The sequence below is a fragment of the Watersipora subatra genome, chromosome 7, assembly GCF_963576615.1.
Source record: "Watersipora subatra chromosome 7, tzWatSuba1.1, whole genome shotgun sequence".
NCBI lineage: Eukaryota > Metazoa > Bryozoa > Gymnolaemata > Cheilostomatida > Watersiporidae > Watersipora > Watersipora subatra.
In genome coordinates, this window is record NC_088714.1 from 10842106 (window position 1) to 10914194 (window position 72089).

The 72089-nt window shown below is 35.4% G+C and overlaps 2 protein-coding genes across 2 annotated transcripts; both read right to left on the minus strand.

The window, feature by feature from the left end:
* Nucleotides 1-7989: 7989 nt before the first annotated feature.
* Nucleotides 7990-41648, minus strand: LOC137400415 (uncharacterized). The gene is made up of 7 exons (XM_068086743.1): nucleotides 41573-41648; nucleotides 19901-20104; nucleotides 19346-19570; nucleotides 13501-13725; nucleotides 12810-13028; nucleotides 8344-8395; nucleotides 7990-8104 (listed from the first exon to the last, which is right to left on the minus strand). The coding sequence occupies exons 1-7, from the start codon at nucleotides 41646-41648 to the stop codon at nucleotides 7990-7992; spliced, it is 1116 nt and encodes a 371-aa protein (XP_067942844.1).
* Nucleotides 41649-45038: 3390 nt separating this feature from the next.
* Nucleotides 45039-50048, minus strand: LOC137400416 (receptor-type tyrosine-protein phosphatase epsilon-like). The gene is made up of 6 exons (XM_068086745.1): nucleotides 50001-50048; nucleotides 48397-48519; nucleotides 47877-47999; nucleotides 46595-46689; nucleotides 45800-45935; nucleotides 45039-45113 (listed from the first exon to the last, which is right to left on the minus strand). The coding sequence occupies exons 1-6, from the start codon at nucleotides 50046-50048 to the stop codon at nucleotides 45039-45041; spliced, it is 600 nt and encodes a 199-aa protein (XP_067942846.1).
* Between the last annotated feature and the right edge of the window lie 22041 nt (nucleotides 50049-72089).

A 72089-nucleotide genomic window follows, 5' to 3' on the forward strand; every position in this document is an offset into this window, starting at 1 on the left:
ACCTTGTTGTTTTACCAATGGCTGGTCTAAAAACAACTACAGGATATCAGCTAACATTGCATCTAAAGCTAGAAGCTCTGTAGATTAATGTGCATATAATATATAGTAATGGATGGAAGCAAAAAAAGTACAATTCACTCAGTAAATTAATTGATTCTAAAGATTTTAATTTTTCTCATGACAAAAACTTTGTATAAAGAATATGTATATTGTGTTCCTATTTTAATAATGACAAAATATAAGCATACTATAAAACTCATTAAACTGTTAATAAAACTTGCCATAATTTAGATAAATCCTTTCTTAAACTTAAAATGGTTTTTCATTCTGTACCAAATTATTTTACAAGTGAAAACGAGAATTGCAAAAAAAATAACAAAAAGAATAAATGAACTCTTTCAACTTTTCTGAATGCAATGCTATGATTTTATCACGATGATACTAGCTATGATAGTAATTATGATAATACCCTATTTACTGGAAAAATTAAACATTGCAATAAATATTATACTCACTGTATCCATAGACTTGAACCTCTGTGAGTGCCACTCCTTTTTTATGTCCTACTGAAATAGCAAACTGCCTCATGTAAGGAGTTCTACCATCCTGACACGTAACAGTGAAATCAGCTCCTAGCGGGTCCTGCAAGTACATGCATGCTTTCCATCCATCTGTGTCATTTTTTGGTGGCTGACTAGAGTCTTTGTGGTTAGTGAAATATGTTACTTCTTTCATTCTGTCAGCTGAAACAATAAAAACAAATTCATAAGGTTAAAGACGTAAAGTCACCATGGTTATTATCATTCAAATCAAACTTGTAAGTGACTAGTAGAAAGCCAAGTGTGGCTCAAGATTTTTTTCGTTTGCAAACATGTTCTGACAAATGATTGATAGATGGGCTTCATGCCAAGAAAATTTCTTACTGGCCGTTTGCCAGTAAGGACAGATGGGCCGACCACCAAGTCTGCATATGACGAACCAGGCTGATACTCAGAACCAACCCACCACCGAGTCAGCTTTCCCGAAATAGCAGCAAAGTCTGCCAACACAAACAACATCCATAAGGAGCCCATCAAGCATAAGTTGGCATTGCACATAAAACCTTGTTATATGCAGTTACTTGTACACAAATTGACTGTATTTTGTTATTTACCGTAAAACCTCTATTGGAATGCCATGGGCTCTATTTTTAACCCTTTTCTAAAGTAGCAGTCAAATAGAAGGTGACTTTTAAATAGAGGCTGGCATTTGATTTTTAAATAGCTGATCAGAATTCTAGGAAGATTAATTTAACCCTATTTCTGGTGAAGTGAATGTCGCCTATATTTTGAACTCTCCTTCTGTTGAAGTGGTATTAACCTTTTTGGAGGCAATAAGCTTCCTAATTCTCCTCCACCTTGTTGTAGTCTTTAAATAAATATGCATTGAGATTCTGAAAAATATCTGTGTCAGCTGATATAATTTGCTTGCAATAACCTGCGATGATATTGCAAGCAATATATATCAAGAGCAATATATAGGCAAGAGGCTCAAAGAAGCTTGTGTTCTTGTCTTGCCTGCGTCTTTGAGCCTCTTGTCTTGAACCTGCTGTACAATTTTTTGAGCTTCAAATTTTCTATCATTCTAAAATCGAAGGTATATTTTTATTTTATAATTATATTTAACACTGTGGCATAAAAGTTCATTACACTAATTCACACGTTTGCTACAGTTTGCAGCAAAAACTGGCTTTTTATGTGCAATAGAAGAAGAATTATGCGCATCGGTCAATTTTAAACCAAGTTAAGATAGCAGCAAGGATGCTACAAAATAGTATTCTATAGATCTGCAAATTAAAAAGCTATATAATAACCTATTAAATACTACAAATATATATTTAGGAAGACGTGAGATAAGCAAACCATAATTATAATGTGTGCAAAAACTAGTTGGCATTTTTGAAACAATAATATTAGCATGGTTTGCTCAGCCATTTGCATTTTGCTGATGCTTTTGATAATACAAACACTTTCTTATAGTTTCTGTTCAGCACCTTCAACCATCTTTTTTGACCTCAACTCTTATTTTGTACTGCCGAACTAGTCAATATTAGCGCTGAAACAATTTTTCACTAAAGCAAAACTTTTAAATGTTGCATTTCACACAAATGCAAAGTGTAAAGGTTTACCTCGCTAAACACTACTTTTAATCTAAAATAGTCATTCACATACCATCGGAAATGTAAAATGATGTTTACATATGTCGTAGTATCAAGAAAGCATTGAACAAGAAAGTCCTGTTAGCCTGATAACGTTATTAGTTATTTCAGCGGTGTTGCTTTCAGAATTTTAACAAAAAAATGAAAAGTTATGAAATTAGAAAACAGACATTGATACAGACAGAGACATCAAAAGAATTGTTTGTTAATGATGTAGCCAAGTCATTAATATTATAATTTTGTAAACATTTTTCTACTAATCACTCACTGTTAATAGTCTGTACAGATTGAAGATGTCAAAATGAAGGTCAAATGGAGGTGGAGCTCAATTAAAGGTGACACTCTATTTTTCATCTCTCCTCCTATAATAGCCGCCAAATATAGGTGACGTTCATATTAAGGTCGCCTTCTATTAAAGGTTTCACCGATTCTTTATAAATATATATTGCCTTTTATACTCCAAGTAGTTTAGTTTATAGTGAAGCAGAAAAGGGTTGCAGCGAATACTTTATATCAGTGGCAGTAGTGAGACCCATTAGATTCCTGGCTCCACAAAAGCCAGTATCAACTCCACATGAGACTGCTCTAGCATTAGTGAAGGGAGAGATGCCAAGAGCAAAAGTATCACAAGACGAGATAACTTCTTGACTAAAAAGGCTTATCTGCGTTAAAAGTGGTAGCTTGCTTTGAAAGCTTTGATAGGTCCTTTTGGAATGAAAAGTCATGAAAAGAGCAACTTGGTGGGCCAGGGACGCCACCCAATTATGATTTGTTTGGCCTGACATACTAAACAGGTTGATATTGGTATCCCGGGGCCTGGCTTATTAGTTCAAGTCATCTCAATATGCTGGCTATGGAGACATGGAATATTTTATAAGACAATTATAAGAGGTAGCCAACGTAAATGGCAAGATTGAGGCAGAAAAACTGCTGCATTTACAGGAAAATCTAAAAGAGGAGACAAAAAAATGCTTACAAGCCAACCAAGTAGATGTCGTTTTTGTTACACGGAAGGTTTGGTCTTGTTGCTTGACAGCTCAGTCTGAACTGCCTAATTTGATTACCGCGCAAACTACTTTTTATGAGCATGCTGTTCAAGTAGAGCAGCTGGTCTGACGACCATATGGCAACCTATAGAACCTAAGAAGCTGATATGGCCAAATATATGTTTTGCAGTACCATCAACAACTCCAGCCTGCAATGGCATTTCTTGACCATGTCAAACCTTACACTAATCGTTGTAGTCCAAACTGATGCAGAGCTGTCTCGGATCCGGTTTTGGAACACCTGCAAACTGCCGCTCAGTTTGTGTGTTAGCGGCAAACAGACAGCGGTGGTTGAGGACCAGACTTTCAGCCAGCTGGCATCAAATTTGCAACAGCTGACTTTGCAGGTCTGGTAGCTGCAGCAGGAAGGACGCGAGTCCAAAAGAATTGTGCTAGCAAAACATTTTCAGCATTGGAGTTTAGGGGAGCCAGGACACATTTAAAAATACCGCTCCAAGGAAAACAGTCAAACCAAAAAAATGATCAGGGCAGTAACAGAGTGCCAAATGTTAGTTGCGCTGAAGCTTCAACCATCCAAGCCTCGGTAAAAGTAGCTCTGGTCAGCTGGCCAGACATGCATAGACAGGCTAGACTTCACAGAGAAGTTTTAATTTTACAAAGAAATTTTACAAAAAGGAGTACCCAGCTTATACCTAACTGCCCAAGTGGCTCAGTTGAAGAAGGAAGCCAGAGCAAAATGCTAGGTAGACAAACTCCTCGGGAAGGATCTCATTGAGCCAGCTGAAGGCATCTAGTGTTTTCCAGGGGTATTGGTCTAAAAGAAAGATAAAAAGCAACAATTCTGCGTTGACTACCACTGACTAAATGCATCACAATGCAAGATACCTACCTTTTTCTCTGATTCTTCTTTGACTATAGCATTGATGCTCATTCCGGAAGCAAACTTTTACTACACTGGATCTGGTTAGTGACTACTGGCAAGTACTTTTAGCTGCCAATGCTCAGAATAAGTCAGGTTCTACAACCCATTTTAGTTTGTGGAAGTAGAACAAACTGGCCATTTAAATTCACTTCTGCATCAGGCAGTTGCCAGAGGATAATGTAATGGGTACTGATTGGGTAATTATTGGGTACTGATGTGATGATTGGGTACTGATGTAATAGGTGCTACATTCATTTTACAGTAGAACTACTCTACCTAAATGATATCATAGTAATTGCACAATATTTTGAAATTCACTTGCACTATTTAAAGGAGGTTTTCCAGTCGTTGAAGAAGCAGTGCTAAAGCTCAAGCCAATCAAGTGCAAATTATTTTGATCACAGATGCCTTGTCTGAGTCATGTAGTAAGTGAAGAAGGGTTGGCTACTGCCGTTGATAAGACTAGGGTGGTCCAAAAGTGGCTGGCTCTCAGAAGACTCAAGAAGCTGCAGGGCTTTTTGGATGTAATATGATACTGTTAGCAAGGCATCTTTAGCTTTGCTACCACAGCGTGTCTCTTGAACAAGTTGACAGAGAAAGGAAGGAAGTGGACGCAGGAGAAAGAGGAGTCAGCTGCTTTTGAGACCCTGAATAAATGCATTTCCTCCGCACACATTTTAGGGTGCTCCAATCTGAGCCAACCATTTGTTTTCGATACAGAGGCCAGTGCATGTAAGGTAGGAACAGTCCTTTTTTAAATCCAAGCTGGAGCAAAAAGGTTGGTTGCTTATTTAGGCAACTTAATGGTGCCTGCTGAAAAAAACTTTTGTGCCACATGAAAGGAGTTACTGGCTGCAGTCAAAATTTGAAGCACTTCTGACTGTATCTATATGACCAGCAGTTGGTAATTAAAATTGACCATGCTTTGCTTTGCTGACGGTACCAGAGGAATGAGCTAACTAGTTAGGTAGCAAAATAGTTGGAGAATTTGCCAGAGTTCCAAAATATGCTGAAATACTGGGTTGAGACAGGTCATACAAGTGCTGATGGGCTGAGTCGGCAGACCTGCGAGAACTGTTGGCAGTGTGAACTCATTGAGCTCAAGGATGATGAGCCTTCCTAGAAGGAACTTTCCATTCCAGGAAGGGTCAGCTCTTGCCATGCAGACTCAAAAACAACTCGATCGCAGTGTCAGAAGTCACTAGAATCGTGCACAATATAGCTGGTCATATGAGCCAACCTAGTGTTTTCAAGGTGGTACTCAAAGAGGTAGGTGAAAGAGAGTTGGAGAAAGTCGGAGAGACTGTGCGACATGGCTTTAGTGATTACTCAAAGTTACATTGCCACAAAATTTGGCAGCATTGCCGACTATGGGCTGGGGACTCATGGTCACCATGTACCAAGCACTCTTACAAGGAAGCAAACTAACAAGTGAGCTACTTGAGCTGGGGGCCATGAGCTTCGGCACCTGCACAAAATCGTAAAACTTTTCCAAAATCTGAACAAATTGCTAGAAGTTGGTAATTTGCCTTACAATACTTATGACCACCGCATATGGTGTGTAGTCTGATCGCTGCCTATACAAAAAACCACCATGTGGTGAACACATGCTTTTTCCAACTCGGGAGTGGGCAGGATGATCAGTTGTGTCCATATGACCTGGTGCTAGCCCGGACTGACAACTATAGTAAGGAAACTAGTCAAGAGTTGTGAGATGCACCAAACAGCAAATCACAGGTTGACGAAGACAGCCTGAAGAAGCAGGCAAAAACTGTTAGCCAGACACCTATGGAATAAAGTAGCAGTAGACTTGGTGAGGTCACGGCCAATGACATCAAAAGTCATTGAGTAGGGATTAGTGCTAACTGAATATTCCACCAAATGACAGGTTGCTTTATTTTTTCATAGAACACACACGGCGAGTGCTTTGGGTGAAAGAGTCTTCTGCTATATAAATTTACCAAAAACAGATCTACACAGACAAAGGGGCACTGTTCAACAGTGAATTAGTAACTGAGCTGTGTCAGCAATGGTCTGTGGAGAAGACACACACAAACCAATACTCCCTTCAGACAAAAACGTATTGAAGCCCAATAACCGATAATTGAGTGACTCACTCAGAGTATTGCCACTAACCAGTGGCTAGGAGGAATGGGACATGTTGCTACCCTAATTGATGAGGGTGTATCCAAAAATGTAACATTCAGCAACAGGAGAGATAGCTGAGCAGAAACACACGCTACCCTCTGACAAGCACAGATTGAAATTAGACAGTAAGACTGAGAGGAAATATATTTCTACATCCCTGGAAACTGGATATGAATGGCAAATGAGTGGTGAAAGAAAGGGGACAATTCCAAATTGCAAACCAGATTTGTGGGTCATACAAAATCAAAACGGTCTGGCCCACCCCCATAGATTCGGTAGAGCAAAAGGGATAATCAGAGATTCAAAGTGAAGGTTAGTTGAAGCCTTACCATGCCAGACCAGAAGAGATGGGACAAGCTCCAACAACAATAAAGACTCATAGAAGCTCCAATATAAAACAGGGCAAAACAAGCAAAAATAGTCAGAACTATGTCTAGAAGAAATTTTGGGACTACACACTCTAAAAAAAATGCTCGAAAATCTTGGTAGCCAGGACACAGTGCAGAAGCTCGTCCAAAACATCCTAGGAAAATAAACACTAGTACCTCAAATTTCTGCATTAGAATACAGACAGTGTGTGTGTCAGAGCATGGTCACCGCAGAATCAGACAAGGCAGTATGGTCTTCCATCAAACTAAAAACTGGATATTATAACTGTTTTTGCCAAGATGATTCTGTGAACGAACCTGCTTCTAAAGCCTGATATGCTCATGTCGAGTCATATCTGGTTGGAACTCGCACCTGCACCACAAGCCAACTTAAGCCAGCTACTATAATTGTGTCTTACAAGGGAAAGGATCTAGGAAGAGCTACCAGCCAGTCTAGTGTAAGTGAGCTTTTGCCACTCAAGATTCAATAAAGTAGTGACTGCTAGGAGGAGGTAGAAAAGGCTGCACACTCTGGCCTGGCCCAGATATTTCAAATAAATTTGAAGACTGACCCAGAAGAGCCGGCCTCAAACACATTATTGAGCTCCACCAAAACTTCAGTACTAAAACTAAACGAGTGCAAGAGCCACCAACAATAAACAGCATTGTGAAGACAGAAAAATTTGTATAGCAAAAGAATTGGAACTGGGTGAAGATGCTCTGAAGGACGAGCTTGTGACTTTTAGCCTCCATGGTCTTGCCACAAGTGTTTGGAAAACTGGAACTCTATTCTCCAGCATTTTGAAGTCTCTGTGTGCAACTGCAGGTGGCAACATGTCATGGGATCAGGTCATGTGTTGCGGGGAGCACGCAAAGATGGCAAATTTGAGTACCCAGAGTATTAATGAAATTGAAGCAATGTGGCTGCCAATCTTGAAGACACACAGATGACCTAAAAAGCTCTCTATGAGGTGGTGTACCCCTTCCTTGACAATGGTGTGCTAGATTTGCCAGGAGTAGGCAGTGAGGCCGGTCAGAGCCCACAGGCACAAGTTTCAAAAGATGAGACGAAAAAAACTGGCCAACGTTCCAAGTAGCCTGGAGCTGACTAAGCACTCTAAAACTTTATTTATTGATTCAGTACCTTACAGGAGCCTACTGTTGAACCAGTTACCTCGGTCAGCCTGCTAACAGTGCCGAGTACCTCTCGATAACGATGCGTCCAGATTTTGGGTTGCTAGACGGCCAGCCAATTATTGAATGATCAGCTAGAAGCTAGAAAAGAAAATACAACAGTTGTTGGAAAATAGCTGGAACTGAGGTAAACTAGCCAACGTCCCAAGTGACCTAGCCAGAACTAGGAGGCCCGGCCCGGAGGATAGAGAAGTGGTAGGGCAAAAGGTCGGCTGAATAGAGTATGGGATCAGATAGCACCATTTCTGGGTTTAGCTGATCACTCATTCTGTATGCATATTAGAGACTCTCATGGCCTCGAAAGGAAGGTCATTATGACTAGCCTGCTGTGATAAGGCCAATATAATCACTCAGCTTCTTCAAGCTTTAAGGGATTTGGGTAGGTTGTACTAAACCAAGGCAAAAGCAGACCAGGACAGCCCCCTACTTGTCGAAAGTACAGCTAGCTGGCAGTTAGGCAGTAAAGACAGCTGGGCTGGCCACCAAGCGTATAGATAAAAGACCGACCTGCTACCGAGTCGACGCTGAAAGGAGTAATCTACCATTGATCCGGCCTTTCCTGAAAAGGGGCGAGCCTGCCAAAGAAATGTATATATTGGGAACCTATCAAGGAAAGGATGGCAAAGCACCGGAATGCCTCAATTTATGTAGTTACTTGTTGCAGAAACTTTGACTGTGTTGTATTATATATTTATACAAATAAATATGTTGATTTTTATACTCCAAGTGCGTTGGTTAATTGTGGAGCAGTAAGGGTTTGCAGCAACTCCTTTACAATCAGACAGCCTTCTGCATACGTTTAAAATATTGATGAAAATTACTAAACTGCTTTCTCAACAACAATGTATGATTACCCTTATTGAGGGCAATTGTCTATAATGCTTGCTAAGGCGCATTCCCGAGCTTCTATTCAGGCTTTTTGTGCTACACTTATATTGAACACAAAAGTTCGAAGACTGCCTATTGTTACATGTGTTGCTTATATTGGGTTTGAATTTTCACATTAAATAAACAGTAGATACAGCATTGAGCTATGCAATCTGCTCTTATAACTCTTCCTCCACACAAGAGGTTCTTAAGGTCACAGACCAGTATTCGTATCATAGCAGAGATTACTTTGCAAAGCTTGAACGTAAACAATGGCTTATACATATGCATGATAAACTCTTATCATCTGTTCAACAGACTTGTCTTAAACAACCACACCAAAGCAATGATATCGGCAGTAATTAACACGCTTCATAAAAATTGCTTTGTTCAAAAATTGAACCTAGTAAATTTAGCTTAGCAGATTGATTACCTTCCAACTTACTGCCTGGCTAACAGACTGATTCTCAGTAAGCAGATTAGAGTTTTTATCACAAATATTTAAAGCAACCTAACAAAACTACAGAGCATATGGGTCACAGTCTCAATCTGTTTGGTAGAGGCACACATATATTGTCATAGCACATTAGTGATAGCAAGTTAGTTAACTCAATGCCATATGAATTCGTTACATATTGTTACAATTGTCTAGTCTGACCAAGTGTGTCCTTTTAAAATCCGAACTCAGTTTAGCAAACGGAAGCTTGAAACATTACAACTTTGCCTTGCAATTTTCTTGGAAAGTAATACAAAATAACACGATGTGAGTCAACCTATAGGTTCCTTACTTTTTTACATTAAATGAAAAAAAATATAGATCATTTCTCAGGTTCAATTAATTTAATTGACGTCACAGACAACTATGAAGAAATAACTGCAAAGCTGGAAAAGCAGGAAGCCATTCAAGCTGAGAATGCAGTAGGAAACTTGCTGAATTTCAAAGTTCATGGATTTCTACTTGATTATTGATGAGCCTCCTTTCCAAACCACTCTCTTCATTATAAATGTTTTTGCAACTTGACTTCATGAGGATCTAAGCACATTACTCAACTTGACTATTATGAAAAATAGATATGCTATCGATTTTTACAATAGCTAAAAAATCTATAGGTATGCTTGCCCTGAACTAGACATCACAGAGTTTGATAGCATTAACGTTGACCTCCCATTATGCATTAATTGTCACAAATTTCAACTTCCCCATCAAAGGATTTAAATTTGACATTAAGTTTTAGTGTGTTAAGTACATAGTGATAGGTGCTTTTATCTTACATGATACAATTATATTCTTGTGCCATAAGAAATCAGTAAGATTATCTGTGAACATATAATAACTAAAACCTTTTAATTAAAACGTTTAGATTCACTGTAAAACTTTGTCTAGGAACCTACATATTTGTAGCATTAGAGCCACATTTAATGGTGGTTGTTATGGCGAGTCTAAATCTAAGCAAACTACTGCATCATTTATAAACCTCAGCGCACTTTTCTCAGTTTTTTCGCTGATGGTAAAAGATATGTTTGGAAATTTGGTTTTAAAATAAGATCTAACTATTATAGAAATCAATGATTTTGCAATAAAATGGGTAGGATAGTTTCTTTTTAGCCAAACACTTATTTAAATCTGGAAACTCTCAACTGAACCTCGCTTTTTGAGAGCATGACCCATATGCTTGTGAAATTTGGGTAAAAAAATTATTAATCAAAGAAATGACAATTTATTTTGATGCTGCCAAAGATTCATTGTGTATTTATAATAAATAGCGGTTTAGATTTAATAATTATATCAAACAAAAATTCATTCAGTGGTCTATTGATAAAGCTGTCTAAGGATTTAATCACATTACGATTGCCAAGGCTTAGTGACAAATTTAGTGTTAATCAAAAGTCGAGAACAAATTAATTGTATAAGAAATAGAAAAATTATCAAAATAAAACACGAGTCACTCTTTATTATACAGTAGGTTGAAATAATATCCAATAATAAAAGTTCCATATTGAAATGATGAGCTATGACTGGTCATTCTTGAATCAAATAGCGTAACTTTTAAACATTTATGTTATCTCTGGCAAGCGCCTTAGCCTAATGCTCATACAGTAAACAAGAGAAAAAAATTAATAACATCAGAATAAACTTTAGAGCAGTGTGTAGCTTTTGGCCATCTTTTATGTGGCCTTCGGCCCCCTTCTGATAATTTTTTGTAATAAGTGAAATATGCGCTCCTCGGTCAAGGAGCATGCTTTTACGAAATATCTACAGTCGACATGTACCGTATGTGTCAATATTGAGACCAACATTTCATGCAAGCTATAACAGCATTAGCAATGATCACTTTTCAATGGATAGAGGTACATGAAGTTGGGGGTTTCTCCATATAATTATTTCTATGTCATTAGTACGCAGGTTATAAATAGAAGGAAAAGTCTCCAATACGACTCAGATGTGATGGTAAGTAAATTGTGTTTTATATCAGTGTTAAGCATGGCTGCGACACTTATAAAAGCTGGTCAAGAAAAACTAATGTTTAATAAAGAATGGAATTGCAAATATTTTGTGAAGCAACATGCAGAAAAAGTCATTTGTGTGATTTGTAGCCACACAATATATTTTATCAAAAAGTAGAACACTTGTCGTCAATATACCACTCGTCATGCTAATCATGGTCAGTAGCAAAGATAAAAAAGAAAAAAGAAATATGATTCATTGTTTCAAAACCTGGTGGGCCAGCAACAAAACTTCACCCACTACAAAAACCTGAGCCACAAAGCTACCACATGTAGTTTTGTTACATCACAAAAAGTTAGAGAAACACAGCTGCCATTTTAGCATGTCGATTTCACACAGGAGTTGTGCGCAATTGATGTCCAGGTATTATGTGTGTCATGCATGTATTTTATGCCTAATAAACTAAATATTTGTTGATCTTTTGTCATCTATACTGTGATGAAAGTATTTGTTATTGCCTCTAATTGGGGAGTAAAAAGAACATACAGTAAAGTAGACTGATACTAAAAATATACATATACATAATTTCAATGACATTGTCTTGAATTACTGTCACTTTTTTAACCGTGCAACATACTTTGTAGTTTCCTCTTGTAAGTTTTTACTGGGTTTGTGGAATAATTTGGTCCACAAAGAAAAAAAGCTCCTGAAAGTATATCTCTCTTAAGATAAGCGATGGCTGAAAGGATGGAGTTATTGAGTGATGACATTGATTGCACAAGGAAATTAGCTGCATCTAACTTCGTTCACTTTGCTATTAGCCTTGATGAAAGTACAGCCAACTCCGACGATTTCAGCCCGTTATTATAGTGAAAGGTGTTGATGAGCATTCCAATGTAACAGAGGATTTTCTTACCTTGGCCAGCCTTCGCGGAATGACAGGGTAGAGATATGTTTGGAAGTCTGTTGAAACATCTAGCTTAGTTTAATTTACCCCTTTGCAAGCAGTGGCTGGCACACGGAACGGTTCGATTGATCTTCTTTTAAAATCAAGGTTATGGAAGATTGCACCAGTCATCTATTATTGCATAATACACCAAGAGAATTTAGCAGCTCAAGCTTTGAAGATGGACCATGCGATAAACCTAGTTATGTTCATAGTCAATTGAATAAGGTCAAGATCACTAAACCACCGCCAATTCAAACAAATGATTGAGGAGGTTAAAGAGATTGATTTCAAGTCCACTGGTGTAACATATTACCGCCATGTGCAATGACTCAGCAGTACCAAAACTCTGCGTTGACTTGCTACTCTTCTAAATGAGGTCGACTCATCTCAAAAAGTAAAACGAAAGCATATAGAGAGTCCTCTAATGTGAAATGGATAATTTGTTTGTATACACATAGTAATGTGTACATGGTATGCTACATTGTATGTTTCTTTAATACAGCATGTCATATATACATACTTAATATAAACACAAGCACCAAATAAACATGCTGTTTACTGTTGTATATCTCTTCCATTTGTTTGCTCGGAAGTTGTTTTGCAGCTAATTCACAACATTTGGCCTGTTGGAATTGATTCAATGTTTTATGTGGCCCTCACGCTAAAAAAGTTAAATGCCGCTGGACTAAACAGTAAAGTTATAGAACTTACCACACTCTTCACCACACTCCCGGCCCGACCTCACATATATTTTGGCATATTGAAAGATAATGTTTTTCCCAAGGTCTAATTTCCACCATCTGTTGGAAGCTTCTTTAGTGTTGCTAAACGTGTCTTTTAATCCATCAACAGCAGAGCTTGATCTGTACTTAATTTCATTGTTATATGTATCGGCCTGAGCTGTTGCCTTATTCAGAGCATGATTGTGTCCTAAAGTTATATACAGGGTCAGAAAACACAGAAAAAATGCAAGTCCAGGCTTAGCCACTAAGACTCTACTCATCAATGTTATGGGGCTAAAGATGCTAACAGGCGTAGTCATATTTGAAGTATGATTATGTCCAGAATTAGCATATAACATAATGATGTAAATTTATCATTTCTTGAGAACAAGTAATAGATTAATACAGGTAATAAAGAGTTAACTAACTTGCACTTAGTGAATTAATGAGTAAACTAACTTGCCATGAAATCACATAAAATTTATACATGTAGGTTTTCTTTCATATTAACCAATTAATATAAGAGCATTTGAATTGAGTGAACTAACACATTTACTGTCCATTACTGGCAATGATTAATTTTGAACAGTCTCTGATTTGCATAAATAAACTAGTGAGCAAAATTTGACTTGCAATTTTAAAATATTTTCTAATAGCTCCATACTAATGTGACAACTTACTAGAATACTCAAAGACTTGAACTTCCTTCAAAGTTATGGTATGGTCTTGTTGATCTGTAGTTACTGCGAGGTGTCTGAGGGGTTTATTAGGATCAATATTTAACACTGCTACTGGGTTGTATTTACCAGTACCAGGAAAAGTTGTTATATTACTCCATTCCTTAGGTATGGTTGCAGGAGTTTGTTTAGCTGAACTGAGCAAAGTTATTTGTGTAAACCTCTTATCTATAAAAAAACAAATGCTTTCTTATGCACTAAGAATCTTTGTTAGCAATATTACTATTAGTAAACTGGTAAAGGACCTTTGATTAACTAAATTTAGAGTATAATTTCGGCTAACAAAAATTAAATGACCATCAGGGGTTTTGTACAAAACAACACTGTTATTACTCAAGTTTGAGAGATCAGAATGTGTAAAGTACAATATACATGTATCTGTTACTTAATTCGAAAGTATTAATTTAACTAGTGTAAAGGAAACTGCCTACATTTAGTGGGCAGTTTCCTTCCCATCACAAGCCCTCAAATACACACTTCAATATACATATATTTACTAGTGAATACACAGCGTTGCCCAGATAACATAAGTCTTTGAACAGACCATGTTTTTATCTAATAATTACAACTTTTACCATTCTTACTTTTAAACTTCATATCATGAGAAAAGTGTTTTTCGCACAGTTCAAATGAATTTTTTACCTTTCAAATGATAGTTTTTACCTTTGAGACAGATGGGTAGCATAAACAGTGAATCTAATTTAAATTAATTTAGCTAGGTAAACACATACGTAAAGGAAGTTTCAGTATGTATTTTAGTAAACATAGGACTTTTAATTAACTAAAAATTTAATACTTATCTGTTTGCGAATAGGTTTTAACTATAACCGATAACACTGAGCAACACATATATTTCTTAATGATGCATATATAGTCAGTGTAAAAGTTGCCAAATTTTAATATCGAGAAAATTTGTTTTATATTGTTTGGCAGAAAAAAAAGTCCGCCCTAGCGTGGCAAGAACCAAAGAAGCATCGTGCTTTATAGAGTTAGTCGAGAAATGGTTTATAACAAAGGCATCGTAACCTGCCGGCGCAATGTATCAATTAATAAGTCATTTAGAATTTGAAATCGGAAAAATGGTATACAGTATATAGTAATAGCAGTGGAATTGTCAGAACCTTTGTATACTTGTGGTTGAATGGTTGGTTTACAAACACGTGGGCGCCAATCCAGCACAATGCGAGCTTCTCTTTTTGAGATTTTACTAACTTGAGCTGAACACACCAAAGTACAGACTCACAAAAAATACACAAAAACTGAGGTTTATATATATATATATATATATGTAGATTTATATTTGACAATAAATATCTGTAAATACGTAAAGTTGAATGCCATAAACAAGTAAACAGACATGCAAAGAGTGTGTGTCTATTCTCCCAAAAAAACATCTTGACAAGTTTCCTTTACATTGACTGCACTGCTCTAGGTTCTGAACCTTCTCTTATTGTTTTTTTGCAATCTTTCCTTTGTCTCTCGGCCTGCCGAAATGACTCGCCAGGTGTCTAGTCATCTGCAGTGATGGGGACACTCGGTTTGGCAATGCCAACGCTCATAGGGCCAAACTTGCCGGCCCTGGTCACGGTGCTCTACCTCTGTACCGGGTCAAGCAATTTGACCTTGAACTTTGTTAAGATGTTTAATCTATATGTATATAAATCTTAGCATGTGTCATTCATTTGTCCAGTTATAGCGGTAAAGTATTAGCAACGGAAAATCCCCTTCTTCTTAGATTTGAAATCTAAGAAGAAGGCGTTTTGCTAAAATTTGCTAACAAGCATGCCCAACCACAAGGTTTCATCGTTTTTATCAAGTCCATCGCTCTTATCACATACTGTACATCTTTTTGCGATTGCATATGCTAAATTATTAATTGATACATTGCACTCTTGGAATATGCAACCCCCTTATGGAAGACAATGTTTTTGTCCTAGCCATACAAAAGCAAAAAATTTTCTACATTTGTTCTGGCAAATGATATCAACAAAGAGTTCTCTAAAAATTAAACTTTGGTAGTCAGTGTACTGAATAAAATGAATAACAACTATGCCAATAATTTTTGCTAAAACCCCTTTTACAAAACCTGTGAGAGATATGATGCTGGCTATCTCAGTTCAGCTTTATTTGTTATAAGCTACAGTGAAATGAAACCAAAACAATTGTGGTAAAATTTTAGCCTTTGTTCAAAGTCCTGGTTAATTATTCAGGCAACTCTAGGTATTCTCTTATTATTTTATATACATGTATAAGATAGTTGTTATCCTATTGATTGTATGCTTAGTTACTGCATGTAATTAAACAATAGAAATCTTATTAAGAAATAGTGCTTGTTATTATTTTGTTCCATCAAATGATCATAGTCAACTAGCTACCTGCAGATTTAATGAAGAAACATGATAATTGTAATCTGATTCAATGTGTATACAAACAAATATATTGAAACATGAAGTGTGTATTTAATGAGTGGTATTAATGACTCTCCTACACTTTGGTTCAAAATAAAAATATTTATTTATTTTAAAAAATGCAAAACAATGAAGGCAGCCATTGCCTTTATCACTTTACTTTCTTCATCTGGCCATAAATTTTATTTAATATTTTCTTTCACTTATGTAGTAAGCTTTCTTATTTGTTTTCTTGCAAATAAAATTATTGTTTAAACGTTTAATTTGTCACACACAAAAATTTTGGCTGCGAAATTTTAAACACAGTATAGTATTAAGCACATTTAAATTTGTACCAATTATATATAATAAATAAAACCTGCTTTAATTGCTGTTTTAGGCTTATACATATTATTGAACATAATTAAACAGAATGCTCTGGTCACGGTGCTCTGACGATCATTGCATAAAAATTTAAAAGTGTCATAACAACAATAATGACAACAATAATTGACAATAATCCTTAATATGTCTTTCTGATCTCTGAATTTAGGGTAAAATTGTGTGTTACGTTGCAAAACCACAACTTTCAACACTGTCTATTATAATAGATTAAGTCATTGTCAAACAATTTCAATTCATTACAATAATAATAATTAATGTTGCTTTTGTGTCATTTTGAAGCAAGTACTCTATATTCTTATCAAACCTATCATCAAGTACAGTGGAACCAGTCATACGACATTAATTCGTTCCAGTATTGGCATCATAAGGCGGCATTGTTGTATAGAAGGGTATTGAAACCCATAACAATTACCTAATGCAAATACACCATCGTGAAAAACATTTATAGCAAAAGTTTATATATACCCAATGTATATGCTAAAGTATAGTACCCTTAGTAACTACAGGTAATTTATATTTAGCCAAGTATCTCTAGTCATGGTAATCATTTTCTTGCTTCTTACTTTAGCATTGCTATCAATCTTAGGATCAATGACTATCGAATTCAAGTTATATATGTAACTATATAGCTATATGCAAATAATGAATTACACTTTATAGTAAATATTATTTTAAATGCTAAAATTCACAATAGATTTTCACTTTCGCTTACGTTTCACCAACTTTGTTTTACTCGCGCAGTATCAAGCGTTTACAAAACACGAAAAATGCTGAACTAAGAGAGATTGAGCATCGTAGCTTTTTCAAGCCATGTGAAAGGAATATTGGCAAATAGCATATTGGCATCTTTGTGATTCTGTTGTATTCAGTATATTGATCGCAAAATTTGAATTTCAAGAGATACTTTTGTTGATATTGTATGGCGAAACAATGCCGTAACGACAGGAAAAAACCGTTGTGCTTCACATCCTAAGGCAAAAAACGTAGCACAGTGACGCCGTAACCCGTGGCTGCGCTCTATATTGTTTCTAAACTAGAACAGAGCTGGTTTGCTCTTTTAAATTCTAACACAAATTGTACTGACTTGGTTGATATTGATTTGTCATACAACAATTTTAAGAAGGACTACAACAAAGACCAAGAAATGCCCATAAATCAACCTTTCACATAAAAATAATCAATTAATTGGAATGTTATTTTAAAATGCACATATAAAAATGCTGTTAACTTTTATGTCAATTTTATGCCAGCAAAAACCTTAAGCATGGGATTGAGTACAAATGAAAAAGCTCACATGAAGTTATACAGAAATTATAAAATAAGATAATAAATGTGAAAAGGACAATATGATGATTTTATGACATTTATATGTAACTGAGAAAATTCAAGTTACGAGATAATTTATTAGCAGTTCTTATTTTGTCTTTGTACTGTAGTTCAAACATGAAATCTACTATGTAGAGTCACAACTTTAAACATTCTCTAGTTGAATAAACTCAACAAGTTAAAAATAATATAAATACATAATATGAATCTAATGTTTCTATAACAGCTCAAAAGAAACTGCCTAAAATTGATTATGCCATGATTGTATCTCAGAATAAAACATGACACATTTTAAGCAAGAAGTAAATAATCCTTTTTATTTAAAATGGCCGACCTACTCACATAATCCACCAGTTTGGTAAACTGTAAACATTGTTTGTTTGAATACACTTAATAAATTAGAAAGAGTTTAAATCTATAAGATACATGCAATGTTTTACACCCTGAACTTAGCGGCCATGTTATGGTAACACACAAAGTTTATATTATTTTAATTAAACAATATTAACATACTAGCTGTACCACCCGGCGTTGCCTGGATAATAAAAAAGTTGCACAGAAAATTGATTGCTCCTTAACATATAACAACATTTACCATTCCAACTTTAAAACTACATACCATGAGATAAGTTTTTTCTGTAGTTGAAATAATTTAAAAAAAGAAAATAAAAACCACTGTAAAAGTTTTTAAACTTTGTCATACAACTGCAACTTTGAAACTTTATACTATGAAGGAATGTTTTTGTGCAGAACAGGTTCTTTTCATTGGAGGTATTAGACAATGTGTAACTTCGGAGAATACATGTATTTCTAGATTCCAAGATAAGAAAAACTTGGGTGAATTCGGAGATATACTTTGGTAAAATATGTTTTTAACATTGTACACCATAAGCTGTACTGTATACTGCATAATATTGATTGAATCGGATATGTAGAGATCGTGTTTAATTTTAATAAAATGTTTTATATTTATGATCTTGGAAAAAGAAAGGAAATGTAAACATTTCGTATTTTTGGCTTTTACAACATCTAAAGCATTAAAGGTTAAAATAATATACTAATAATTGCAAAAATAGATAATGAAACAGCAAAAAATGCAACAGATAATTACATCAAAAATCGAAGAAAAAAGAAAATATAAATAGCAATGGCCTGTTTACTTTACATCTTTACAAGTGACTCATCCTCCAAAACTATTTAGGGTAACTCAATCTGAAGGGTTAACTCCCTAGCAAATTTTCGGTAAAGGAGGCGTCGTCCCACATGGTTTCTCTCTTTTTGTAAATAATTTATGAAGCGTGAAATGCTAATCCATTTCCAAGCGTTTTCGGAGCTTTGCTAATTGCAATGCGCATGCTCCAGTTTAGTCGAGAACCAAATTTATGTTCAAGCTTCGAGGCAAACAAATCTCAAAATCTTTGGTGAAAAATCTAAAGCTAAAATAATTAGCACCCGCGTGCTGTATACTTTGTATGAAAACATAACTGATCGCTATGGTGTTCTAGCTCAGCGGTAGAACATCTGGATTAAACGCTCGTTGTTTAAAATATTGTCGAGAATTCAAATCCATCAGAATGCAGAAAACTAAGATTTTAAGATCTATAGCCGGAAAATCGACGACAACACACGGACATACTTTGAGAAAGATATATATAGACTTAACTACTCACTATAGGCATAGACTTTGACCTCAGCTAAAGTCACTCCTTCATTATGAGTACTAAACACAGCCACATGCCTCACAAAGACTCCTCCCTCTAGTATGATGTTACCAATTGCTCCATATGGTGGGTGATGGTAGTACCTAACTGTCCATTTACCTGAGTTTAGATCAGGATCGGAAGGTGAGGAATAATTTGATGTGAGAATGTAGACTTTCTGAAGGCGAGAACTTTCTAAATAGAAAGTATTATTGTTTGCATGCATAGTTAGATGCAATAAGGAAGATGAGCAGTACAGTTAATGCTTAAACACACAGGGTCATAATGGTCTAAAGGAAAATTTCTGGAGTTTAAAAGATGCACAGTATAAGTAGTCCTTACCATTAATACCTATGTAAACTATCTTTAAACAAATTTCAGTTCATAAGATGATGTAAAATGTAGCAAGTAGGCAACAAGCATCACTTGAAACAAACTTTTGGTAAGTTTATACTAATTAAATTAAATGTCAAAATATTTTTATACATTATAGATAATGAACAACACGTAAACTAATTAGTTTACCTGAACCTCTTCTGTTGTATAGTTCAACATTAGTGACCTCGTACTGCTGACCCAAGTCAACCATCCACCATTTGTTGAAACTTAGGCTTGTGTGGGAGAAGTTTTCAATATTTCCATCAACTGCTGCCTTAGGTTTATACAAATGATTATCATTATATATGTCACTTTGTTTTGCATTCTTTCCAAAAGCAAGATTGGCATCATCTAAAAAAATAGGATTTTGATTTCTTAATCTTTTGCCAGGGGTAGTACCATTCATATCATCTATATTTGCACTCTCCCATAGGTAGGGAAGCATATATTTTGCTTGCATTAGCATTTTTAAAATCAGTTTTTAATTTCTTTCAAGGCATAGATCAATTCAAGAAAAATAATTTTTCGCAAAACTCTCTAGACGGGTACAATATTTTTGTATTTTGGTTGCGTTTCTTTCACAGTTTAAAAAAGAGATGGTCAACGTTGTGCATGGAATAATAATTCTGCCTGTGTCAGCATTTTTGAAATCAATTTTCATAAATGTCAAAGCATGTGACCTAGCCAAACATGGGATTGTTTTGTCAAGCAAATATTAGACTGATGGAATTCTTATTTATGTAAATTGTGCTACCGTCAAACCAGTAAAAAAAAGAAAAAATTGAAGGTTTAAAAACGGATTTTGCTAAACAATAATGATGGCTTCTTCGGATGCTGGTATTTTTTACAGATGCTAGTATTTTTTATTTGTCTATTTATATAAGTTTCAGTAAACCAAGCTTAATTTATATTGTTGAACTAATCATAAAATACAAAATATTTTAGGTATGATATCTTTCAACATTGAAAATTGCTTTTACAGCTGAAACTTCTAAAAAAAACTACCCTTTATTTGTTTTGAGCTTCTAACCTTGTTTAATATTAAACTTACAGTAATACAGCCAGCTCTTATTTGCAAAAACAGTTATTATATTATCTCAACCTTGGAACAATAAGAAGTGTTTACATTTATTATCAGTCTGCAAACTAATGCAGCTTTTAAATGTTTAAAATACTTTTTCCGTAAGCAAGAATGACTCAAGCCAATTGCATATTGCTGATTCTATTATTAATATAATCAGCAATTAGAATAGAATTAATTGTATTATTGATATTCTACATAGTTTATGCAGGATGTGCCTTAAATAAATAGATAGATAAATAAAAAGAAGTTCTATTTAATGCTCAACAATCTTCAACTAATATTGAGGTATTTATTATCTACAATCTAAAGATATTTTTGATTGGTAAACAAAGCGTTTAGTGGCTTCACATCTGGGTGCGAACAGGCTTATGGACGAAGTTGAAAGCATTGAATTAGATTTACATCATTATTCTGTCCATTGATAATTTCAAAATGCATTTTATCATTATCATTGGCACCACAACGAGTATTAAGTGATAATGATGCAGGTAACACATCATTGCCGAGGCTAAAAATCACTTATACCAATTTAAATATTGATATGCCCCCATTTCTTCATAATATTACCAGTTAACTTTATCAAGGTGCAGACGTTGACAACATGATAGGGCTGAATAGCCACTTACTCGGAAAGAATATATTTGCAAATTTGGTGACACCAACTGCATTCCTGAACATCTTATGTAATTTTAAATGCAGTCTGTTTTTTACCATCATTTAAATAATTTTTCGCTGATTACTTTTATGGCTAGTTTTCCAGCATCGAACAAATGGATTTTGAGTTATGACCAAAATGGTGAACAGAAAGCATCAGCATTTTTGGAGGTCATATTTTTAGAAAGAGGTCATTTTTACTGATGTTAATTAACTATTATTGGAATAACTTTGTAGATAATATTTTACTCATCGGTTTATATGTATAGTTGATAAGGTCTTAATCAACAGCTTTTATTTAAAACTAAAATAGGGAGCACAAACTGTAATAAACATTTTTTGAAATTAGTTCGCCTTCAGGAGTGAAAAATCGGATCATAAATTTGCTTGGCCAAGCGTTAAAAGCTAACATCAGAATCAGTTCTGGAAATATTTGGTGCTTTATTTTGTCAAACTTTTCAGTATACACATTTGAAGAAAATTTCACTGGCAGGTTATATGGTTCATTTGATGGGTTCAATTGAATTTATCTTGACTGACTGATTATTGTGTACACAAAGACAAACATGAAGAACTCCAATTTAAGAATGCATGTATATAGTGAATCACAAAAACATGACAAGATTTTCTTTTAGGAAACAAGGATTACTATGCCAATGATGAACCAATGCTATATTATAGGCTACTGTAGAAGTAATAGTTTATCAATCAGAACACAGAAACCTTATGAGAAGTTACCTGTTTAAGTTTGTTGTTTAGGTTTATTTTTAATAAAGGTTTGATCAGAGGCTGACAAAATGATAAATAAATTTACCAGCAAAAATGCCAGTTGCACCTAATTTTTGTAATTAGTCAAAAAGGGGAAAAAAGAATAAAAGGGAGTAGTAGGAAAAAAATGCAAAAGACAAGCAGAGAAACTAGAAGATAAAATATGACCTGAGAAAGGGGTTTTTGCTCCAAATCTAAAAACAAACATTATTGTTGATGCAATCAAGCTAACTACAAAGTTTAACTCACAGTGTCCATGAGACATGGGTGTTGCCTAATATACATTTAGGATCTGATGTGGTAAGCGGCTATTATGCTAGTACGTACAGATGAGTAACATCTGCTGCTCGCATTCCATTTCAGGCAAACAATTGTTTTAGATGAATGTAGCGTATAGTTTGACAGTTTGGCATGTAAGGATACTAATCAATAACAAGAAATATAACTATTGATTTTAGGTTGAAAGTAATTAAAGGAAAATATGAAGCAGTATGCCACAGTGTAAACTAGCAACTTACCAGCAGTGCTAGTCTGAAGACCAGAGAACAAGAGTGACAAAATGAATGAATTAATTAGCAGCCTTTCCATCCTACTAGCATGTAGCTGACTAACTGTAGTTGAGCGTACAGCTAAATGAGCAGCAGCTAAACTATGAAGAAGAAAGCTTCTCCTTATCTACTAGCGATAAGTGATAAGGTTTCTATGTACTTAACAGCAATGATAACATGTTAAGTCATAGCAAGATATTATGTTGTACTTACCTGGTTGCTTATGACTATGCTTTATTCAGACTTTCTCTTTACACATACAAGTGTTTAGTAAATGCATAGTAGAATATCTGTTGATGTGCAATATTAGCAATCCCAACATTCTTTGTACTCATAAAACAATTAAAATGCTCAAAGTTTCATACTTTTTTATAAAGTTGCATAAGGTAGTTCTTTTACTACTCAAAATTTTTTGTGGGTGCAGGTTCACTCAGTCAGCAAATGAAATTCTACTGGCTCAAGATGCTTAGTTTTACTTGGCTGTCAAATTAGAAGATGCGACCTTACATAGCATTCCATTTGTACACAATCCAGTTCTGTTTGCAAATTTTGTACATCATCAATGCAGTGAACTTTAGGGCAACATGCAGTAACAGCCAAATTGCAGTACAGAGGCTTGGAAAGAAAGAGTTTTCAGTTCATCCACATTATGGACTTTATAATGAAGCGCAATCGCAGTACTCATGCAATTTCAATTTTTAAAGTATGCAGGAATCACTAGGTGTTAGGTAACCCATCTAGGAAGTATATGTGCAGTAGATCCCTGTGAAAATTTACAGCAGAATCACAGTATATATGCATATAAATAAATGTATATTTATATACTTTTTTATACATATGTGATCTATATCACATACACATGTATAGGCCTATATATAGAAATGAATGCACTCGCGTGCACGTGTTTGTGTGTACATGTGCATATGTGTATCAAATCATTGTACATGTATATAAGAGGCATCTCTAAAAGATATATATTGTAGGAAAGAAGCTTTTTAATTATAGGAGGCAACTAATCGGAGGCATCATTGTAACCATGCTGAAACAAGTATTCTATTATTAGAGCTATTACTACTGAGTGCATACATTTTGCATTTCATATAAATTTTGTTGCAGAGATAAACATTTTAGATAATTTTGCATAATTGGAGATTTGGTAGGGTGATTGGTTATGTCTCCCTCTGCAAGGAAATTGACGATTGGAATGCCACATTTGGAGTTGACCTCTATTTTTAGATATAAGTTATCTTCTTTACAGTCTTAGACCCCTACTATGTTTTTGCATGACTTGCAATAGCTAATCTTAGTTTTAAGTTTTAGCAAAAGCAGGTAACATATGGATGCAGATGTGTAAACCATCTGCAAAATAGCCACATCTTTAACCGAATGAGTCCTTACTAACGTAGGTTTCTTAAACTATCGCTGAACTTAAATTGGCCCTAAAATAATGCAGTGTTTTCCCATATCTTTCCTTAGACTACAACTTTGAAAACAAAATTGCAAGAATCGTCCCACAATTGTTTATTTATCCACATGCATGTTATCAGAATAAGTCTAATCTATACTATTTAACTAATAATAAAAACGTAAGCCTTTTGCTACGGTATTTTTCAAACTTAAAAATTGCTTTTTCTGTCAAAACTTATAAAAAAATAACCCTTTATCTGTTTTGAGCTTTCAACCTTGTCTAATATTAAACCTAAAGTATTACAACCAGCTGTTATTAAAAATACAATATTATCACAACTTCATACCAATAATTACAGTCATGGTCAGTCTGCAAATGAATGCAGTCTTTCAGTGTTTTCAAAACTTTATCCTAAAAAATCCTTTATCCTAAAAAAAACTTTATCCTTAAAAACGATTCAAGCCGATTGCATATTGCTACTTCAGTTTTCTACAGATGACCACTCAAACAATAACTTTTCTACATAGTCTATGCACACTGCGCCTTAGACAAAGAATGTTCCTCTAATGTATAAAATCTGAAACTAGCAGGTAGCACTCTATTCCTATTTAACAAGTACTGAACCAGCAGTTACTATAGTAATGGTTGGTGGCTAGTACTAAACAACCAGTTACTATAGTGATAGTTGGTGACTAGTAATCAACAATCAGCTTCTACTGTGATAGTTGATAACTAGTTCTGAACAACCAGTTTCTACAGTGTTGGTTGATGACTAGTACTGAACGACCATTTACTAGAGTGATAGTTGACAACGAGTACTGAACAACCAGTTTCTATAGTGATAGCTGATGACTAGAACTGCACAATCAGTTTCTACAGTGATAGTTGATAACTAGTACTGAACAACCAGTTTATATTGTGATAGTTGATGACTAGTACTGAGCAACCAGTTACTATAGTGATAGTTGAGGACTAGTACTGAACAACCAGTTTCTATAGTGATAGTTGATAACTAGTTTTGAAGTACCAGTTTCTACAGTGATAGTTGATGACTAGTACTGAAAAACCAGTTACTATAGTGATAGTTGATGACTAGTACTGAAGAACCAGTTTCTATGGTGATAGTTGATGACTAGTACTGAACAACCAGTTTCTATAGTGATAGTTAATGACTAGTACTGAACAACCAGTTTTTATAGTGATAGTTGATGACTAGTACTGAACAACCAGTTTTTATAGTGATAGTTGAGGATTAGTACTGAACAACCAGTTACTACAGTGATAGTTAATGGCTACTACTGAACAAACAGTTTCTATAGTGATAGTTGGTGAATAGTACTGAACAACCAGTTTATATAGCGATAGTTGATGACTAATACTGAACAAACAGTTTCTATAGTGATAGTTGATGACTAGTACTGAACAACCAGTTTCTATAGTGATAGTTGATGACTAGCACTGAACAATCAGTTTCTATAGTGATAGTTGATGACTAGTACTGAACAACCAGTTATTATAGTGATAGTTGATAACTAGTACTGAATCTGATATTATTGCAGTAGTAGAGGGGTCTAATGGTATTTCCAGGTATCTATGGCGTAGTAGCATAACTTGATTTTTTATGACTGAACCAGCAGTTAATACTTAACAAAGTATATGGTATGTAACTTCTATGCTGTCAAATCATATCATTTGATGACAAAGTATTTCTCTGAAAATTGTAGCAACGTTGGGCTAGATGGAACTTGTTTTCAAACAAGAACCAGACATTATTGTTATTACATAGAAGCAGAAATAAATGAACACTTATATTTTCCAGAAAAACCTTTATGAGATAGGCACATTACCTTGAAGTTATGAAGTGAGGTAATGTTGAATGTTATAAATGTTTGTGTATTGGTCTTTGAAGGCTGTGCAGTACAGCTAATGAGCATAGAGCGGACAAACGCACCAAAACAGAGGTATTTATACCTATAGATAAACATTGATAAATTATGTTTCAGCAAAGAATATCTAAAATATGTTTTTTTGAGGAGAATAGTTTGAGGGGAACCACTCACACACAGGTGATGCACTCATCAAGTGCATCACACACACTTACAAACAAGGAAGTTGCTTGTTTATCTAAAATTGCCGTAATCTTTCCGATAAGCTAACTTTTCGCATAGGCACTTAGGACTCGATAGATGAACTCATTTTGCTTCTGCAATACACAAAGCAAAAGCATCAGATGATATCCTGTGACAACTCACACTTTCTTTTTAGATACCCAGCTAGTTCATACTGAGATTAAATGGAAGTTAATAGTAACATCACATGCTCTGATAACAGTTTCCTGTCAATATATTTGCCCGTTTATTATAGTCACAACAGAAGGATTTTGCTAGTAGAATGATTTAACAAAGAGGTCAAGTCTTATAAAAACCATTAAAGAAAATCCACCAAAATCTGACTGACATGTCAAAAAATAAAACACTTAGTTTATCAACAATCGTGATGGCTATATAAATACTCCTTAATCCTAGCAATAGTTTCTAAGGTTAGAAAGAGCGGGATGGACTTCAATTAAAAACCTGCATATTCTCAGCCAAAAAACGACAAAGCCCTGTTTTGAAAGTTCAATTTCAAAATATGCAGTAAAGTTTAGAAAGCTAACTTTTTCAAAACATTACTGCATGATAAATGCTCTTGAAAAAGTTGGTGCTGAAAATAACTTGGTTAAAATTTGTTAAGCAAAATCAAACATGGTTTTTTTCTAATGAATACCTCAACATTTGAACAGTTTATATGTTAAATACTTCAATCACAGTTTTGGTCACCTATTGGTACACTCTCCCATTAATCGGTATGCACATTGTAAAGTTGGTAGTCTCTGATCCTAAAGTAACAGCATGTTCATATAGGAAGTTCCCAAACTTACAAAGCTTGCAATGAACTGAGGTTGTCATTGCTTGGCCATCACAACAGAGTTATAGACATCAGCTTCTTGCTTAGCTTTGAGTTTTTCAATGGCGTTATAAGAGGTGATAAAGGTGTCACATCGATTTGCCCCATTTGACATCATATTACTGCAAGCATAAGCTCCCAGCCTTTAATTTGGTTATTCAAAATTGACAGCTTTGTTAGCTCATAGGTGACAAGTTTCAAGTTAAACAGTATAAATCATATTGATTAACATCTGAATGTACATGTACATATGATATGAATTCAGGACTAGTTGAATTTAAGGGTGTTTTATTGATAAATAATACATCTCATTGAGTACAATCAAACTTTAGCAAATTGAAACAGTATTCGAAGATTGTAAAACATAGAAGTATCAGCATAGGCCTTGGCCTTTAAATTGAAGTTCAATGTAGAACAGACAAAATGAAAGTATATTCTTCGACCTTCAAAATGTATACTTTTTTGTACGATTTGGTAATAAACTCAAGTCTAGTTTTCAAGATCTGACGGTTCTCCTATGAAACTACATATAATTCAGCTGACTAAACTGGCCAAGTTTTAATTAAAATTACTTTTAATACTAACATTTCACTGCAATAAACTTTCGGTTGCTACACTTTCTAGAAAAAGATTTCTAAACAAGAAATTATTCAGTCCTGTGTCCGTCTGTAAAACAAAAAACCAACCTTCTACTAAACAAAGGCTTCGGTTTACTCTAAGTGGGAATAAATTAAAACATACTTTCACATGATGCAGACTCTGTTGTTTCCTGTTTGCTGTTGTCTCAAGAGCACCTTGCAATTGGAGAATAGTTTCAATAGAAGGAATATCCGTCTTCCATTCCGTAGCAACAATAATCAACTCACATAAACAAGCCGAAAGACTTCAGTACTGACATCACAATATTGCCTGGTTTAAATAACTATCAAATGCTTGTATGATTAAAGCTTTAAGATACTCTCACTGTGACTGAGATTTGAAAAGACATCCAATAATTTGTTGATGGTATTCTTATTTTTGTTAGAAAAATGAGTTGCTTAATATAGTGAAACTAGTTACTGGATTATCGTTCCCACTTCCTTATCCGTTTTATTCACATCTGGTACTTTTCTACTGATGTGTTAATAAAAAATATGGGAGTCTTAACCTGGGCCTCAATCATTAAATCAAGGTTTAAATCAGATATGAAAAAAGGAAGTAGACTCTATGATAATTGAAAGTGTAAGTAGGTGAGATCTCAATAGGTTCTATCAAAAGAAGCTATAAGGAGTGAGATATCTAGATGTAAATGCAATAAAATAGAAACTATTTAAAATGGTTGAGGGAAAGATACACAACTATACAGTTAGCGTTAGTATGTTTAACCTAGTAATAGCCTATCAGCTTTCCATTGAAACTGTTATTTAATTTTTTTAACAACCAAATGCAAAAAAGCAAAAAAGTTGAGGTGAATATTGTTATGGTCATGAAATGAGTAAGCAGGTAAAAGCTTGTTACATTGTGCATAATGTAAATGAGGAGAATTGACCAAAAGTCTTTTTTTAAAGTGGTGAGTATAGATATGATATCTATGAACACACCAAGAATGAAGCACATACTGCATCTATGTATATAGTTCCCAAAGGTTTGTCATCTGTTTTCAGTATGTCCAGCTAATGCTCTTAAAATTTTGTGATGAAACTTTTACATTTTGTCAGACTTGAACTCCCAAACATTGCAACTGCAGTTTGGCAATTCAATCCTCTAACACTGACAGTACGAAGGCTATTATGATTCATTGTTCTTGCTACATAGTGTATACTTCCTTTTTTCATTGTTGCCGTACTAGCATGAAGTTGATTTCAGCAAAACGATATCAACAATACCTTCTCTCAAAATTAAAATATGCTGTTTGTTGTACTGATTACAACGAAATAACAAATTTTATTGAGTATTCTGAATTTGTATTAATTGTATCATTACAAAATCATCAGTTTCATAATTTAAAAACTTGTTATTTATTACACATCTACATTTCTTTGCTCTTCTTATTTATTTCAGCTGCTCCGAAGACTTTTTCCCAGCCACACTGTGTTTCCTTAATTCTGATAATAGTGCATTAATTTATAGTTATTTCCACCCTAAATAGCGTGGTAATTGAAACTCTATAAATTCTACTAACTCTATGAAACACAATGGTTGTCATCTTCACCGTACTAAGGCTAGTTTGTTTTCCGCAAAATGATATCAATAATAATCTTCCTCGAAATTAAGATTTGGCGATTATATCTCAGTTCAGCGTCTTCCGCTATGAGAAAAATCGGGTTTTAAAAATAAGTTTTCTGTGCAAAAACTTTTTTATTGCCCGGGCACTGCTGGGTAGCACAGCTAGTATATGTATATATATTTCTCAACGTTTCTCCGTTCAATTGGATATTTCCTTGCATGATATAGCTAATAGTTTTTCTGTCCATAGCTATTAATTTATAGTTCATAATAATTTTATCATTACCTAATTACCTTTTAATGTACTCGCAGCAAAACAGACTTAATCTATCTATTATTTGCTAATTATTTCCCATTTATTTTTAAACCTTTTTATAGTTGTTTTATATTGTTTCTTAATTTATTTCAACTGCACAAAACCTTTTTTATGATATAACATTTAAAAGTTACTGTAGAATGGTAACTGCTGTTATATGTTAAATAAAAATAAGTTTTCCGGGCAAAGTTTGTTTATTACCCGGGCAACCCTTGGCATCCATCTGGTTGTTGTCTAAATTTGCTTGATAAACGCTTACTCTATTTTTATTTGTCATTTTTGCTTTCGTGTAGTTTTGGCAATACTGCTGAAAGTAAAAATAGTAATATATTTATATAGAATTATTTACTTACATGTAGACTCAGTTTAAACTAATTTACCACAGATATATTTTATTATATTTTACTGGTATTATAATTTGTCATGCAGTTTTTTGGTTTCTGGCTAACACTTCTACTCTCATAAATAAAGTTGTAATGTTTTGAAAAAAAATTGAATTGAAAATACCATAAACTGCCTTCAAAGTAGAATCAACCTAAAATATTTCAGATAGTATCCTGCAAAAACTTGTATGGTAAAGTACTTTGAGTGAAACATCATCTCACGCATTGCCTTTGTAGTAAAGCAAAATACTGGATGAAGTTTTAGGTAGTATCTAAAAAAGTTTGCATGCTAAGACTGTCTTAAACAGAAACTTCATATATAAAGGGGATGCATTACATGAGCAGTAACTCATCAAATAGTGTTTCGAGTACAATAGCACAAACAGAATAACATAAAATATAATATTAAAAGTGATAGTAGTTGCAGGGTAACAATTTTAGGGCTAGAAAGTTGTTCACTAGCTCACATTGTTAGGTTACCCACTTTAACTTGAGATGTGCTTGTAACACCATTTCATGTTATTTAGACACTAAGAATTAATAGATAAAAGTTAATGCTGACAAAAACTTTTTTTTCAGAGTCTTCGATTATTGTAATGCACCTAATAAAATCAGAGAGGTCACCTAAAATAAATAATTCAGCAGTTTAAGACGTTTTCTAATTAGCAAATTAAAATCAATAAAATTAATGATTTACATTACAAAATATAAACACAGCATTCTTTAAAGTAAGTTCTGCTAACTGTAAAGTAATTATCTTCAAAATATTTTAAAATCTTGTCAATTATTTCACAAAGGAAATGTTCCTGACTAAAATTTGCTATTTCTTTTGTGCAACATATTTCCAGCATTGCATCATTTTCCCTTTGATTTTGTTGTACGAAATAGCTGTTTTGATTTGCTTTCAAATATATTATTTAAATTGAGTCATGCAACCTAGTCTGATTGGATGTGTTGCCTCGCTGCATTGAAGGTGTTTAGTGTTTTCGGTAGTTGATTGTTAAATGATAATATAGTTAAACATCATATTATGGCTATGAGAGTATAAAGATGCTTCAAATTTTTGAAAAATATCAGAACAATATAATTTAAATTGTTAGGCGGGTATTACTTAATGTGAGAAATTACCTGTATGTAAGCATTTTAAAAGTAGTTTATTTGTTGGAATATGTTTAGTAGCTTTCTCATAATGAATGCAACATATCTTTGCACAATAGAAAGCTTATATACACCATATTAGCTGTTGCTACATTTAATCATGATGTATGGCATATTCAGCTTTGCATAGCTAAAATCCCTGGGATGTTTTAAGTATAAAGTTTGCATAACAAACCCTGCTATTATCTTATCGGAAAACTAAATACTCAAACTGCAAAAACAAAGTAAGTATCGTTTGTTCCTTTGCCCAGAGCTAAAATAAACTTGTTATATACTGATGTTGCCTATGCTTTACGTGTGAACTTTTCTAGTTGTAGGAATTAAAATTCCTAATTGTAGGTCTTTAAAAATATACAACAGTAGTACCATAGAGCTAGATAAATCTACTAGCTCTATTATTATCAAGTTTATTCTCAGTCTGTTTGTCCAACTGCTAGAGACTTCTGGTTACTTGCAATATCAATGCAAAAATCATAGTTTGACTGTTTACTTTGTGGGTACTTTGATTGTTTGGTTAGAGCAAATCTTAAATGTTTTGTAACAATAGTGGCTAGCCATGCGCAATAGAGTCAATCAGAAAGCTTATTGGACAAGTCAATGAAGAGTCAACTGTAAACTTATAGTAAGGGCTTGTCTGCTGTCACGACAATAACAATGATTGGGCAGGCAACTCCCAACTTAAATATTTTTAGTACTAAACATAATATTGATATATAGTCAGTCAGTTTATCAAATGAATAGTGCCAGTGAGCTAGTGCTACAATACTCCAATAGCTATCATCATTTAGACGACACAATTGAACCAATCAGGCAAAATATTCTATTATTAGTAAGCAAGTTATTAGTAGAATTAGTCAACAGCAAATTGAGAGTGAACTGATTATAATTAATTTCATCTTTATCATCTCACTTCCTTGCCCCCTCACTCTCCTGCAACCTAAAAGCCTTTGCAGACAGACAGAAACTTGAAGTATATGTTTACATCATTTGACACTCATAAACACAAGACAATCACCAGTCATTTAGAAGCTGTGCTCTATGTCATGAGTTGGAACATGGTGGAGCAACTCTTTTTATATCTCACATTTTTGAACAGCCATAGAAGATGGGAAAAACATTTTGTCACTAATACAATGATATTGAATTCAAATTAATACAAAATTATAATAACTGCAGTAAGTAGTATCCGATTCAGGTACACTGGCGTTGGTATATTGAATTAGAAAGCAATTCAGAAAGGCTCGATTAATTGGTGTGCTAAGTAAGGAAATTGTCTTCTATCAATCTTAACAAGAGATATGTGCAGAAAACTTTTGTAAACAGTGTAAACAAAACTTCTTTTAGATATTAAACATCTAAAGCTGGTCTGGAAGTTAATAAGACATTCAAACTATCTCATGAAAGATCATGAACATGAAGTTCATATCTCTTCTTAATTTTGACTGCTTTTCTATTCCTAAAATGCTTTGATGTTCATTAATATATTTTTAACAAATGTTAATTTAATTACTAACAGCCCTGTTAGTATATACTATTCAAGTGTAGTAAATTGTGTAAATGTAGCTACTGCAGGGCAGTAAATTTAACAAAAACAGAGACAGATTTACACCTTAGAACACTTGTAAAGTTCATAATTTGTATAAAAACGTGAATCTATTTGAAAAAGTTTTAAAGTTGCTGACAGATGAAATAAGGAAAAATAAACAAGAAAAAACCAGTGACATTCACTTTCATTTGAAAATGATACCAATTTGAATGATTAGTGAAATCGCCATCAAAAATCTGTATCAGCTGCTGATTGTGAAAATATCAGTTGTCTATTGCAACCAAAAGTCAGTATGCAGATTACCGTCAGTATGCACTTACCGTTATAGTTACTCTGACCCTCTCTAAACTATTACAAGCCATTTGACCACCACTTCATTTGAGTACCACTTCATAAAATATAATCTGGTATGATATATGTTAGTTGGCTCGGAACCTGGCGATAAAACAAAAAGGAGCACAGTCTTTGTAGGAAGAAAGAACTCTAAACAATGTACAGTATTACATCAAAATATATAAAGGGTATTAATATTTTGCTTCAAATATACATGTATATAAATATATTAAGTTATGAGATGTTTAACTGTCACTGGTCTGTCACTGTCACCTTTTCCAATTTTTTTTAATTTGTTAAAAACATTGTATCAATAATAAAAATTAATTTTGGATAGCTTAGATTTTACTAAGCACTTCCCGATTGTTAACACTACTGACTTTAAGATCAGTCTGATGCAAATTATTAAAAAGTAATAAGTTAATAAAAAACAATGAGATGCAAAGTATATCTTCACCTGAAACCAATTTGGAGCTCCACTGCTTTTTGACACTTTTGGTTTCAAATCAAAAAAACTCTTCTAGCAGACGAACAACTCGCAAACTGAAAGACTGAGTTGTTTAAGCTAATTCGTACTTTGAAACTCCAACTAATAACTATCTATTTTCAATTAATCCATAAAATGAGTTAAAGACAGTGAGTAAAGACACCAATGTATTAGTAAAAGCTAACAAAAATGCTAACTACCATAAAATATAATAAAACATCAACTAAGCTAAATCCACCTACCAAAGGTAAGTAGATCATGTACTTTTTTGTTATTAGGTATGCGTACCGATGGTAGGTAGATATGATGAACCAATAATATATGGTTGATAAAATTAAACATGATGTAAGCCACAAGACAAAGATTACAGTTTACCTCAGTTCTCCTTCTTGGAACTTCACTTCCCCATACCTTAAATAATTTGAGGAGCGTGTGGGGTCTGAAAAATTGCCCGACACGGCCAAGTCTGTCCGAAAAATAGCAACTTTGGGTGATAGGTGGCTTTAGAGATAGATGTTCGTTTGAGTGAGCATTGTAGTGTAACTTTCTTTTGCTTCTATTACTGCTATCTGCCTGTTTGGGGCCAATTTATTTTTGGCTTTTCCTTTTTACTTGCAAATTAATTCATTAGAAATGCTCAAAATGTTTTATATTCAGTATTTTAGTCTAACCTGAAAAATTGGTTTATTTGATTTTAATGAACCAACGTTAAAAATAGATCAGTATGAAAACCTCCACTAAATGGTACCAATTATGGCTTCATTATATCATTGCCCTTGAAATATTTTATTGTCGTCTTGTTTGTAACGGTTTTAGTGACGAGTGTGCATAAAAATATCAACCATCAAAACCAGCAGAACTACACTGTAATCAGAAGTCATAACGTTGTGCATTTTAATCAGTTTTTGTGTACTGTCATAGAATCTAATTGCTATAAAACCTATTATAATTTATTCCTATATATATATATATATATATATATATATATATATATATATATATATATATATATATATATATATAAATATATATATATGTGACATCTTAAAGCACAGTCATGAAGTAGTGATTCATTCACTTATTTTACTTTCATAGCAAGTACTGCATTAAGTTTTTTGGGTATTTGCCAACCGTTGTTGCTAAAGGTTTATACATAAGCAGTAGAAAATTATTGGTTATAGAGCTCAGCTAGCTGATCTTCTCGACACCATCAGACTTTATCATAATGTAAATTATCAGTATTCGTAAAGCCACTAGATAGCAAGGGTGCCACTATGCAAGATGCATTAAGGATATTTATAAATGAAATGAATGAAATTATAAAAAAATAAAATCACATTTTATAGTCAAGGTTGGGCTATGCTTAATGACCAGTATCCGCCCAAGGTGAAAGCCTTTATGATTGAAAAACTACAAGAAACTAAAACCAAGTTTAGAGGCTAATAATGGCAGATTATACCATAAACTTCGAGATTTCAGTTTATACCAACAAATTTATACCAACAAATTTACAAAAACAAATTTATACCAACTGTCATTTAGATATGTTATCAAATAGCAAAATGCTTTAAATATGACTATCTACGTTATCAGTTCTATATAGAACCATACAAGCTGACAAATTCTCTCGTAGCACAAGTAACAATAACATAATAACTTGCCACAAAGCCATACCATCAAACGGTAAGCCAGTCACAGATTTGTATTTGAATAGAGATTACATCAATGACAGCCACAAAAGAAAAAATAGAAAATAAAATCACATATTTCTATGATGTCGACGCATACCCGTAAAAACAGCAGCTCAGGTGTCATCAATTCATCACGAAAAAACAGTTTCATAATCTACAAGGAAACGAGACAAATAATGTTTAATTACCCCAAGAGATGGTCAAATAGAAGTGAGACAATACGTCAACACAAAAGAGTAATGAGCAGTGTTTAAATTGGTCAATGTGATAATTGCTTTCTTTGCCTAAACAGCCTACATGTACATTTATGAGATTGCATCACACCATACACTCAGCTGTATACAAAGGGTAATTGCACTAATGCTTGTCACTAGTTTTTGACCTTACAGTACTTGCTCTCAGTTTATGATTGGTTCTGAAGCAGAAGTAGTTGAAGGCAAAACAAGTGCTGTAGCCTAGCGCAGATTGATAAGGAAAATGTGTAGCCATGGAAGCTGCTGACCCTACCAGGTAACACTAATTAACTTGGATCTATATGGAGTGCTCAAATGTTTTGCAGGTTTGTTTGTCATTATTATATATTAGATTCTCAGATAATGTTTCAAAATAAAACACGGATCACATCAAAATTAATAAAAAAAACCTGTCAAATGAAGAAAATTTAAAATTATTGTTAATAAATAGTGCTGTAGCTGCCGCAATATGTTGAGAGATTTGAAACGGAGAAAGGATCAGACTTTTGGTAAAGAATGTAGGTTACTCTTATATTGTCTAGCAATTTTGTAAAAGCTGAGTTTTGTAAAATAAATAGTAATTTACTAATTCCACTCAATTTTGTAAAATTCCGTAAATTTTTTAGTGAGAAGGACAAGTGAGCGATGTACATCAGAATGCAAATAAATACAATGAGCATTACATGAAGCAATAATCACAGTGAATACAAACTGACAGCAGATTATCATTCGATATAAAAACCTTAGTGTCTGTATATGATGGAGCTATGATTAAATGGTTGGTGAGGGCTAAATGGTTATAAAATTTAGGTGGCTGCTGGCTTTCAACTAAACAAGTTTTAAAACTGAACAAGTAGCCTGGAAGCACGTACAATGTAATGCATGACCTTTTGTACTAAAGCTTTTATATGAGAGTTGCTGTTATTTTTCGCTGCTATTGTTTATTACTCTAGCAAGCAACATAAAAAAATGTTTGCAAAATAGTTACGAATGTGTCTTGCTTTTTTCTAAGAGGAATCCCCGGGTTAAATTTTTAGCCAAGCTATGCATTGCCAGCATCTAATCTGTCCCCACATTCCGTCGTACACAAATAATTTTCATATTAAAATATTAGAAAAGGACCACAATCACATTTTAGTACTAAGGCTAACTTTTAATGTGCTTTCAAAAAAAGCTATAAAATATGTATGTAAAAGCGCAGTAAAAAAATTTAACTCTATTATTTTTTTAAAGAAAAAATTTCACTCAAGTCACAGGTCTTTAGTAACCCTCACCAAGCCTCAATTGCAAAACTGATGTTAGTACTAACATTTCAGAATGCCTCTTTGGTCACCTTCATTGTCGTTTAGACGTAGACAGTTGTAAAAATCACCAATGATACAAGCACCGGCTTTGGAATATATAAACACATTTGATATATTACAATACACAAAACCAATAATATATAAATACATAATATATAATATATAATATATATGTAAGTATTGAATCTAATATACATAGGGTTAAAAACTGAATCCCCAGCTTTTCGTGGATAATAAAAACAATTTTACACAAATAATTTATTTCTACTCAACAAATGTGCCAGATAGTGAACCCTTGCTATATAATATTAGTTTGTTCTAGTGTTGGTATTGTAAGGCAAATATGTTGTATAGGGTTATAGAAACCTTCAGTAATTGTCTAATGCAGACACTCATGATAAAAACATCATAATTTTATATACACACTTCACAGTGTGTCTGCATTAAAGGTTAGTAACAAAATAGTATAGTAACCTTAGTAACTGCAGTTGCCTACAGTCACTGTAGTTTATTTAGTAATGTCATGTAAAATGTAACATTACAATGTACTATGTGCAGTACATATCATAGAGAGTTCTTACCTTTGAGACAGGCAAATAACATAAGTGTTTATTCTAATTTAACTGAATTTCACTTACTAAATACACACTTGAAGCTAAGCTTCAGTCTGTATTTTACTAAACTAACCATTAATTTTACCACTGACTAAAGTTTTATCATTTATCTGTTTCCGGTTTTGTTTTCACTGTAATTTTTAACAAATAATGCTGAGCTAAGAGAGCAAGCATCATATCTCGTAGGCGTTGCAGAAGGGTTTTAGGCAAGTAGCATATCAGCATCTTTGTTAGTCTGACATATTCAGCACATTGTCTGCAAGGTTTGAATTCCGAGAGAAATTTATGTTGATCTCGTATGGCAAAAAAACATGTTGCACGGCTGAGACAAAAAACATCATAAAGCAAAAAAAACATATAACAGTGACATCATAACACAGGGATGAACTGTATAATCTTTTAACTTTTAAATAAAAATGTTTCTTTATTTATGTGTGTGCATATGTTTAACTAAATTTACGCTATACCTATTTATACTAGCTGAATGCTCAGCGTTGCACAAGTAATAAACGGTTTTTGCTGAGAAAATTAATTTTTGATAAACATAGACAACATCTACTATTCTAAATTTTTTAATGATGGTGTTGAGTTTATTTCTCTGTACTGCGTTATGTCTCTGTAATTTATACTGTACCAGCTGCTGTCCATATGAAGAGCTTTAAATTGATTGCAAGGCTGGTTGGCCACGAGAATTTAACCATGTTTTTCACGCATTGGCACACATTTTTCTTCTGGTATTGCTTCATGCATTTTTATTTGCAGTGTTGATTGCAAAGCCATAAAAGATTAGCATGTATACTAAGTATTTTAAATGCGTGGTTAGAAATTTGTGTTCGCAATCTTTGTGAGTTCGAATTCAGCATAAAGCGAGCTTTTCAGTCCACCATTTTAATAGCTATAATTGGACAGACAGATATCTGAACAGATGAAAACAAATTTTGAGACATATAAATAAGCCAGTGTTTGTTTTTCATCTGTGGCTTGTCTGTCCAGTTATGTCTATTAAGTTGTAATAAAAAAAATTCTGTTTCGCACTGGGTTTGAACTCAGAACCTCTAGGCCTGCAGACCCATTGAACTAATCTACTGCAACATGTTTTTCTTGCGATACTATGATATAACTAGGTACATACTTATGCATTGCTTGCGAAAGCAATAGCTTGCTTCAAGTTCATGACTGCTTTATGAATTATTGCGCGTAGTATAATGTCACAAGCTGACTTCAAGTGTAGGACACAGCTTTTAAAATATGTAGTAAGCTACTAACTTTCCTAGCTAAGTCCCTTAAATTTTTTGAGTAATTATTTCATTATCTGTGCAAAATTAAGGTTTCACTTAGTATACATGTATATATAGAGCATTTCAGAGAATTTTTGGCACACATCTATCTTTTACTAATTGAAGCGTGCTAACTGACGCGTGAAGTGTGCACTTTTAAACCAATCATCTTTAAAAAGTAGTGAGTGTAATAAATATGTGTACATTTATTCAGTTGTATGGCAAGTCAGTTGTGTGGCATAGTAAATAGCACAACTTTTGCAGAACTAGCGTTTTAAAGTTTAATCCCTGGGTGAAGCAATTTTGCTGTTCTTGAAACTTGATTGCCATAACTAAGTTTGCAGGGACAAACACTGAGATTTATATATAATGCATATAATATATAAATATGTATTAAATATATATAATCAAAGTAATACATGTACATAATACATACATACATATCTAACATATATGCAATACATTTATTATGTGGTATTTATAACATATATATAAAATGTATTTATATATACATATAATATATATATATATAATATATGTATACAAGTATTTAAACACACGAGAATTTGAGCTTGGCAATCTTCATCATACATATGTATGATTAAACAATGCAAGAGCAAGCGCTCCTAACTAGACAAAAAAAATACAGAACAATTAACCCCCTAGAAGTGATGCTAGATGCAGACTGCAGAATGCACTGGAGACCATCTAGCACACCACCAGGGAATACAAGCAGCTAGTTTAACATGCACACACACAAACACTCACACACACACAAACTTGCACGCACCCACGCATGCACACACGCACGCACAAGTTAGTGTTAGTTAAATTTGCATATTAAATATTCTCAGCATTTTTTCTATTCAATGCTAACATTTTCGTGTAATTTTGGTTGATTGACTAATATTTACCAATATTTTCCAAGTTGCTTGACCTTCAACGTTCTGTCTGACTTGATAGTTAACTGGCTGAGAAATGAATTGGTCAATGAATTAGCCAGCAGATTAATGTTTTAATTCTTTTTGATTAAGCTAGGAGGGCAATCTTGCTTGATAAACCAATTAATGCTCTTTTGCAGCAGTAAATCTATTACCGTCATAACAACTTTTTCAAAAACTCTGGTAAAACTCTGCATGAGATTGAATTTAAGTGGTACACCTATAGTAACTTCCGTTTATTAATTACTAGTATATGGCTCAAAATGATCTCAATTGCGACCAGCTCGTCTTCCCAGGAACTAAGATCTGATTACAGGATTTGTTGATGACTAGTGCTTTTGATGTTATAATAAAAGTAAAGAGCTAGTTAAACTGTAAACTTGGCCTTGAACCTTAAATGTTGGCATACGTGTAAAACCAGGCTGATCAACAGCTTTTGCTTCAAACGAAATTAGCTAATAATATTGGTAATAACCTTGAGGCTGAGAAAAGAATGCTCAAAATTGCAATTACTACCTTAGATGAAGGTGCTTCAAAGTGGGTGAACTATTTTCAGGCAAAGCTCGTTGAGAGATTTTCCCGTTTTCAAAGCAAACTTTAGGTGTCCCTCTGTTTAAACAAAGTGCATCGCATTTAGTGTATTTGGCAGATATTCCTCTAAGACTGAACTTATGATATTTTGGTACTGTTTTTTGGTCAAATTCTAAAGCAAAATCTAGTGCCTATGAACGGTGCCTCACTTGTAGGTTATGAATCTAGTTGAAATGCTCTAGTTAGCCAGTAACCAGGTAACCAGTTGGCAAAGTATGCTTGATTGTTGGCATGTATGATCCTGCTCAGTGGTCTCAGCCACCTTAGCTGGTGGCAGGCACTTTTTGTTTGATTCATTTTGTGCCTGATTTGCATAACATGAGGCTGAGATGGTTTAGCTTCTGTAGCTTCTGCCACACACTCCGTGCCTTGTACTAGCTGTTCATGGTGCTGGAGATTCATTACATTTTTTATTGTAGCTGTTTTGCACTGCGTTCTATTGTTTTTGTAGTTTTTATGGAAATCATAACATCGTGCACACAGTTTGAAGTTGTTTTCGCATGTTTATCAAAAGAGGGGCAACTCTCTATAATGCTCTTGTTTTTATTTGTGTAAACCTCTTTTACTTTAATGTTTCCTGTTCTCTCTGTATTCAACCGTTTCAACGAATACAAGACTATGAGAGCCTAATCTTTATTAACTAGTAACTTTCTACAGGTAATGGGCCAAGGAGCGTTATATGTACTGTGTAACTAATTGGATTAATCATCTGTGATCATTGTGGTCAATAAATGGACTGTTGACGAACTTTCTAGCAGCAACTATACCACATGGAAGTTTAAGATTAAACATCTGCGGATTGCTAAGGGTCTATTTGAATATATTGATGGAACTACAGTTGCCCCGACAAGCACGGCTGGTTGGGGCTGTAAAAGCTGCCTGTAATAAGAACTCGATCAAGGCACTATCTCAGATTGTGCTGCGGTTGGCGATGAGTTGCTCTACTTTATAACTAAAGTGATACAATCAAGGAAGTGTGGAACAAACTGTCTAAACATTTTGAAAGAGACACTCTAGCTAATAAAATGTTCTTGAAGGAATGCTACTTTTGCTCAGTAATGTCTGAGAGCACATCAATTGAAGGTCATGTAAAAAAATATGAATGATCTCACAAATTGGCTAGCTGTTATCAAATAACCTACGTTGAAGAGGACTAAATTGTAACCCTTCTAGGCTCTCTTCCGGAATTTTTCAACAGTATTAACTGCTTTCAAAACGCAGAAAGATACGCATCGCTAGAATTTGTTCAACAAACATTTCTAAACAAAGAACAGAAAAGAAAAGAACATAGTTCTGTATCAGCCTCTAGTAAAATAAATGCTGTTTTCAAACCTGATACTGTCTCTTGGCTACCAGACCACAATTTAAACGCTAGATTATCTGCTGGCAGAGTCATTAATTTGGCCATGTTCAATGTTTTCGTAGAGAGAGAGAGAAGCAGAGAGAGCGAAGATGCGGAACCAAATAAATTCCACACCAAGCTAAGCATGCAGGAGATAACTATCCTGACACGGGTGAGTCAGACTTTTTGGCTGGTACGGATAGTGATGCCACCAATAAAATTAATGAACCCTGGCTGATATATTCAGGCGCTACAAAGCATATGACTCCTTATAAAAGTTTGTTCAGCGAGTTCACTCAATTTGACAAACCTCATAAAGTAGAAGTAGCTGATGGAAGCTCTGTAGACGCCATTTGGATAGGTAACATTAAAGTATCAACGCAGTTAGATCATAGAGTAAATTGCAAAGCTACGTTATATGATGTTCTGCACATACTTGACCTAAGCACAAACCTGTTCTCTGTTTGCGCTGTAGCCTCTAAAGGCTTGATTGTTCAATTTGGACATAGTCGATGTTGGATTAAAAACCAACGAAAACAAGTATGTGGCCAAGGAACACTCATAGATAAACTGTATTACCTGGATATAGAAACTTCAAACGACAGTGATCACATCACAGAAAATTTTCCCAAATCTCGATGGGCTGACGCAGTTGCCACTGCTGTTTATTTAAGAAACAGAATTCTGACTCGCACACACAACGCACCTACAACACCTTCTCAAACATGGTATGGTGATAAACCTGATATAGATCTCCTTTGAGTATTTGGCTGGTTGGCCTATGCTCACATACCAGACGCTATTTGAAGAAAGCTTGATGACAAAGCTGAATCAATGACATTTTTGGGCTATAGTGTAAGGTCTAAAGGCTATCGCTTGTACGACCATCAATCTAATTCTGTGGTTGTGAGAAGGGATGTTATGTTCAATGAACAACAGTTGGGTATCACAAATGTATCGTGTATCCCAGCCTCAAATCCAAGGGCGGACAACCCTGCTACCGTAACAGTAAATATTTCCAGTGCTGACGAAACTCAACTTCACCGATCTGACCGCCCTCGCAAATCACCACAGCGCCTAGGTATAAACACTGCTTGTCATGTTAGTGAGGTTGTCGAACCATTGAACCTTATCAAAGTAAGAAAATTATGAGCAGCGAGAGAAATGGTTAGCTGCAGCTGAGCATGAGTATGATGCTCTCATGAGCAATGAAACATGGACACTCGTGGAGCTGCCTTCACAGCGTAAATTAATTGGATGCAAATGGGTATTTCAGGTGAAGTACAATGCCGATGGTCAAGTCGATCGTTTCCAATCTCGCCTTGTAGCGAAAGGGTATGCGCCAAAGGCGCATACCCTTTCGCTACAAGGCACATATGTCGCATACATTGTGTGTATGTATGCGACATATGTGAAGTGAAAACTATCATTGATGTATACGTTGATGACCTAATTATTATGTCAGACACTGAATGTACGATGAGCAAGATTAAACAAGCCTTAGCCTCAGAGTATCAGATGAAAGATCTTGGAAGTTTGCACTACTGCCTGATACTTCCCATCCACCAAAGTGAAACCGAAATCACACTAAATCAAAAACATTATATTGAGCAAATTCTATGCAAATATGGAATGGAAAACGCTAACTCTGTTTTTACCCAGATGGCTACCAATGGGAAGTTTATGAAAGACGATGGTGGTAAGCTAACAAATGCATGTGAGTTCCAATCGATGGTAGTTAGTCTTTTGAATGCTGCATCTGCTACTTGTCTTGATATATCTCACGCAGGGGGAGTGTTATCTAGGTACAACTCATCACCAACCGAAACGCACATGACCGCTGTAAAACATTACTCCGATATCTCAAAGGCAGTATAGACATCTGCCTTTACATTAAAAAACATAACATTGGTGAACTGTTTGGGTATACAGATGCTAGTTTGGCGGACCATTGTGATAGCCGACACTCAACCTCCGGATAAGTATTTATGCACGGCCTTACACCTATTAGCTGGTTCAGTAGATCACAGAGTATTGTTGCCAAATCTACCGCCGAAGCAGAATATGTAGCGCTGTATGATGCTGCAAGGCAGGCCCAATGGCTTTGTCAGCTATACGACACTGTCAACAACTGCCCGACTCCAGCAATTAATGTGTATGTTGACAACCAGTCAACTATTACAATAGCAAACTCAGGTTCAAACAGGAAGCGACCCAAGCACATTGACATAAAGTATCACTACTGTTGAGAAGCGAGCACAAATGGTGGCATAGTAACTTCTCTTTGCCCGACTGAGAAAAACATAGCTGACATTTTCACAAAACCGCTCGCTCGCCCCCGATTGGAAAAGCTTCGTAAACTACTCGTGCATTGACAATAATAATTTACCCATTGGTTACGTGTATCAATTATTTGCCTCTGCTAAATGTAAAAACTATGCAGGATTATTGCTTATGTAGTTTTTTTATGGAAATCAAAATATCATGCACACAGTTTGAAGTTGTTTCTTGATGTTAATCAAAGGAGGGGCAACTCTCTATTATACTCTTGCTTTTATTTGTGAACTCTCTTTTACTTTACTGTTTTCGGTTCTCTCTTTATTTAACTGTTTGAACGAATACAAGACTATGAGAGCCTAATCTTAATTAACTAGTAACTATCTACACGTTCTTGTCTTAGCGCCATGCCTAAGTTTGCTCTAAAGTTTTAATCACTTTCACCTTTATTATTTAGTTTGGTTATAGTATGTGCTGTTATTAAGCCTTTTCATGTCAAAACCAAACAAAAGCCATAGCAGGATTAAAAGTGAAACTGCTGAAAATAGAACTGGAGCAAACAAGGAATATTGAAACAGAGTTGGTTGAAATCAAAATACCGGCATTTTGATGACAGCCTAACAGAAATGAAAATGTGAATCTTTGGCTAGACAAGTCAATTTTATCATTTATTGTGTGGTATAACTTAGGCTGTCATTAATATTGTAGTTATTGAGACTAATAGACGTGGTCTATGTAAACCTGGTAAAGTATGATAGCTTAAAGTGGCGCTACTAATTGATTTGGTACGCTGGGACCTTTGGAGCAATAGCAGCACTCTGTAGCAGCAGGGTTAAAATAATAAGCAGTATTAAAAGGCTACGCATATCAAATAAGTCTTGTTTAAAAGTTACCTAAAACCAAAACAAAAAATATAACTTGACATTGCTGAGACTCCAACGTACATTTTTCTGATTTTTGGTTCGGTGCCCTTTTAAATCAGCTATGGAAAATGCTCGCTGTGAGAAGTAACTTCCAAATGTTGTTATTATTTGTGCTTCGGTCTTTGAGGGCTGTGCAGTTTTGCTAATCAGCATGGAGCGGACAAACCCATAAACAAACACTTTCTCTAATTCAGTAAAGCAACTTTTGCATTTTGAGGCAAGCCATGATGAACTCGACGAGTATTCAGTTGCTTGTTTATCTAAAATTGGCGTAATCAGATAAGCTTTCTGCATAGGCACTCAGGACCTGATAGATGAACTCATACTGCGTCTACAATACACAAAGCAAAATTATCAGATGATATGTCATGACAACTCCCACACTATTTTATTAAATGCACTTTCAGTTTGTTATTAGAAACAAAAAGTATTTGACAGTAAAATCAAAAGCTCTGAAATCAGTTTCCTGTCCACCTAATTGCCTGGTGATCATAATCACAAGAAAATGATTCTGCTAGTATTGTAAAATGATTCAACAAAGAGGTCAAGTCTTATAATAACCGCTAATAAAAAGCCGCCAAAAACTGATTAATATGTCACAAAATAAAACGAACAGTTTATGAACAGTCCTGATAGCTTTACAAAAGCTTGTTAATCTAAGCAATTGTTTCCAAGGTTAAGAAAAGAGGGTTGAACTTCAATTCAAAATCTGTATATTCTCAGCAAAAAACAAGAAAGCCCTAATATGACTTTTTTTCAAAACTTGACGCATGATAAATGCTATACAAAATGTTGGTGCTGAAACTAACTTTGTAAATTTTTTCAAAAAGCTAAAAACAAACATGTTTTTTCCTAATGAATAACTCAACACTTGAGCAGTTTATATATTAAATACTTCAATTATAGTTTTGGTCACAAATTGGTCCACTCTCCCATTAATCGATACGCATATTGTTAAGTTGGTAGTCTCTGATCCTAAGGTAACAACATGTTCATATAGGAAGTTTCCATACTTACAAAGCTTGCAATGAACTGAGGTCGTCTGTGTTTAGCCATCACAACAGGGTTATAGACATCAGCCTCTTGTTCAGCTTTGAGTTTTTCTATAGCGTTATAAGAGGTGATAAAGGTGCCACATCGAGTCGCTCCATTGCTGCAAGCATAAGCTCACAGTCTTGATCTTAATTTTAATAACGAAATTGATTTACAGTGTTAGCTAATGAGTGAAAAGTTACAAGTTAAATCGTATAATCATATTGAGTGAATATAAGGGTGTTCTATTGATTGATAATTAATACATCTTATTAAGTACAATCAAACTTTCGCAAATTAAAAAAACTTTCAAAGACTGCGAAATATAGAGGTATCAACATGGGCCTTTACGGTTAAATTAAAGTTTGAGGTAGAATGGACAAAGTGAAAGTATATTTTATGACATTAAAAATTTATACACTTAGAATTGAGTTTATTATTAGGTTTTGTAAAAACTTGGTAATAAACTCAAGTCTAGTTTTTAAGATCTGACGGTTCTTCTATGAAAATACATATAATTCAGCAAACTAAACTGGTTAACTTTCAGATGAGATTATTTTTGATAATCGCATTTCACTAGAATAAACTCGTGGCCACTACACATTCTAGGTAAAAGACTTTCAAAACAAGTAATTATTTGGTCACATGTTTGTCTGTAAAATGCTCAACGACCATCCTTTCACCACCTGAAGGTTTCAGCATACTGCCAGTGTAATAAAAACTAAAACATACTTGCACATGATGCAGACTCTGTTGTTTCCTGTTTGCTGTTGTTTTTACTCAAGAGCACCTTGTAATTGGAGAATAGTCTCAATAGAAGGAATACCCGTCTCCCACTCAGTGGCGACTATAATCTGAACGCTTGCTGTTTCCATCTGCAACTCACAAAAACGAGTCATAAAATATAAGTAATGACATCACAATAAAGCCTGGTTTAAATAACTATCTAATATTTGTCTGATTGAAGCTTTAAGATACTCTCACTGTGACTGAGCTGTGAAAAAAACAGACAGAAAACTATTAGTGATTACTAATTTTCTTAGAAAAAATTAAAGAAGAAAGTAAAAGTAACTCTATGATAATTGAAAGTGCAAGTAGACGAGATAACAATTAATTTTATAAACAGAAGATATGAGAAGCAAGATATCTGGATTTAGTTGCAATAAAATAGAAATTATTTGAAATAGTTGAAGAAAAAATACACTACTATACAGTTAGCTATATAGTCCAACTAGCAAAATTGCCGGCGTTGCACGGGTATTAAAACAGCTTATAAACAGTGGCAGGTAATGTAGGTGCCTGCCACGTGCCATGCTCCTGGCACATTGCCAATGGCTAATTTGAACGAGCTGGTAACTGTATTGGTAAACTTACTAAGAACAGTGAGAGCCATCTTTTGTGACATTGCGCCACAATTTAACGTAATGTAATGCAGTGTCGCTCTGTGTATTTTAACTTAGTCAACCATTCATATCGCTCAGTAAATCTAATGCATTTGTGTAGCTCAATTGTTAGGTTATCACCTAGTGAAATGGATGTTTGGGGATCAAATCCTGTGCAATACGGGTTCTTCATTCCAAGATTTTAATAACTATAGCTAGACAGACCAAATCACAAACATAACCTGACTATTATATTTATATATATATATATATAAGTAATAAGAAATAATAAACATAATGTAACGATTATAGGTATAGTAAAATATAACATGTGCAGAATAAATGTTACCTGTTAAATGATTACAAGATAAAATAGACTAAAATATATATATTAGGCAATTATTAATCGGATAATTTTAACTTGTTTTTGAAGCTAACACTTTTATCCCTAAAAAGAATGTGTGTACTTGATATTGAGTCACTTATGCTGCATAGATTTGCAATATGCAAAGCATTCACAGAAAATAATTGCAGTTACTTTTTGGAAATTGTGTGTCCTTGAATCTTTCTATTTAGTTCTTCGTCTCACATGCTACTCATTTCACTCACTTCAATCTCAGGGGTCATGACCTTTCAAATACAACAATATTGATAGAAGGCAACTAGCAGCACCAACTTACATTCTCATGTTCAACTCTCACAGAGATCTCTATCAGTTGGCCGGACTGTTCAGTGGCGATGCGTGAGATGGTGTAGGGTTGGGCAACTCCACTCTCACCATCATTTCTCAGATTAAATGATACCTAATACAACAAGAGCACTACTATAATTGGCTAATTTACCAGTCCATTTTAAAGGTAGAATAACATTGGAGTCTTAATTTTCAATAACTATAAATTTTTGATTAATGTGTAAATAAATACATAAAAAATTAGATACAAGTTTTCTTTTGTATTCATAGTTAGAAAATGCTCAACCCAGATATTTGGTACAAGGTCAACATAAATGTATCCAAGCATTTACAATAACTCCATATGTTAATAACTCACTCAAGTTGTCCAGTGCACTCCTTTCTACTTTCTTGCTGCTTTAAGGTTTTGGATCTTTTTGCACATCTGCACACTAGTGTGTACATTTTTATTTTGTTGTTTTAAAGAAAAAATTCAAAAACCCAGTTAGTACTGTTTCACAAATTTCTACCTGTGCTCCTTCCAGCTGTGCAATCACATTTACATTTTGGTCAAGAACCGTTTTCCAAAAATCAGTCACAGTGTTAGAGAGAGGCAGCTGGGTAGCTATCCAATGATTCCTTTCGCTATAAGCCTAAAAATTAATTGTAGTTACTACCCTAATGAGGGCTAAAACAGGTGTTCACAGTTAAAAACTTGGTGTGTGTTGTTTTACAGCCTACACATACAAAAATATTTTAAAAAAATTGCAAAGATGGAGATTTAAGAAGCTGGAGACTAATTTATAAGACATAAACTATTTGAGCAAAAAAATATGTTTATTGGATACAAAAGACCATCTTTAAGTGTTATCAATAGACCCTGGCTGTTCTACATTCACTTGCAGGACTAATAAAGCAGAGTGTACATAACAGTTAATAGTCACGAAACCCTTGAAACAATGTCAGCCTGTGGCAGTAGTTAAAGTATATTAATGACTACCAGCTTGTGTGTACGCTTGTTTATGCAAATGCTACTAATTTTATACAGCCATATACATGTATACGTGACACTTCTCAGTTTTTAGCTAATATAATGGTTATTTTAAAGTGTGAATTGGAATAAATCACAGCGAAAGTTACTTACAAATGACACGTTTTCATTGTAGCGCTTTGAAAAAAAATAAGTAGCAGTTTGGCTCAGTACACGTTCTTTTTTACTGAGCAGAGTTATAGAAATTTGAACTATTGTAAATAAAAAAGAGAGGTGTTTGGTGTGACGGTCATTGAAATTTATTAGAGTTGTGTGCTCTTACATGTTTTGATATACATGTAAATAGAATGACCTGAGCAGAAAGGTAACCAGCTCCATCAAAATAGAAACTTCGAAAGCTGAGATAATTTGGTTTGCTTCGGCATCTTAAACGAACAAACGTTCAAAGAGTCTGGGTTAACCCCGTTTTTGGTTTTTATTAGTTGCTCAGCAATCTATTGGGAAATTAAATTATTTGTTGTCAAGAAAAAATATTTTTGGCAGCCGATATCTTATTTATTATAGCAATATGAAATTTATGGTGAGTGTTAAAATACGCGTACTTGCTATGTAGTAGTAATCAAAGCTCTTCTAGTCACCATTTTGTGTGAACATAACTCCCTGCACAACCAAAAACTTTATTATTAGTTTATTAATTATATATAGTTTTATATATTTGACTATACATTAGAATAAGGGTCATTATCTTGAATGTGCTCAATAGCTAACTATTATATGCATTACTGAATTGTATATATATTAATAAAATATTTTCTATATCATATTGTTAATATATTATATTTCTATTTATAGTATAACAATAGTATTAATATTATATACAATAATAAAATAGTATTATATACAGTATATTAATATAAGTTTTTACATTTTATAACTAAATGCTTTTAGCTTCCAACTTCAGGTAGCAGCCAGAAGATTGACAAAAGAAATCATGAAACTACCAGTAGCTACAAGTTAGGGAAACTATTTTACATAACTATTATTATATTTATCTATATATATATAAATCTGACAATCTGTGTGTCTGTGTGACTCAATTTGTTCAGCTATAGCTATTAAAATATTGGAGTGAAGATTCCGTACCGCAGAAGATTTAATTTCAAAACTTTCCATTCCCCAGGCATAAGCCATACCTATTTAACTATGCGAGATTGATGAACTCATTGGGCAATATACGTTGCTATGTAAGTAAAATACGCTACCGCTTCCATGACGGCGCAATGCAATTTTATGCGTGCCCTCACAGCTTTTATTATTAAGCTTACTCAAATTAGCCATTGGCAATGTGCCATGCTAATGGAAAGTGGCAGGCAACTACGTTACCAATCCTTCTTATAAGCTGACCTTTAATTTTGTCTGGGTATTTCGCTAGTTACAGTATATTTATATCCGAAAATTAATTTACACAGCATTTGTGTTGCAATCACTGCAACCATGGTTAAGTCGCAAATCACGAAGTTTATTTATCCAATTTTGAAGTTGCACCAACTGAATTTATAATATTGGTAATGATTTTTGTAACACGTGCATCTGGACCAATCAAAGAGTGATATTTCTGAATCTTTAGTCAATTTTGCCAATATAAGTATTTAACCCTGGAAAAAACCTTCTTAAAACCATTGCTATGCTAAACAGGAAGTACTGAAAAATGGCGGCCGATAAATATAATTGTTTCTTTTTAGCCGATTTTAAAGATAACTATGACATTTTGGACACTTATAATGAGTACTTTGGAATTCCAAATGATATCAAAAGCAGTGAAAAGTAAAAAGAATTCGGATGACATTTTCCTAACAATTCTTACACAATTATTACAATATTTAATTATAAGAATAGATATTTGATTTTATAAGATTATTATCAGATTATAATTATGAGAATAATTACTCTAATTTCCAAGATTGAAGTATATAATGACCGATGGCGTGCAGTATGTTACTGTTGTTATTTTTCTAAAAAAATTGTTGATGATTTGGCTGTGCCCAATATCGCGGTACTGCCCAGCCGTATTTAATATCTACAATATTTCCACGACCAAACGAGCGGGTGCGAAGTTTAAAAGTTTTTATGATAAATGCATGTGCACACAATTTATGAAAATTATTCATCAACATTGAGACGGACCCTTGAATCAAAATTTCATCAACAAATTTAACCAATTGTTTTGTAGACTAGTTAAAGTATAATAATGATACAAAACACATACAAATCTATTTAAATATTGTGGAGGACGGGACTATACTAAACCCTATGTTTGTGCTTGAGACAACGTTATTCCTAGTTACTTTATGTATATTTCTTAACCGGTTATATAATACTCTGGTGAACCTGTTACATAATACTACATTTTTTGGGCCTGCTTCGCAGGCGTGTTAGCACACCATTATACCTATTGTCTGGGCCTGCCTCACAAGCCTGATATAACACAATGGATATTATATAATTGTGGGCGGAGCAAATAGTATAAAAGGAGAAGGCATAAGCCAACTCTTTGGGATTCTGCTTACGGAATTGATACTGTCAAGACGAAGTTGTACATGTACTGATATACGCTAAATACACTATACTTATTTTTACAAACTGCCTGCGTTTGATGCCTGCCTGGTCGGCATAATAAGGATCCTTCTGCCAGAACTGCTCTGGCTTCGAGCACGAACTGCTTTGGGGAGACACCTAAGGAAGGCTAGGGGTGGGCTGCGTTACGATCGGACCTGATCAGAAATGCGATAGCATTGGAGTTCAGGCCCTCCAGTAAGTTAGCCAGGGACCTAAACTAGCCAAGATAGGGTCTCAAAGAGCAGGCCGTGCTAGCCTTCCAAGTGAGCCTGTACTGAGGACACCCATCCGCGGCCTGATCCAACCACTAGGTGTGTCAGGCAGGCCGACGAGGGGACCAGTGGCCCAGTGTTCAGACTGCACTGCCTTGCTAGGAAAAGTAAAGCTGGCTCAGCTACCGGGGCCAAACCTTTACACTAGTGGCAGCAGTGGGATTGATTCTTTGGGGCCTCCCATCTGGTATGGGCAGGCGGTGTGTCACCAGGTCGAACCCGAGAAGAAAGATGAAGAACAGTGCCGATACTCGGAAGAGATTAGGAATAACCAAGAAACCAGAGAAAGGTATGAGATACTGAGAGCACGGGTGGAGGACATAAAGAAGCTTCTCAAATGAGGGAGCATTAGCCTTGACGAAGAAGGAGAATTACAGCACCGAGCATTGAGGGACTCCATGGAAGAGTTAGAGACGACATTGACCACCAATAGCCAGAACACGGGAACAGGAGAAAAGGAACAGATAGAAAGCTTCCAGCTCTCAGAAGAGGTGAGGAGTAGCCCGGCACCCAGAGAGAGGTATGAGTTGTTAAGGAGCCGTTTAGAGGATATAGATGAGCTGCTTAAAGAAGGAAGCATTGTCCTCAACGAGGAAGGAGAGCTGCAATATCGAACGTTGAAGGACTCTATGGAGGAGTTGGAGAGGGCGATGACTACAGAGATCCAAACTACAAGAACAAGTGAGAAAGGACAAACGATCTGGAACGAAGGGGCGAAGATCGCAGAAGCCGGAGAAATCTCAAAGAGAGAGAGAGAGATTTTTCGGCCAGGGACGATCTGGATCGATGACTATTGGCGACACAGTTGACCAAGGTCAAGGACGAGGCTCTACCGGAAACTGGCCGCCATTGCGCTCAGTGAACCACAACGCTGCTCCTAGCCAATTCACATACACGTCACTTCACGACTGCTCTCTGCTTCAGACAGTTCGCAACTGCGTTAGCCACATGGACCCGAGAAGTACCCATTACGAAGATAAAGAGTTGCAGCAACTACTAACGGAGCTCGATGGAATACTTGAGGAGACGGAGACAACAGCCACACAGACAGGTATAGATCCAGAGCGCCGTGCCAGCGTATCTTCAACAAATCCAAAGGTCATACCAATGGCATACAAAGGGACTAAACCAAATCAGGACGATGAGATAAATGTGCGAGTGATCCAGCTAGGAACGACATCAGCCAAGGAAAAGCCGACACGGAGCCAGACCCCGGCCAAACGAAAAGACTCTCTCAGGAGCGTTTGGTATACGCCCGAATCTTATAAAAAGATAGAGGCCACAGAGGACAAAGAAAAGGGAGAGTGTCGATTATGTGGATTCCAGAATAGAGAAAGCCGGGTGGTGCAACGCCACATTAGACAACACTTCTGGCGATTTTGGTGCAAATGCCAGAAGAATTCTTCTTCATTTTTCTCTATCTATAAACACCAACAGACGGAGAAAGACATCGAGAACCACCCGCGCATGGTGTTCCAAGTGGACGAAGAGTCTTTTCAGGAATTCTGCGAACACATCGGGTGGGAGAACTGCCCTCCTTTCGGCACCTGCCTGCCGGTCAAAGATGGGAAAGGATGGACGGCAAAGAGAAAAATGGAAATCACCAAACCAACGATTGCCATAGTCCCAGGAACAGACCTTCCAAACCTGACAGTCCGAGTCCAAAATCGTCAGGATACCAAAGGCAGGGAGGAACCAAGTCGATCCTTCCTCTCGGGATACACTATTCCTAGAAAGATGAGACGAAGAGATACTCAACAAGAAGAGCCAATGTTGGAGATCCATGCCAGCATGGCGGATAAGGAGGGAATAGTGGAGAAACCAAGCACAAAGGCACACAGGCTCACCAGCGGAGAGGAAAAGCCTCGCCACTCCCACAAGAGGGAAAGCTATCTCCACCATGCCGACCGTGAGGAGAAGGAATATCGGCAATACCGAAGCTTAGCCCGGGCCAGCTACCAAGAGGTACAGCGCCTACGTAGCTGTGCCAACCAATATAACTAGCCACCTATGACTCCACCTCGGGTAATTGTTGACCCCAGGCTAAACAATTGGGAGAGAGTGTGTGGAGGATGGGACTATACTAAACCCTATGTTTGTGCTTGAGACAACGTTTTTCCTAGTTACTTTATGTATATTTCTTAACCGGTTATATAATACTCTGGTGAACCTGTTACATAATACTACATTTTTTGGGCCTGCTTCGCAGGCCTGCTAGCACACCATTATACCTATTGTTTGGGCCTGCCTCACAAGCCTGATATAACACAATGGATATTATATAATTGTGGGCGGAGCAAATAGTATAAAAGGAGAAGGCATAAGCCAACTCTTTGGGATTCTGCTTACGGAATTGATACTGTCAAGACGAAGTTGTACATGTACTGATATACGCTAAATACACTATACTTATTCTTAGAAACTGCCTGCGTTTGATGCCTGCCTAGTCGGCATAATAAGGATCCTTCTGCCAGAACTGCTCTGGCTTCGAGCACAAACTGCTTTGGGGAGACACCTAAGGAAGGCTAGGGGTGGGCTGCGTTACGACCGGACCTGATCAGAAATGCGATAGCATTGGAGATCAGGCCCTCCAGTAAGTTAGCCAGGGACCTAAACTAGCTAAGATAGGGTCTCAGAGAGCAGGCCATGCTAGCCTTCCAAGTGAGCCTGAACTGAGGACACCCATCCGCGGCCCGATCCGACCACTAGGTGTGTCAGGCAGGCCGACGAGGGGAAAGCCCAGTGTTCAGACTGCACTGCCTTGCTAGGAAAAGTAAAGCTGGCTCAGCTACCGGGGCCAGACCTTTACAATATATTACCAAGTTTTTGTACATGTAAATTATCGAAATTCTCTTAAAACTTACCTATCTGATCGGATTATACACAAATAGATTCATTTGGCCAAAAATCGTTATTAAAACTTGCTAAGCCTCACTTTTATCAAAGGTAAAACCCGAAATAGAAACGCCGAGCGACAGGGATAGAACGATTAAGTCGCGCGCAGTTAAAAAAAGCGTGCACATTTCACCAGTCTATAGCATTGTCGAATTGCCGAAGGTTTCTGTCACTAGCGCAGGAGTACTGAAATCGTTTCATCTTTGCCGATTTCAAAGTATCTGACTTTTCAGAAACATTCGAGTGCTTTGGTATTCTAGCTGATGTCCAACGCAGTGTAAGTAAAGGAAATGACGACGGTATTTTTATTTAACGATTCTTATGAGATTACGATATTTAATTATAAGTTTGGATATTATTCTTGATACTTCTTGATATAGTTAGCTATTACGTTTTGAAATGTAAACAAAATTGTGCTTTGGTTTTCTATTATTACTGCATTACTATTACTAAATTTGGATATTCTTTTTGATATTTCTCGATATTGTTAGCTATGACGTTTTTAAATGTAAACAAATTTGTTCATTGGTTTTCTATTATTACTGTATTACTATATTAACTAGAAATTCCACTGTCATACAGCCCACGACCAAAGAGATGGCCAGAGATATTGGCAAAAAAATAAAGGGTACTGATTGTTGAGAAATGCAATATTAGCAATCAAATGGCTCTGCAGTGCAATAGGATAACTGCAATGGTAGCTGTAATGTACTGGGTGTGGGTGTTATTATATACAACAATAATCAATGATGAATAGAAAAGATGTTTATATTTTCCCCCTGCAACAGGAGAAACGCAATATTGGCCAATATTAGAAGTAAAATGCACTGATATTCTTAGAATAATCAATTTTATTAATATAGTAATAATAGAAAACCAATACACAATTTTGTTTACATTTCAAAACGTCATAGGTAGCAATATCAAAAAGTTGTGGTATTTATATAGGTTTTTAGAAAATTTATTCAAAAAGTGTTTGGTCATGACAAACAACAACACTGAAAGGAAAATATTACACGTTTATATCTCTCCCTTGCAATAGAAGAAATGCAATGTTGGCCAATATTATAAGTAAAATGCACTGATATTATTAAAATAACCAATATTGTTAATATAGTAATACAGCAATAATAGAAAACCTATGAGCGTTCATGCGTCTCGAAGATTTCTGCAAACTGCAGCAAAATAAAAGCTGTTATAAAAGTGTTATAAAGCTGTAGGCCTAATTTACTGTAATGTATGTAATTCAACAACAATAAAGAAATATGTTTATTATAACTCTGAAATGCAAAATTAGAAGTAAAATGGCAAGCTACTCTGTACTATACACAGTTTGAAAGTTGGTTTCGTTGAATGTAGAATGGTTTTGATAAGCGATCTTTAACAGAAAGCGGGTAGAAGCATTCACGCGTATAAAAATGTAGCAAAATAAAAAATGTTCTCGTCATGAAGGGGCATTGTAGTTCGGCCCTAGCTTGTACATAAGTTGTAAAGAATTTCGGCTAACGTTTCAAATAATGAAACCTTTGGTGATTGGACAAAAAACACAGGCTGATAAACTGTGTACCACAATTTCGTACCTGTAAATCGGTCTACGTTTCAAACGGTCTACGTTTATTACAGAAACCTTCGAATAAATTCGAATACAAGTAAAAAAGGCCATAGACTGATGAAATGAGCACGGTTTTCTCGTGAAATGCGCGCTGCTAAATAGTTCCACAATCGGTCGCACGGCTTTATTGGCGTTTCAATTTTCGGTCTTAACTTTTATTAAACCGAGCTTTTCAAGCTTTTTGTGGCAATTTTCGTTCAAATTAATCTGTCTATTTGTGTATAATCCGATCAGATGGGTAAGTTTTAAAATAATACCGATGGTTTACAAAGACTTGGTAACATATTTAAATAGGTTTAAATGTGTTTTGTATCGTTATTATACTTTAACGACTTTACATTCCGATGCTTAAATTTTTTGATGAAATTTCTTGACGAGGGTTCGTTTCATTGTTGATGAATAATTTTCGTAAGTTGTGTGCACATGCATTTATCATAAAAACTCCCACACTTCCGCTTCGCTCGTGTGGTCGTGGGATAATATTGGTTATTCTAATAATATCAGTGCATTTTACTTCTAATATTGGCCAATATTGCATTTCTCCTATTGCTGGGGGAGAGATATAAACATATAATCTTTTCCTCTCATTATTGCTGTTTGTTGTATATAATAACACTCACACCCAGTACATTACAGCTACCATTGCAGTTATCCTATAGCACTGCAGTGCCATTTGACTGCTAATATAGCATTTCTCAACCATCAGTACCCTTTCTTTTTTCCAATATAACTTTGGTCGTGAGCTGTATGACAGTGGAATTTATAGTAAGTAATACATTTTCTTACAAATATACATCTAATTCTATGACAACAAACTAAAATCTGTTTAGATTTTTAAATTCAACATAACAATTTGGATATAAATACAGACATCTAGATAAATATCACAACTTCTTGATATTGGTTGCTATGACGTTTTGAAATGTAAACAAAACTGAGCAACGGTTTTGTTTCACAAACTTTAACACCAGTTCTCTCAAAACTATGTTTTGCACTAATGGTAAATGTGCATTCAGTTTATTGACCACAAAATCTGTGGTAATTAAGCTAGAATCAATTATTTTTGCAAAATAACTGTGAGAATTTTCTCCTATTGCTACTGTGAATAACTCCAAATCTTACAATCTCGACTTAACCATGGTTTCTGTGATCATGGCTCATTTTGTTGCCAATATACAAATGTAAGAATAGCAAAAACCAGGGTTAAATAATTGATACATCAAAACACAGTATTCAAACAGTGTAATATTTGAAATACAAAAAAATTATATGAGGAAGAATATATAAATCGAAAACCAAGGTATCAAAAAGTCATCATATACTTAGCCATAATCCCTTATCAAGACTTGGTAGCATATTTTGTATGACAAAAATTCAATTCCACAGTCAGTTTGTGTTTGTTTTGGGATTGACCAGTTTTCAAGTGTTAGTCATATATATTTGTTTATCAGCAGCCTTTTTAGAGCCTCTTAGACTGTTGGAAGTCAAAGTTAGCGCAAATGGAGATAAATAGATTATTGCAGCTACGACCGAATTTTAACAGCTAGTGATAGCAATACATAGAAACTCATCAAGTTACCAAAAGAGTGCAAAGCGGTTGGACGTAGAGAGCTATTTTAAATTACATACTAGATGTCTCAGTGAACCAGTGCCAATCTAGACTGGTTGTTAAGAGCTCCACAACAAAAGCTCACAATATACTGCAGCAAGACTTACTGTAATACGCTGTGCATTGTTGAGTTTGCTTCCACTTGATGCTGTAGAGCAAGATATCGTAATTTGTCACATGGGTTTCAATACAACTCTTTTAATTTGCAGACTATATAAAGATATAGACAATGTACATCTCACAACCTGATGTTTTTATCCAACCTGACAAAAAGGTTGCATGTGCATAATAGTAGGCATGTATATGGAAGATCTGAACATCATGCCAAGTTCTGAGATGCAGCTGTAGGAAATTAAGCGTATACCTTCTCAAAGTTTAATAAGTGCTTATCTACATTGTATACATGTATACAATTTAACTGTAGGTAGAATATAACACCATTTTTGTGTAGTTATTGACAGAGACTTATTATGACTCAGATCGAAGAAGCTCAATATGGAGAGTTTTTACTACATGTCAACCCTAGATGAATATGTGATTAAGATATTTCATGATGGTGCTGGAAATCCTGTTGACTTTGATTTATTTCAACAGGTGGTCTTCTCTATGCTTTTGTGTCAACTAGGACTGGCATTACTGAAGAGGTGAGATACAGTTAATTAGCTGAATTCAGTGTGTGCCCTACTGAGATGTTTGTGATCACTGTCAAACTATATATCTACTAACTGACAGGCACCATGGATTTCGGTCAGGTGTTTACATAATAAAGTAACATACATAGATACAATCTATTCTAGAACAGTATTCAAGTATGCCAGATGACTGATAAGCTAGTAAAACAAATATCAGTCAGTTGTCATGCTCTCCTTTACAGAACCTGTGTACATTACACTGCTTTATGCTGTTTGGTGTACACATAGCTATGAAAACTGATGACAAGTATTAGAAGTTAGAACTCAAACCTTACTACTGAGTATGCGCCAACAATCAATTCATTGTTGCAGTAGCTGACAGCAATAAAACTAACAAACATACAAAACATATTGATACAAAACATCACTATGCTTCTGAAGCTGTACAAAATGAAGACATCGGTACTGATGTTTGCTCATTCACTAACAGTGTGACTGATTTATACTCTAAACTATTACCTCATGACAGATACGCTAACGTCTAAAGGATGCTAGAGGTTAGGTTGAGAGTCTTACGGGCACAACCTGGGTTACTAGGCAACATATTACTGTTTCTATTTGATTACCTCGTTAATCTTTGATTTTTGGTTTTCACAGAAAAATTGAATGCGAGTAAATGTCAGTTTACACATTCTAAGTTTTCTAAGCCATATAATTTACTTTTCAGAATTGCCATATGTCATTCTTTTCATAGAATAACACAAAAATTGCACATTTGTTAGACTGACCAATTGATGCCACCTTATGCATTGTTCCCTTCCTGCTCTGTGTTAGCTGATCCCACTTGTAGTAAATAGATTCTAAGCATATCTCAAAAGAGAACCACTTTTCATGATCAAATTAAGACATCTTTGCTCTTTATGACTCTCTATGATCGAATTAAGACATCTTGGCTCTAGTTAAAAACATAATAACTTGAAGAAGTAATATATTTATGTTGATAGAATTGATGAAAAATAAAATCTAACGAAAAGAAGAATCTTGTTTTTAGCTCTCAGAAACATTCATTTAGCAAGTGTTTGTATGAAATTCATATAGCGAGTGTTTTCACAAAACTCAACTATTGTAAACAAAATGAAAGACCATTTTATATGCTACAGAAGACAAGCAAATCTATCAATGCTAACATGTAACTTAATAAAACAACACATCTACTCTGCTGGAGGGCTTTCTATTTCTATGACAGTAGCATCCGAAGTTAAGTTCACTATACTCTGTGCTCTGATTTCAAATGTTGTCTCTGTTCCAGCAACCACTTGAACAGAAACTTGAGTTGTGTTAGCATACATCGCAGACCCCTTGTTAATCTTGTAGAGGTATGGTTGTGTAGAATGGAGAGAATCACAATTAACTACAGGTTTCTGAAAATAATATAATATTGTCTTAGTCACTAATTTGGAGAATATGGCATTATAAACATGAAAACCTTTTGGTGAAACTTAGGTTTCGCAAATCATTTTAAATGCTAAATTTTATACTAGCATAATTGAGATGAACTAAAAAATTGAAAACCCAATGAAAACTTAAATATGTATATAGTATTTAATATAAGAGCTCAGTATTTGGAAGGCTTAATGCTAAACCAAAAGGTGTGTGTGTAAATAACAGACTCAACGATAAAATATACAATTACATGTAGCTAGAAAAATCGCATACAATAGCCAGTTTTCTGATACCATTGGATTTTTACTAAAAGGTCTATAGCATCTTTTGTGGAGTTGCTATGAAAAAAACTATTGTTAGCTATTCCACTTTTCAAATTAAAACCCGATGCTGTTTGGCAGAGTTCCGAATACTTTGGCATGTACAACTCTGCCGCTTATCTAACCGTCAACAGGCATAAGACATAGCAGAGGTACATGCATAGACAGAGACACAGCCAATAATTTTTGGCAATTCATTGGAAAACACAGTATGACATGTGTGAACGGAAAATAGTTTTAAATCCCGAACATGAAAAATACAGGAAGAAAAATATACGATGCAGCTTTCAAGTGAAAAGCAAAAAATCTATTCATCTGAGAGAAACAATAGAGGTGCTACATGTGAGCTTGACTGAATGAATCAATAGTAAAGTGTTGAAAATAGAAATGTATAAAGCTTTTGTAATGCCAAATGACAACAATGGGCTTTCAGAAGACATTGAAACTTAAAAATGTTTTGATGTTTTTCATCTCTGACATCAAAGATAAAGACTTCAATAGTTTCAGTGCGCAAAAGAATGAAAAATAAACAAGTTCATTGTTTTTTATTTGATGTGATCAGCAGCTTTATTTCCGGTGTGATCTTTTTTTTAATTTGGTGGACGCTGTGAATACTCTGATGTGCTCAAAAGTCTAGTCAATGCGGTAAACGGATTTACCTTCCAATGGACCGTGCAATTGTAGACTTTTTTACCATTTCCAAGTTCTTCAGGACCAGATATTTCATTAATGGCTAGAATCTTGACTCTTTCTGTAGTTAAAGTGGATTATGAATATGTATAAGTTGAACAACAAGCTAGCAGTGTTTTAGTTAACAGGTTAAAGTTCTATTTATGTAAATAGAGCAGTCTAAATGAAATATGTGAAACAATTTTGAAAATGCTTTTTGTATATATAACTTCACATCCACCTAGAATCAATTTTTCTAAACTTTGAGTATTCATTACATGTTCCTGTGACATGAATTACAATAATTCATCAATATTCATCAAAAAACTATTAAAAGTGGTGCACATTGTTTGCAATTCATCATAAAGAGGATAATGCTTCTAGTTTGCATCCTAAACTCTGATAAAATTTTTGTATCTCTACACCTCTGATAGAAATATATTTGGCCATTCTCACCCATGCATACTTTGCCTTTTTCAACTCTCCCATATGTGACAGGTCCTGGACACACACCTTCACCCGTCCAACAAGATATTTCAAGCCTGCCAAATTTACCTGCTATCTGCTCTTTCGGCCAGTGAAAAATAACTGAGCTAATATTCTCTGATGAAGAGTTGACAGGGATATGTCCATCTATGCTAAGAGTATATCTATAAATAGATGATAACAACTGATACATGTGTACAAGTAACTTACACTTCTGAAAACTACTTATTCCTAGATCTATTATTTGAGAATAGATAGTCTCTAGGATTATTATATGAATATACTAGTTATAGAGAATAGTTGTACTTATTTCTATAGTTTTTTTATGTAACTCTACAATTGTTTTTCTTTTATTTTACTGTTACGCTACTGTATTAGCTTATAGTATAGTAGAACTCTAGTTGTAATAATATATAAATATATATACTAGCTGTGCTACCCGGCGTTGCCCGAGTAGTTAAAAAACTAACAAGTCTGGTCAGAAAATTGATTTTTTGTAACATATAACAACATTTACTATTCTAACTTTCAAACAACATATCATGCGAGAAGTCTTTTGTGTAGTTTAAATATATCGAGAGAAAAATGAAAACAACTGGAAAGGTTTTAAAACTTTGTCAAACGACTGTAACTTTCAAGCTATTAGCCTGGCACATTGCCAATGAAAAATTACAGTAAGCTGCTAGGCTTCTTATGACGTTACTCCATGACGTTGCATCAGCAATGTTGTCTAGCTGCATTTATCCTAATAATCGCTATAGCCGGAATGCAGAAAGACATACGAAATACACATGGACATACTTTCAGAAACATATGTGACCTCTCGCGTGGAAATCGACCAAAAGTCGGCATTCACTATCATTAGTAATGTAGCTTCGAAGTTTGCATTAGGCTTATTGGGGAGCACATGGCTACTTTGTTTATTATTTTACCCTAGACCAATCAGAGTGTGAGGAATTCATTTCTGAAAACAAAAAGTGATTTCATTGGCTCCTTATGCCGAAATTTTGTGATCGAAGTCGTTGCTATGCGATCGTGACGTCATCAAAATGGCGACTCGTGAAGATTCTAAAACTTCGATTTTTTTTTTAATCTGATGAATCTGAAGAAATCGGCACATTGCTTGATGATATTGATGCTGAAAATGGAGAAACAATGTCTAGAGATACAGATTTTCATGTTACTGATGACCTGTAAGCTCGGATGCCCGAATTTATTAACGATGAAGAAGACGATGTTGAACCTACCAAAGGATTAACTGTTATTCACTCGTATAGTACTCCGGTTAATGACTCAGAATCACCTGCTGCCAGCTTACCAACTCATCCTATGGTGCCTGATGAACCTATTAGCTTCAGTTGCAAGTGTGACTGCATCAACGAATTTGATAGAACTCTGATCTTCAGTCAGCTGACTTACAATAAAGGAATTTCAAAAACAGAGTTAGATTTGATTATCATGGGCCGATTTTCTACTTGTGTGGATGATGGAAACACCACAAAAACTTTCGAGCATAAGGAGAAGATCAGAAAAAAGCCTAGATGCAACTTTAAATATCATGGTGAGTCTTATTGAATTTTTTCTGATCAACCCTGTTCATTTTTGGTAGTAATAGTATAGGTGTAGTAGCCTACTAGTTGCTGGCCCAGTGTATGCCTCCCTGAGTCACATAAAATTACATCATACAATACATGACTCAGTGATCAGTCGTACTCACTGGCCTGAGGTGTGTTTTCATTCATAATTGATTGCCAGTTGCCACATGACTTATTCAATGGGTCAATGCTTGTGTGTTTATTTTTTTGCCTGCTGACATTAATCCTATGGCATGAGCAACCAATCCCTTCGTCACACGATCACTAGGCCACTAAGTCGATTACTCGTAAAAGTGTCTCAGAGTCAGTGTCATCCGTTGTCAATCACCTCATTAGCTCATTCTTTAGATTTTTGTCTAAATTAACTATGAATTAAAAAAAATTCTAAATTAAAAGAGTTTAATTTTAATTTAAAGCAATTTAAGGATTTAGTTCTAAATTAAAAGCATTAAAAGCTTTCACAAGTTTTCTATCAGCCAAGCTTACCCTGATACGATGACAGGTTATTCTCATAGATTGTTGTGTGTACTGTTTGCTAACCATGCTACCAGGGTCACTTTAATGCACAGCCCTGTTTTTGTTTTGTTTAGGAAAAGTAAAAGTTCAGACGTATCTAGACTTCCCTGCCATGAAGTAAGACTCGAAGTTATCAATGGACTGCCGAATGTGATAAAACCTGAAGGTTTAGACTATGACCGCCAAAAATACTTGCATACTAGCATTCGAGAATTTTGCCGTCTTGGCACTGAGGGTTTAGTTTGCCTGAAGCCTTATGGTAAAAGACGTAGAACGTGACCATAGCATGAATTTTAGCCTTTTTCTGAGTCAGATGTGAGTAGGAATGTAATCGTGGTTTAGGGTCTGATACCCCTTGTGTTTTTTACACTCAGTGTTTTGGCAAAATAAACCTCAGTATGGATTTCAGATGTGATGTTAAATTCTGAAGCCTATCAGTTAGTGGTGAAATACCTAGGAGCTTCTCATCTTATTCCTATTGTGCGGTTAGTGTAAAGTATGGATGCGTAAAAATGACAAATCTTTTTCAATTTGAGAGCAGGATTTACCAGTTTTCTGTTGTCCTGGCCTTAAAATGATGTGCACCAGCTGTTTCAGCATGCTTACTTACTCTATAGACCAAGTTTCACCTCAGTCGGTGAAATACAAATGGCCGTATCCAAGGAGAACCTAACGTAAACAACCTATTTATTTGTGTCGCGTCTTTATTTGCGATTTTCTCCATTTCAGATTTTGGGAGTTTTGGCTGACGTGCCTTCCAAAAATTCGCAATATCTCATGAACTACTTGAGCTAACTCAAAAATTCAAAATGCTTTAAATGCTCCACAAAATTCTGCATTTGGCTGTGTTACTAACTCAAAATCTGAAAATCCCTCATTTTGGTTGATTTTCACATGAGAGGTCACATATATATAAATATATATATGTATATATATAATACTAGTATATACATGTATATACTTGTGTATCATCGATAATATTATATATTATACATGTATATGTAATGTATATCATGTATAATATATATTAGATATATTATATAATAATTTTATATAATATATTACATGTATGAATGTAATATATGTGTAATATGTATATTATATATACTTTTTTATCTATATGTAAGATATATATATATATATATATATATATATATATATATATATATATATATATATATATATATATATATATATATATATATATATATACATACATATTAAAAATAGATGGAAAAGTTAATGTCATTCATATGGGTTTATCAAAATCATAAGGATATTAAAAATATTTTAAAATCCTTCAAAGTTGAGCCAAAAAGTACTCCACCTCAGTCTTTTAAAAGTGTTTGGAAGAGTGTTGTATATCCAAGGCTTTTCCTTCTCAATGTTTGTCCATTTTGGAAACCGAATCTCAATGTCTCTGTAGTTTGAGTTGTGTATGTTGACACCTTGTTGTTTCACCAAATGCTGATCTAAAAACAACTATAGGGTATCAGCTAACATTGCATCAAAAGCTAGAAGCTCTGTTGATTAATGTGCATAATTATATAGGAATAGACGGAAGCAAGTAAACAATTATAATGTTTAATTACTGGGGTTGAAACTATTTGCTATTTGAACTAAGTAGGGGTGTGTTACACAGGTTATCAAAGAAAAAGAGTACAATTTACTTAGTAAAGAATTGATTTTAAAGATGTGTATTTTGCTTTTGACAAAGACTTGGTATAACAAACATGTACAATGGGTTCATATATCAATAACGTCAGATTATAAGCCTACTAAAACTCGTTAAGTTGTTAACCAAACTTGCTATTACCTTAAATAACTTCTTTTTTAAACTCAGATAAGTTTTTTCTTTGATACCAGTTTATTTTACAAGTGAAAACATGTGCAAGAATGGCAAGAATGATAACAAAAAGAATAAACCAACCATTTCAATTGTTCTGGATGCAACACTGATTTTATCATGATGATACTAGTTAGTATAGTTATGATAATACTCTATTCACTGGAACAAATTAAACAGTCTAATAAGTTTACTTACTATATCCATAGACTTGAACCTCTCTGAGTGCCAATCCTTTATTATTTCCTACTAGAATAGAAAATTGTCTAGTATAAGGAGTTTTACCATCTTCACAGGTAACAGTGAAATCAGCTCCTAGAGGATCCTCCAAGTACATGCATGCTTTCCATCCGTCTGTGTTATTCTTTGGTAGTTCACTGGAGTCTTTGTGGTTAGTGAAATATGTTACTTTTTGGATTCTGTTTGCTGAAACAATATAAACAAATTCCAAAGATTAGAGATGTAAAGTCACAATTGTTATTTTCACTCAAATCAAACTTGTGACTAGTAGAAAGCCCAGTGTTACACAAAATTTTTTCCTTTGCAATTATGTTCCGGAGAATGATAGATGGTGCCAAGAAAAGACTTTACTGGCTTTTTGTCAGTAAAAGCTGCTGGGCCGACTACCAAGCCGGCAGATGAACAACCAATCTTCTACTCAGCTAGTAGATAAAAGCACCGACTCACCACTGAGTCAGCTTTCCCTAAATGGTGGCAAAGCCTGCCAACGGAAACAATATTTAAGGAGCCCATCAATGATAGGTTGGCAGACAAAGCACGGAAAAGCCTTCTTATATGCAGCTACTTATACACAAACTGACTATTATGTTTTCATGGCAAAACCTCTATCTAAATGCTATGGCACCCTATTTTTCAAAAAAAATTTCAAGTAGCAGTCAAACCGAAATTACATTCAAATAGAGGCTTGCATTGTTTTTTGAATAGCTCATCAGAGTTTTAGGAAGATTAATTTAAACCTTTTACTGGCGAAGTGAATGTTGCCTATATTTTGAACTCTCTGTCAAGCAATGCGGCACTAACCCTTTTGGATGCAATAAATTTGCTAACTTGCCTCCAACTTTTCATTGTCTTTAAATAGATATGCATTGGGAACCCAAAAGATATCTATTAGCTGATATCAATTGCTTGCACTTAATCTGCGATGATATTACAGCCTGGGCTCTGCTGCACAATTTGTTGGAGCTTTAAATTTTATATTTAATTTTAAATTGAAGGTATATGTTTTTAATTTATAGCTATACTTAAAAAAGTAGCATAAATTATTATTACATTAGTTGACATGTTTGCTACAGGTTACAGCAAAAACTAGCCTTTGATGTGCAATAGCAAAAGAGAGCTAAGAGCATCGGTCCATTGTAAGCCGAGTAAAGATAACTGCAAAGATGCCAAAAAATAATATGCTACTAAATCTGCGAATTCAAAAGTTATATGATATTATTCTATTAAATACTGCAAATATATATTTATAAACAAGTGAGATAAACAAAACATACATATAATGTGTGCAGAAACTAAAACTGACGTTTATGAAACGAAAATATTTGCATCGTTTGCTCAGCTATTTGCGATTTGCTGATGCTTTCGAAAAAACAAACATTTTCTTATGGTTGCCCAATACCTTGTACAATCTCTTTTGATCTCCACTTTTATTTTGCACTGCTGAACTAGTCGATATTAGCGTCCAAACAAGCTTTAGCAGAGCTGTACTTTTGAGCGTTGCTTTTGGCACAAATGCCCCCCGTAAAAGTTTCTCTCACTAAGCACTACTATTAGAATTAATAATAGTCATTCATAAGCCATCGTGAATGTAAACCGATTTTTACATATGTTGACGTATCAAGACTGCTTTGAACAAGAAACAAATGTAAGCCTGATACAGCTACTAACAATTTCTATCGTGTTGCTATCAAAATCTTAACAAAAAAAACAAAATCTTTCAAGTTGGAAAACAGACTTTGATACAGATAGGAAAAATGAAAAAGTTTAATGTTATTGATGTCATTAATAATACGGTTTTGTGAACACTTTTCTACTGATTCCTTGCTATTATTGGTTGGTGAAGATGAAGAAATGTCACAGTGAAGGTCAAATGGAGGCGAAACTAAATTAAAAGGTGACGCCCTATTTTTCAATCCTTATCCTATAATGTCGGTCAAATAGAGGTGGCGTTCAAATATGGTCACATCCAATTAAAAGTTTCACAGCTTGTATAGAAATATATATTGCCCTTTATACTCCAAGTAGTTTGGTTTAGGGTATAGCAAAAAAGGGATGCTGCGTATACTTTACATCAGTAGCCGCAGTAGCATCGGTTAGATCCCTGGCACTACAAGAACTAGTAGCGACTTCACATTATAATGCCCTATTTTTAGTGAAGAGAGAGAAGGAAGCAACAAAAGTATTTCAAGGGGAGATAACTTCTGAACTAAGAAAAGCTTAGCTGTATTTAAAAAGGTGTCTGGCCTTTGAAGCTTCGAGGAGTCCCTTTTGTAGAGGAGCCAAAAAAAGTTAACTTGGTGCACCAGGAGCACCACCCAAATACAATTTGTCTGGCTTGAAATACTAAATAGATTGATGTTGGTGCCCCAAGCTCTGGTTCACCAGTTCAAGTCACCTCAGTATGCTGGCTATGGAGACATGAAACATTTTATAAGTCACTTCTAAGAGGTAGCCAATGTGAATGGCTGGATTGAGGCTAAAAGGCTGCTACTTCTCCAGGATACTCTAAAAAAGAAGCGAAAAAAATCCGACAGGTCAACCGAGTAGATGCCACTTTTGACAGGCTAAGAGCTTGGCCTCTTTGTTCGGCACCTCAGTCTGAATTGAGTATTTTGAGGGCCTTTCAAACTATTTCTCATTAGCATGCCGTTTTAGTAAAGCAGCTAGTTTGAGGGCCATACAGCAACATGTTGAACCCAAAGAGCTAGTATGGCAAAATATTTGTTTTGCAGCACCCTAAATGGCTCCTGCTTGCAACAGCATTTTTTGCCATGCCAATACTTATGTTAACCGATTTAATCCAAACTAATCTAGAGTTTTTCCATTCAGTCTGGGTAGGACCGGCAAACTGACCAAGCAGCAGTGGTTGAGGACCAGACTTTCAGCCAGCTGGCATTAATTGTGCAGCGGCTGACTTAGCAGGTCCAGCAGCTGCAAGAGGAATGTCACAAGTCTGAATAGTTTGTGCTACCCAAAACTCCTTAAGCATTGGGGCTTAAAGGTCAGGACACGTCCAAAGAGACTGCTCGAGTAAAAACAGCCAAACTAAAAAAATGATCCGAACAACAACAGTAGTGTCAAATGTTGGTTGTACTAAAGCACAAACCCATCTAGCTTTGTAAAAAATGCTTTAGTCAGTAGGCCAGACATTCAGAGTCAGGCTGAACTTTAGTGAGAAAGGCTTTGGGAGACGAGAAAAAAAGATGCGGATATTCTCTGCCGCATCCACTCAGAATGGAGAGGTGACACGACAACCTTCTGCTATAACCTTAAAATGGAAAGGTGATTGAAGGGGTTTCGGCCATATCTACCGGAGACCGAAAACTGACATAGAGATTTCCCAGCAGGGATACCAAAAACTATTATCAAACTTGGAGGAAACTAGAGTTTGGATGCCTGAGTCTAGGCTCTGGCCCAGCTAAGGAAGCAAAACCGATGTTTAAGCGAGACAAACCAGCCTGGGTTGCAAAGAGTGCACTAAAACGCTCGTTCCAAGAGATTTAGCTTGTGACCAGTCATAAGTGCATATTCATACTAGCAGGGCTGGCCCATATTATGCATCACCTTAGGAAGCAGTAGATATACCAGAGGGGCACTCGGTAGTGCTTGGTCTAGAAAACATTGCTCTTTGGGGTGAGAATGGTGCCGAGCCAATCAGAGTGAAAATTCTAAACCGGCTTCATTTCATGAGCTACTACCTCCCAGAGACTTACAAAAATAGTGACATTCACAGTACTTTGGCTGATGGAATGCAGCTGCCATTCTACGGAGTCGTACAGTTGACAATAAAATTCTAGAATGTAAAGACCGAATATGCTTTTGCAGTCAGCCACATAAGTGAAGATGTCGTCTTGGGAATGTCATTCCTTTTGGCTCACCAGTGTGCTATAGAGTTTTACCAGTCCATGACTTTTATGGAAGGGAGACCATCGACTTGCATGGCTAGACCCGGGCTACTGTTAATTAGCAAGGTGCAGGTAGTGAGAGACATGGTGGTGCCATTTCAGACTGAGGTAGCCGATTCATGTCGGGTAACCATCAGGAAGTACTGCTCATTTTGGTTGTCTGAGGGATCACCACCAGCTACAAGCTTGAACCGGCCAGGGCCAATAGCAAATTTAGTGACACGGTGCCTGATTTTCACAGACCAAATTTTGCTTTTCTTTGCTGGCGCCACAGTCAGCGTGTATGGGACGTAGAGAACTTCCAGGTAAATGAAAACAGTCCTCTACTGGATTGGGCTTTACAATTTGAGGTGCAAAAGCACCAGAGGCAATGGTGCCAACCTACCTGGAGAACCTGTACAAAACTGCAGAGAAGCAGTTTGCGGAAAGCTGCTAACATGCCATCAAACTACAATCAGTACAAAAGAGTGAGATGTGATCCAGACTTCTGATTAAAGCACACAATTTTATCGAAACAGAGGAATTGGTTCATGGATCATTTGTCCTATTGGCTCGATTGAAGAATGAACCCAAGACAAAATGCTAGGTGGAAAAACTCTTCATCACGGATCTCATTGAGCCTGCTGGTAGCACCTGGAGTTGTCCAGTAGTGCTGGTATCAAAGAAATATGGGAAGTGGCAAATCTGTGCTGACTACCAATGACTGAACGGAGTCACAGAGCAGGATGCTTACCTTCTTCCTTGAAATGACTATAGCCTTAATGCTTGTTCTAGCGGCAAACTCTTACTACACTGAATCTGGTCAGTAGATACTGGCCAGTGCTTTTAGCTGCCGATGTTAAAATGAAGTTGGTTATTACCACTCTTTCTAGCTTCTGGAAAATAAATGTTTGCCATTTAAACTCACTTCTGTATCAGGCACTTGCCAGAGGTTAATGAAATGGGTCTACATGACATTTATTTGTGAGTGTGACTACTCTACCTGAATGATACCATTGTCATTACACCAGACTTTGGCACTCACCGACACTAGTTAGAGGAGATGTTTCAGCTGTTGAGGGAGCAGAACTGAAGCTCGAGCCACCCAAAGGCAAACATTGTTTATCACAAGTGTCCTATATGAGCCATGTAGTAAGCAAAGAAGAGGTAGCTACTGATGCTGAGAAGGCTAGGGGGTCCAATAGTAGCTGACCCCCAAGTGACTGAAAGAGCTGCATAGCTGTTTGGGTGTGGTATGGTGCTACCGTCAATGTGTCTATAGCTTTGCTACCACAAAGTGTCTCTTGCACAAGTTGACAGATAAAGAAGAAAAGTGAACACGGGAAAAGAATGAGCAAATAGCTTTGAGGCTCTGAAGGAATGCATTTTTTCTGAGCATGTTTTGTGGTGCCCCAATCTGAGCCAGCAATATGTTTTAGCCACAGAGGCAAGTAGATGTGAGGTAGGAGCAGTCTTATTTTAAATCCTAGATGGAGCAGGAAAGTTGATTACTTATTTAAGCAAGATTATAGTGCCTGCTGAAAGAAACTTCTGTGTCATGAGGAAATAGTTCCTGGTTGTAGTCAAAGCTGTGAAGCATTCCCAACTGTGTCTTTATGGCTTGCAGTTAATAGTCCGAATTGACCATACTTCACTTAGCGGGCTGTTCAGAGGAATGAGCTAACTAACCATGCAGGTAGCAAGATGGTTGGAGATCTTGGCAGAGTTCAAATATATGCCTAAATACTAGGTCGGGATGCACTGTAGAAATGCTGATGGGCTGAGCTGGTGTATCGGTGACCGACAGTGTGAGCCCATTGAGCTAAAGGATGATGAACCCACTTACAAGGGACTTTCCAGGAACAATCGGCTCTTGTCGTGCAGACAAAAAAAAACTCAACCGCAACGTCAGGAGTCATCAGAATTGAGCATGAGGTAGCTGGTCCTATAAGCCAGCCTAGTGTATCCAATGTGGCACCCAGAGAGGTTGGCCAGGACTAGCTGAGGACACCCTAAGAGTGTGTGACATGGCTCGAGTAAAAACTTAAAGTGACATGGCATAAAGCTGGCACAAATGCAGACTAAAGGCCAGAGACCCATGGCCACTGTGCACCAAGCACTCTCATAAAGATGAGAAAACTGACCAGGGAACAAATGGAGCTACGGGCCATGAGTTCTGACAACTACACAATATCTGATAATTTCTCCAAATTTGAACAGAATGCTAGAAGTCCATAATTTGCCTCACGACCACTCCAGATGGTGAGCTGTCTGACCGCTGACTGTACAGGAAACCACACGACTATGTAGTAAACACATGCTATGGCCCACTCTGGAGTGGGCAAGATGACCAATTGTGTCTTTTTTTACTTGGTGCTGCCAGGACTGATAGCGACAATAAAGAAACTACTCAAGAGTTGTGAGATGTGCAAAGCAATAATTTACCAGACACACCTTGACGAAAGTAGCAGTAGACTCGGTGAAGCCATGGCCAATGACCCTAAAAGTTAATGAGTAGGAGTTGATGCTAACTAACCACTTCACCCAATGGTAGGTTGCTTTACCATTTCCTACAACCCACATGGCGGTGGTAGTGA

What these genes read in the sequence shown, in the direction of transcription:
- LOC137400416 (XM_068086745.1), bottom strand. Translation starts at nt 50,048, where the DNA reads ATGGCTTATGCCTGGGGAATGGAAAGTTTTGAAATTAAATCTTCTGCG. An exon ending in TGAGAGTTGAACATGAGAAT is followed by an intron (nt 46,690 to 47,876) that starts GTAAGTTGGTGC and finishes TGTGAGTTGCAG; the next exon opens with ATGGAAACAGCAAGCGTTCA. An exon ending in CTCAGTTCATTGCAAGCTTT is followed by an intron (nt 45,114 to 45,799) that starts GTAAGTATGGAA and finishes TGTGTATTGTAG; the next exon opens with ACGCAGTATGAGTTCATCTA.
- LOC137400415 (XM_068086743.1), bottom strand. Translation starts at nt 41,648, where the DNA reads ATGGCCAAATTAATGACTCTGCCAGCAGATAATCTAGCGTTTAAATTG. An exon ending in TAGCCAAGAGACAGTATCAG is followed by an intron (nt 20,105 to 41,572) that starts GTTTGAAAACAG and finishes CTATTTTTTTAG; the next exon opens with ATGATGCCAATCTTGCTTTT. An exon ending in ATACAACAGAAGAGGTTCAG is followed by an intron (nt 19,571 to 19,900) that starts GTAAACTAATTA and finishes CTTTCTATTTAG; the next exon opens with AAAGTTCTCGCCTTCAGAAA.